Raw genomic sequence first — 72,089 nt, 5'->3', positions numbered from 1 at the left:
TCGCAAGGGGCTGATTTGGATCCACTAGTTTAATGCTATGGTTAGACTTTGTCTTAATTCTTCTTTCGTAGTTGCAGATGCTTGCGAGAGGGGTTAATCATAAGTGGGATGCTTGTCCAAGTAAGGGCAGTACCCAAGCGCCGGTCCACCCACATATCAAACTATCAAAGTAACGAACGCGAATCATATGAACATGATGAAACTAGCATGACAGAAATTCCCGTGTGTCCTCGGGAGCGTTTTTCCTCCTATAAGACTTTGTCTAGACTTGTCCCTTGCTACAAAAGGGATTGGGCCACTTTGCTGCACCGTTGCTACTTTTGTTACTTGTTGCTTGCTACGAATCATCTCACCACGCAATCACTTGTTATCGATAATTTCAGTGCCTGCAGATTTTACCTTGCTAAAAACCACTTGTCAGATCCTTCTGCTCCTCGTTGGGTTCGACACTCTTACTTATCGAAAGGACTATGATTGATCCCCTATACTTGAGAAAACAACGATGCTTGTGACCACGGTTGCAAGGATTGTTTACCTTACGCATAGTTCGTTAATGCAGTTGTCCGTTGCTTTGAGTTTACACTTTTGGGTGGGGCTCGCAACTTAATGCCTGAGAGATGTTCTGGATAGATATCTCAAGGTGGATGATTAGTAAGTAGATGCTGATGAATAAACGGTCTACTTGTCTTGGCGTACTTCCCATTACTATTGACCTCATACTATCAAGGAGCATAATTAGTATTGCGGTGCGATCATAATTTTGTCAATTGCCCAACTGTGATTTGTTTACCCTAGCATAGTTGTTTATCGTCTTTTGGGAGAGAGACATCACTAGTGAACATCTTGTGACTCCGGTTCATATCACCATCATTGTTTACACCTCCATCATTTATCGTTTTCCTTTACTTTTCCGTTGCAATCACTATTACCTTCCCGCTTGTGTTTTGATCCTTTGCAAACTACAAGGCCAGAGAGATTGACAACCTCTCTGTACTCGTTGGGAGCAAAGTTATTTGTTGTGTGTGCATGTCCACATCTTCTGCTAGCGCTAGGGTGGAAGACACCTACTTGTTCAGCCTAGGAGTCCTCCTGGTTCGATAAACCTTATAGTCTGTGTGTGAGGGAAATTTCTGCTCATTACATCTCCACCTTCCACTTGGGGTATCCAACGAGGGGCGAGACGTATATACATCATATCGTCATCACGCGCGTCGTCACGAATTTGGTAGCACACCACCATGCACTCTCTCCTGGCGTCGAGCATGCTAGCCTCGCCTCACCACTGCACGGGGAAGAATTGATTTCATGAAGCCTCGCCTCACCTACTACTTTGTACTCGAGAATCACAGTTTCAGAGTTAAGAAACGAGGTGGAGTATCACTAACGAGAGAGGGGGAGCAATGCAAGGGAGGAAGATGACGACGCCGGAACTGCGCTCCCGGATGCACTCGCTGACTGTCGTGTAGACCCACGGCCTGCTCATCGGCGCCCGTGAGGGTCGCGGCCTCCTGGACGGCCACAACGGAAGTGCATACCCGTGCACCTCCACCACTTGCTGTCGTGCTGCCGCCGTCCATGGATGCCAAGCTCAAAGTTTCTCCTCCTGCTCTCTCTTCTGATAACCAGAGTTTGTGGTGGGGCTTAATCGACTGTACCATGCCATGGAATCAATAAAAGGGAAGGAAAGGGTCTCGGAAAAGGTCAGCAAGTCCTTCCTGGCGTGAGTTGGCCGGGATTTGCCGTTGATGGAGGTGGCGAAAATGGGAATGGAGAAGCTCGGGGGAGAGGAGACGACTGAGGGGAACCAATGGGAGTGCGGGTAGTGTCAGGTAATTCGAGGGGGGTTTGAAAAATTGCCGATGATGTTTGACCGCTCAACTCGACATAATACAAAGCTATACGACGAGTTAGTGACCATATAATCACCTCAACCCATATACAATGACCGTAATGATAGTATTTTAAAGTTCAATGACCGTTGTGTACTTTCGACTCAAATACAAATGACCGTTTGTGTATTTATCTCTTTTTTACACGTACCAAAATATTATAAAAATATGTGTTCCAAAAATAATTTTACTCAAACTTTTAAAGCGTTCACCATGCATTTTTAAGAGGTCCTGGATTCTAAACATTTTACTCGTGCAACTTATAAAAATGTTTGTACCATTCAAAAAAATGAAAACACTTTTATAAAAAAGTAATGGCAATATTAAAATTTATTTGTAAATATGTAGAAAACTCTTCATGCTGCACATTTTGAAAATATTGGCACTTTTGAAAATATGGTCATGACCTTTTTAGATAATGTTTATACAATGTAGAAAACTATTCACATATTTGGAGAATAATGAGGGTATTTACAAGCCCATGGTTGATATGCTATTTAGGAGGCTCCAGGTGATTCGATCCCCATCCACCTCCTTGGAAAGCCACTCCGGGCTCTGCTACACGAACTTTAGGTGCTCGTTCGTGTGCGTGATAGAGCAAGTACAATAAGTTGACATAGGCAGGCTATAAGGATTAGAATATTATACCCTTGCTTAGTTGGAGGAGAGAGGAGGAGAGAGAAGAGAAGCGGGCTCTTGGTGAGTAGCCAGCTGTAGCACGAGACCCAAGACACTTTATGAGATTGTAAGGTGGCCTAACTACTACTAAAGTAGTACACATCTAAAACTTAATATTGTATATGCCGGCTATTAGGTTGGCTTTATCTGACATGACAACTCCTTATATCCGATTGTTGGCTATATTATTAACCATGCTCATAGAGTCACGTGTACCCCCCCCCCCCCCAAGAAGATGGCTTCGTCGGTGATGCCAGGGTTGGGGTCGAAGTCCGCGGGGGATGCGCCGGGGTCCTTGTTGGCGGCTGGGTGCCTGGCTTCACTGTTGGAAATATGCCCTAGAGGCAATAATAAAATGGTTATTATCATATTTCTTTTTTCATGATAATCGTCTATTATTCATGCTATAATTGTATTAACAAGAAATAGTAATACATGTGTGAATAAATAGATCACAATGTGTCCCTAGCAAGCCTCTAGTTGGCTAGCTCGTTGATCAATAGATGATCATGGTTTCCTGATCATGGACATTAGATGCCATTGATAAACGGGATCACATAATTGGGAGAATGATGTGATGGACAAGACCCAATCCTAAGCATAGCACTAGATCGTATTGTTCGTATGCTAAAGCTTTTCTAATGTCAAGTGTCTTTTCCTTCGACCGTGAGATTGTGCAACTCCTGGATACAGTAGGAGTGCTTTGGGTGTATCAAACATCACAACTTAACTGGGTGACTATAAAGGTGCACTACGGGTACCTCTGAAAGTGTGTGTTGGGTTGGTACGAATCAAGATCGGGATTTGTCACTCCGTGTGACGGAGAGGTATCTCTGGGCCCACTCGGTAGAACATCATCATGAGCTCAATGTGAATAAGGGGTTAGTCACACGATGACGTGCTACGAAACGAGTAAAGAGACTTACGGGTAACGAGATTGAACAAGGTATAGGTATACCGACAATCAAATCTCGGGCAAGTTCTATACCGACAGACAAAGGGAATTGTATACGGGATTGATTGAATCCTTGACATCGTGGTTCATCCGATGAGATCATCGTGGAACATGTGGGAGACACCATGGGTATCCAGATCCCGCTGGTGGTTATTGGCCGGAGAGCGTCTCGGTCATGTGTGCATGTTTCCCGAACCTGTAGGGTCTAGACACTTAAGGTTCGATGACGCTAGGGTTATAGGGAAATGTTATACAAGGTTACCGAATTTTGTTCGGAGTCCCGGATGAGATCACGGACGTCACGAGGAGCTCCGGAATGGTCCAGAGGTAAAGATTGATATATAGGGTGGATGGTTTTGGACACCAAAAATGTTTCTGGCGTCACCGGTAGCGTACCGGGACCACCGGGACCACCGGAAATGGTCTCGGGGGTCCATCGAGAGGGGCCACCTTCCCCAAGAGGTAGCATGGGCCAAAAGGTGGTGGGAAACCAGCCCAAAGTGGGCTGGTGTGCCTCCCAGAAAGGGTCCCATGGCGCAGGAGGAGGAGAGGGGGGAAACCCTAGGCGCTGGTGGGCCTAAGGCTCACCTAGGGGTGCGCCACCCCCTCCCCGTGCCCTGGCCGCCGCACCTCCCATCTGGGGGGCTGCCGCACCACCTAGGGTGGGAACCCTAGGGGTGGCACCCCTCCCCTCCTCCTATATATAGTGGGGGTTTGGGGGCTGTTTTGCACACCATTTTCTTCTCCTCTCGGCGCAGCCCTGCTCCCCTCCTTCCTCCTCCTCCCACGGTGCTTGGCGAAGCCCTGCCGGGAGACCTCGTCTCTCCATCGACACCACACCATCGTGCTGCCAAAGATCTTCCCCAACCTATCCCCCTCCTTGCTGGATCAAGGTGCGGGAGATGTCACCGGGCTGCACGTGTGTTGAACGCGGAGGTGTCGTGGTTCGTGACTAGATTGGAATCACACCGCGATATGAATCGCCGCGAGTACAACTCGATCAACCGCGTTCTAGTAACGCTTCCGCTTAGCGATATTCAAAGGTATGAAGATGTACTCACCCCTCTCTCGTTGCTGGTCTCTCCATAGGAAGATCTGAATATGCGTAGGAATTTTTTTGAATTTATGCTACGTTACCCAACAGTGGCATCCGAGCCAGGTTTTCTATGCGTAGATTCTATGCACGAGTAGAACACAAAAGGTTGTGGGCGATGATTTGTCAATTGCTTGCCGCTACTAGTCTTATTCTTTTTCGACGGTATTGTGGGATGAAGCGGCCCAGACCGACCTTACACGTACGCTTATGTGAGACTGGTTCCACCGACAAACATGCACACCGTGCATAAAGGTGGCTAGCGGGTGTCTGTCTCTCCTACTCTAGTCGGATTGGATTTGATGAAAAGGGTCCTTATGAAGGATAAATAGCTTTGGCATATCATCGTTGTGGCTGTCACGTAGGTAAGAAGGCGTTCTTGCTAGAAATCCAAATCAGCCACGTAAAACTTGCAACAACAATTAGAGGACGTCTAACTTGTTTTTGCAGGGTTTGACATGTGATGTGATATGGCCAAAGTTGTGATGTTGCATGTATGATGTATGAGTTGGTCATGTTATTGTAATATGTTTCACGACTTGCATGTCGATGAGTATGACAACCGGCAGGAGCCATAGGAGTTGTCTTAATTTATTGTATGAGATGCAACGCCATGTGCTTACTACTTTTACTTCATTGCTAACGGTTAGCTATAGTAGTAGTGATAGTAGTAGTTGGCGTGACGACTTCACGGAGACAGGATGATGGAGATCATGATGATGGAGATCATGGTGTCACGCCAGTGACAATGATGATCATGCGATGCCTGAAGATGGAGATCGAAAGAGCAAAGATGATAATGGCCATATCATGTCACTATATGATTGCATTGTGATGTTTATCATGTTTTTCATCTTATTGCTTAGAACGACGGTAGCATAATAAGACGATCCCTCTTAAAATTTCGAGAACGTATTCCCCTAAGTGTGCACCGTTGTGAAGGATCGTTGTCTCGAAGCACCACGTGATGATCGGGTGTGATAGATTCTAACGTTCGCATACAACAGGTGTAAGCCAGATTTACACACGCGAAACACCTAGGTTGACTCGATGAGCTTAGCATGTACAGACATGACCTCGAATACAAGAGACTGAAAGGTCGAACATGAGTCGTATGGTTGAATACGATCAGCATGAAGTTGCTCACCATGGTGACTAGTCCGTCTCACGTGATGATCGGACACGGGTTAGTCAACATGGATCATGTATCACTTAGATGACTAGAGGGATGTCGATTTAAGTGGGAGTTCATACTTAATTTGATTAAATGAACTTAATTGTCATGAACTTAGTCTAAAAGTTGTCTTTATAAATATTGTAGATGGTGAACATCAACCTCAATTTCAACGCATTCCTAGAGAAAAACAAGCTGAAAGATGATGGTAGCAACTATGCAGACTGGGTCCGCAACTTGAAGCTCATCCTTGAAGCAGCTAAAAAGGCTTATGTCCTTGATGCGCCGCTAGGTGACCCTCCCGCTCCCGTAGCAGCCCAGGACATTCTGAACGTCTGGCAAACGCGGAGTGATGACTACTCTCTGGTTAGGTGTGGCATGCTATACAGTTTGGAAACGGGGCTCCAAAAGCGTTTTGAACAACACGGTGCATATGAGATGTTCCAAGAGCTGAAACTGGTTTTTCAAGCTCATGCCCGTGTCGAGAGATATGAAGTCTCCGACAAGTTCTTTAGCTGTAAGATGGAGGAGAACAGTTCTGTCAGTGAGCACATACTCAAAATGTCTGGGTTACACGGTCGTCTGACTTCACTTGGAGTCGAACTTCCGGATGATGCTATAATTGACAGAATCCTCGAGTCTCTCCCACCAAGCTACAAAGGTTTTGTGCTGGACTACAACATGCAAGGGATGGAGAAGACCATTCCCGAGTTGTACTCGATGCTCAAGTGTGCAGAAGTAGAAATCAAGAAAGAGCATCAAGTGTTGATGGTCAACAAGACCACCAGTTTCAAGAAGGGCAAGGGTAAGAAGAACTTCAAGAAAGACGGCAAAGCCGTTGCCGTGCCCGGTAAGCCAGATGCCGGGAAGAAGAAAAATAATGGACCCAAGCCTGAGACTGAGTGCTTCTATTGCAAGGGAAAAGGTCACTGGAAGCGGAACTGCCCCAAGTACTTAGCGGACAAGAAGGCCGACAACGTTAAAGGTATATGTGATATACATGTTATTGATGTGTACCTTACAAGTGCTCGTAGTAGCTCCTGTGTATTTGATACCGGTGCTATTGCTCACATTTGCAACTCAAAGCAGGAACTGCGGAATAAGCGGAGACTGGCCAAGGACGAGGTGACGATGCACGTCGGGAATGGCTCCAAGGTCGATGTGATCGCCGTCGGCACGCTACCTCTACATCTACCGTCGGGATTAGTTTTAAACCTTAATCATTGTTATTTAGTACCAGCTTTGAGCATGAATATTGTATCAGGGTCTTGCTTAATGCGAGATGGCTACTCATTTAAGTCAGAGAACAATGGTTGTTCTATTTATATGAGTGATATGTTTTATGGTCATGCTCCGCTGGTGAATGGTTTATTCTTGATGAATCTCGATCCTGATGTTACACATATGCATAGTGTGAGTACCAAAAGATGTAAAGTTGATAATGATAGTCCCACATACTTGTGGCACTGCCGCCTTGGTCATATCGGTGTTAAGCGCATGAAGAAGCTCCATACTGATGGACTATTAGAGTCTCTTGACTTTGAATCATTTGACACATGCGAACCGTGCCTCATGGGCAAGATGACTAAGACTCCATTCTCAGGAATAATGGAGAGAGCGACTGACTTATTGGAAATAATACATATTGATGTGTGTGGTCCAATGAACGTTGAATCTCGCGGTGGCTACCGTTATGTTCTCACTCTCACCGATGATTTGAGTAGGTATGGGTATATGTATTTGATGAAGCACAAATCTGAGATCTTTGAAAAGTTCAAGGAATTTTAGAGTGAGGTTGAGAATCAACGTGACAGAAAAATTAAGTGTCTATAATCTGATCGTGGAGGAGAATATTTGAGTCACGAGTTTGGCACACACCTAAGGAAGTGTGGAATCGTTTCACAACTGACGCCGTCTGGCACACCGCAACGCAACGGAGTGTCTGAACGTCGTAATCACACTTTATTAGATATGGTACAATCTATGATGTCTCTTACCGACTTACCGCTATCATTTTGGGGATACGCGTTAGAAACTGCAGCATCCACTTTAAATAGGGCACCGTCTAAATCCATTGAGACGACACCGTATGCACTATGGTTTGGCAAGAAACCTAAGTTGTCGTTTGTTAAAGTTTGGGGTTGCGATGCTTATGTGAAGAAACTTCAACCAGATAAGCTCGAACCCAAAGCGGAGAAATGCGTATTCATAGGATACCCTAAGGAAACTATTGGGTATACCTTCTATCTTAGATCCGAAGGTAAAACCTTTGTTGCCAAGAATGGATCCTTTATAGAGAAAGAGTTTCTCTCGAAAGAAGTAAGTGGGAGGAAAGTATAACTTGATGAGGTAATTACACCCTCTCTCGAACAGGAAAGTAGCGCAGCGCGGGAAATTGTTCCTGTGGCGCCTACACCAACTGAAGAGGAAGTTAACGATAATGATCATGAAGCTTCGGAACAAGTTACTACCGAACCGCGAAGGTCCACAGGGGCACACTCCGCACCAGAGTGGTACGGCAACCCTGTGATGGAAATCATGTTGTTAGACAACGGTGAACCTTCGAACTATGAAGAAGCAATGGCGGACCCAGATTCCAACAAATGGCTCGAGGCTATGAAATCCGAGATAGGATCCATGTATGAGAACAAAGTATGGACTTTGGTGGACTTGCCCGATGACCGGCGAGCCATAGAAAATAAATGGATCTTCAAGAAGAAGACTGATGCAAACGGTAATGTGACCGTTTATAAAGCTCAACTTGTCGCAAAGGGTTTTCGACGAATTCAAGGAGTTGACTACGAAGAGACTTTCTCTCCCGTAGCGAAGCTGAAATCAGTCCGAATCATGTTAGAAATTGCCGCCTTTTATGATTATGAAATTTGGCAAATGGACGTCAAAACAGCGTTCCTTAACGGGAATCTTAAGGAAGAGTTGTATATGATGCAACCAGAAGGTTTTGTCGACCCTAAGGGTGCTAACAAAGTGTGCAAGCTCCAGCGCTCCATCTGTGGGCTGGTGCAAGCATCTCGGAGTTGGAACATTCGCTTTAATGAGGTGATTAAAGCGTTTAGGTTCATACAGGTTTATGGAGAAGCCTGTCTGTACAAGAAAGTGAGTGGGAGCTTTGTAGCTTTCCTCGTACTGTATGTGGATGACATATTATTGATGGGGAATAATATAGAGATGTTGGAGAGCATAAAGGCCTATTTGAACAAGAGTTTTTCAATGAAGGACCTTGGAGAAGCTGCATACATATTAGGCATCAAGATCTATAGAGATAGATCGAGATGCCTCATAGGTCTTTTGCAAAGTACATACATTGACAAAATATTGAAGAAGTTCAATATGGAAAACTCAAAGAAGGGGTTCTTGCCAGTTTTGCAAGGTGTGAGATTGAGTAAGACCCAGTCACCGACCACGGCAGCAGATAGAGAGAAGATGAGTATTGTCCCCTATGCTTCAGTCGTAGGCTCTCTAATGTATGCCATGTTGTGTACCAGACCTGATATAAACCTTGCAATAAGTTTGGTAGGGAGGTACTAAAATGATCCCGGTATGGAACACTGGACAACGGTCGAGAATATCCTTAAGTACCTGAAGAGGACTAAGGAGATGTTTCTCGTTTATGGAGGTGACGAAGAGCTCGTCGTAAAGGGTTACGTCGATGCTAGCTTCGACACAGATCCGGATGACTCTAAGTCACAGACCGGATACGTATATGTTTTGAATGGTGGGGCAGTGAGCTGGTCCAGCAGCAAACAAGAAGTCATGGCAGCATCTTGATACGTCCATTTTGCATCATGTTTTCATGTTGATATTTATCGCTTTTTGGATTGTTATTATACTTTGTGGTACCATACTTATGCCTTTTCTCTCTTATTTTGCAAGGTTTATTTGAAGAGGGAGAATACCGACAGCTAGAATTCTGGACTGGAAAAGGAGCAAGTTTGAGTCCTCTATTCCGCGCAACTCCAAATGCCATGAAAATCAACGTGGAATTTTTTGGGAATATATAAAAAATACTGGGCGAAAGAAGTGTCAGAGGGGAGCTCCAGGGGCCCACAATCCTGGTGGGCGCGTTAACAGGGCTTGTGGGCACCCTGGTGGCCCTATGCCCCCCTCTTCTGCTATATGAAGGGTTTCGTCCGGAAAAAAATCAAGGCGGAGCTTTTTCGTGGATTCTCTGCCGCCATGAGGCGGAACTTGATCACAACCAATCTAGAGCTTCGGCAGGACGATCCTGCTGGGGAAACTTCCCTCCCAGAGGGGGAAATCGTCGCCATCGTCATCACCAACACTCCTCTCATCGGAGGGGACTCGTCTCCATCAACATCTTCATCAGCACCATCTCATCTCCAAACCCTAGTTCATCACTTGTAACCAATCTCCGTCTCGCGACTCCGATTGGTACTTGTAAGGTTGCTAGTAGTGTTGATTACTCTTTGTAGTTGATGCTAGTTGGATTACTTGGTGGAAGAGTTTATGTTCAGATCCTTGATGCTACTCATTACACCTCTGATCATGATTATGATTATGCTTTGTGAGTAGTTACTTTTGTTCCTGAGGACATGGGATAAGTCATGCTAATAATAGTCATGTGAATTTGGTATTCGTTCGGTATTTTGATATGTTGTATGTTGTTTTTCCTCTAGTGGTGTTATGTGAATGTCGACTACATAACACTTCACCATTATTTGGGTCTAGAGGAAGGCATTGGGGAGTAGTAAGTAGATGATGGGTTGCTAGAGTGACAGAAGCTTAAACCCCAGTCCATGCGTTGCTTCGTAAGGGGCTGATTTGGATCCACTAGTTTAATGCTATGGTTAGACATTGTCTTAATTCTTCTTTTGTAGTTGCGGATGCTTGTGAGAGGGGTTAATCATAAGTGGGATGCTTGTCCAAGTAAGGGCAGTACCCAAGCGCCGGTCCACCCACATCTCAAACTATCAAAGTAACGAACGCGAATCATATGAACATGAGGAAACTAGCATGACAGAAATTCCCGTGTGTCCTCGGGAGCGTTTTTCCTCCTATAAGACTTTGTTCAGGCTTGTCCCTTGCTACAAAAGGGATTGGGCCACTTTGATGCACCGTTGCTGTTACTTGTTACTTGTTACTTTTCACCTGCTACGTTTCACCTCACTACACCATCACTTGTTACCGCTACTTTGAGTGCTTGCAGTTATTACCTTGTTGAAAACCGTTTATAAGAGCCTTTGCTCCTCGTTGGGTTCGACACTCTTACTTATCGAAAGGACTACGATTGATCCCCTATACTTGTGGGTCATCACATCTACATGTGAAGCGGAGTACATAGTTGCTTCAGAAACGGCTCATGAAGGAATTTGGATGAAGGAGCTCATCACCGACCTTGGAGTGGTTCCAAGCGCGTCGGGTCCAATGACGCTCTTCTGTGATAACACCGGGGCCATTGCCATAGCCAAGGAGCCCAGGTTTCATAGGAAGACCAAGCACATCAAACACCGCTACAACTCCATCCAGGACCATGTCCAGAGTGGAGTGATAGATATTTGTAAAGTACACACGGATCTGAATATTGCAGACCTGTTGACTAAACCTCTTCCTCGAGCAAAACATGATCAACACCATAATACTATGGGTGTTCGATACATCACAATGTAACTAGATTATTGACTCTAGTGCAAGTGGGAGAGTGTTGGAAATATGCCCTAGAGGCAATAATAAAATGGTTATTATCATATTTCCTTGTTCATGATAATCGTCTATTACCCATGCTATAATTGTATTAACAGGAAACAGTAATACATGTGTGAATAAATAGATCACAATGTGTCCCTAGCAAGCCTCTAGTTGGTTAGCTCGTTGATCAATAGATGATCATGGTTTCCTGATCATGGACATTAGATGTCATTGACAAACGGGATCACATCATTGGGAGAATGATGTGATGGACAAGACCCAATCCTAAGCATAGCACTAGATCGTATTGTTCGTATGCTAAAGCTTTTCTAATGTCAAGTGTCTTTTCCTTCGACCGTGAGATTGTGCAACTCCCGGATACCGTAGGAGTGCTTTGGGTGTATCAAACATCACAATGTAACTGGGGGACTCTAAAGGTGCACTACGGGTACCTCTGAAAGTGTGTGTTGGGTTGGTACGAATCAAGATCGGGATTTGTCACTCCGTGTGACGGAGAGGTATCTCTGGGCCCACTCGGTAGAACATCATCATGAGCTCAATGTGACTAAGGAGTTAGTCACACGATGACGTGCTACGGAACGAGTAAAGAGACTTACCGGTAACGAGCTTGAACAAGGTATAGGTATACCGACGATCAAATCTCGGGCAAGTTCTATACCGACACACAAAGGGAATTGTATACGGGATTGATTGAATCCTTGACATCGTGGTTCATCCGATGAGATCATCGTGGAACGTGTGGGAGCCACCATGGGTATCCAGATCCCGCTGATGGTTATTGGCCGAGAGCGTCTCGGTCATGTCTGCATGTTTCCCGAACCCGTAGGGTCTACACACTTAAGGTTCGATGACGCTAGGGTTATAGGGAAATGTTATACGAGGTTACCGAAAGTTTTTTGGAGTCCCGGATGAGATCCCAGACGTCACGAGGAGTTCCGGAATGGTTCGGAGTTAAAGATTGATATATAGGATGGATGGTTTTGGACACCGGAAATGTTTTGGACGTCACCGGTAGCGTACCGGGACCACCGTGACCACCGAAAATGGTCCGGGGGTCCACCGAGAGGGGCCACCTTCCCCAAGAGGTAGCATGGGCCAAAAGGTGGTGGGAAACCAACCCAAAGTGGGCTGGTGCGCCTCCCACAAAGGGGCCCATGGCGCAGGAGGAGGAGAGGGGGGGGGGAACCCTAGGCGTTGGTGGGCCTAAGGCCCACCTAGGGGTGCGCCACCCCCTCCCCCTACCCTGGCCACCACACCTCCCATCTGGGGGGGGGGCTGCCGCACCACCTAGGGTGGGAACCCTAGGGGTGGCACCCCCTCCCCTCCTCCTATATATAGTGGGAGTTTTGGGGCTGTTTTGCACACCGTTTTCTTCTCCTCTCAGCGCAGCCCTGCTCCCCTCCTTCCTCCTCCTCCCACGGTGCTTGGTGAAGCCCTGCCGGGAGACCTCGTCTCTTCATTGACACCACGCCGTCGTGCTGCCGAATATCTTCCCCAACCTCTCCCTCCTCCTTGTTGGATCAAGGTGCGGGAGACGTCACCGGGCTGCACGTGTGTTGAACGCGGAGGTGCCGTGGTTCGGCACTAGATTGGAATCACACCGAGATATGAATCGCCGCGAGTACGAATCCATCAACCGCGTTCTAGCAACGCTTCCGCTTAGCGATCTTCAAAGGTATGAAGATGCACTCACCCCTCTCTCGTTGCTGGTCTCTCCATAGGAAGTTCTGAATATGCGTAGGATTTTTTTTGAATTTATGCTACATTACCCAACGTTCACATGATGCTAGTGAAGCCAGCCACGGGCCGGGTAAGGAGCTTGCCCGCTCTAATGTGGAGCCGGTTAAGAGAACCTTGACCGTGAACATTTTCGGGTGCTCGCAAAGCGGTTCAGACGCGTTTCTCGGCTGTTGGGCTCTTTTTGGTAGTGCTGCTGGTGAATTCCCGTTAGTTGATCGACCATATGAAAGGAGTCTGGAAGGTTCGTGGGGCTTTGGGCGACCATCAGATGACGGCTAAGGAAGGGCATAAATTTGTCCAAGATTTCTCTGAACATGGAGATCGTCAACATGTCATCAGGGGTGTTCCATGGTAGTACAAGGGCGACCTGTTCTTGGTGGTCAACCTAGAGTCTGGAGCTGACCCTGCTTCGGCTGAGTTCTCCCATGTGCCAATTTGGGTGCAATTCTGAGGTATTCCTTTTTACCTTCTCACAAGGGAGCTTGTACAAAATTTGGGAAAGCAGGTGGGAAAGACGTTACTGGTCGATCGACACGCGAGGGGCAACATGTGCGACAAATTCTTGCGAGTGAGAGTGCAACTTCCCCTGCATTCTGCTCTGCTAAAAGAGTGCTTTTGGATTGTTGCTCTCCTTTGGTGTCCATCATATGAGCGCTCGTGTGGATCACACCATAGGGCTAGTTGTATGCTGATAGGACTATGCATTGGAGGACAAGAGTGACAAAATACTTCTTACTAACATAGAAATTGATGGATACTAGATTGAATGGGGACCAGTATATATCTTAATGTTATGGTTAGGTTTTGCCTCAATTAAACGTTAGTAGTTGCGGATGCTTGTTAATAGTTCCAATCATAAGTGAATAGAATTTCAAGTAAGGGATGACATGCTAGCAGTGACCTCTCCCACATAAAAACCTGCTATCGGTCTGGTAACGTAGTCAATTGCCTAGGGACAAATCCTTCTCTTGTGTTACAAAAAGATCGCTACTACACTACTATATTTATTATCTTGCAATTTATTTATAGTTTTATTCACGCAAAGTACTTCTAGTTTTATTTTGTTTTAGGTAAAGCAAGCGTTAAGTGTGCTAGAGTTGTATCGATGGTTGATAGAACTTGAGAGAATATTTGTTTTACCTTTAGCTTCACGTTGGGTCCAACAATTTTATTTTTAAAAAGGTCTACAAATGATTCCCTATACTTATGGGTTATCACTTCACATGTATCTCCGATGGTGTCTATTGGGTTGGCATGGATCGAGACTGAAATTTGTCACTTTGTATGGCACAAAGATATCTATGGGTCCATTCCGTAATACAGCATCGTAAGAAGTATGCAAGCAATGTGACTAATGAGTTATTCACGGGATCTTGTATAACGAAACAAGTAAAGAGACTTTCCGGTAACGAGATTGAACTAGGTATGGAGATACCAACGATCGAATAAAGGTAATTAGGAAAAGTATCTATGGGCCCATTTTTTTCACTCGAGAAAAGGTAATTAGGAAAAGTTAAGTAGGATAGGATAGGACAGTAAAGATTAAAGGACAACGCTAGGCAGCGGCGCCTCACGTCCCAATGCAAAAATTAACACCATATTAATCACGGACCCCACTAAGTATTTCTCTCATGCATGCATGCATGCAATGATATCATCATGTATAATGAAAACTGCTACATGTATGCAATGATGTCATCAAGATTTTCTTTGATGTTCGAAATTTAAAAAGTTTTATCTATAAAACCGTTAATTCAATCGATGATCCGCTTTTATCATTGACTTTCACGCGACGAGTTCTTCGAAACTAGATCCCATGTCGACATGTTCCGTCAACTATTTTTTTCCATTCATACTTGCCATATTTTTTGACCCACTTGCCATATTATTAATCACTTATTTACGTGAAAAAAATAACTTAATTGATACCTTTTAATGTTGTTTCGTACAAAGCCTTATATCACTTTTTATTATACATGATATAAAAGCATGTCATAGGTTGTGTTTGTCAATTTAAATATGCGAACTTGTCATATTTACATACAACTTTGCCAAAAAAGCTATTTTATGTGTTTGTTAGTTTAACTGTGTCGAGTTGTCATATTTACAAACGATGATCAATTTTTTTTTTGTAGTCATCGGTTTTAAATATGTTGAGTTGTCATATTTTTGCGCGTAATCACCTAAAAAAATTGTTCGTGCTTGCCATTTTGATTATATCGAGATGTCATGTTTATACGTAATTTTCAAAAAATTTGACGATTAAGTTATTTTTTATCAGACAAGTAAGTATTTACTAATATGACTATTAAGTGCAACAAATGTGGTAAGTACGAGCAAAAAAAAAATGTTATCGAAACATGTCGACATGAGATCTAGTTTTAAAGATTTTGTCGAAACAAAGTCAATGACGAAGACGGATCATCGATTAAATTAACGGTTTAAAAGATAATTTTTTTTTAATTCTGATCATTTAGAATCATCATTGCATACATGCACCACGAAGAGAACACGCAAGCCGGCGCACGGGATGCCGCTCCACAGATGTACACGGTGTGGCGTCTCTAGATAGAATTTCTCAAGATTAAAATCCACCCTCTATTGTAAAGAAAAAAAAAAGAAAGAGAAAAGAAAACACTCTCTGTCCAGTGCAACAAATTGCCTCGTCACCGAGAAGGCGTTTTTTTACCCCCACGGGCCGACGACCGTGTTTTGCTTCCCTGCCGGCAGAAAGAAGCAGAAAAACCCGAGTCCACACACTGTCTGCCTCCGCAGTTCCCATTCCATTCCAACCCCGTTGGCGTAGTTGAGCCATTCCCCTCCTCAAACCCTCCCATCCCCTCCCCTCCCAAATGCTGCCCCCGCCTCGCCGTCGTCGCCGCCTAAAACCCTAGCCCCGCCCCGATGCCGGAGCCCCCCGTCCCGGCCTGGCTCCGCGGCCTGCCGCGCGCCCCGGAGTACCGCCCCACCGAGTCCGAGTTCGCCGACCCCATCGCCTTCCTCTCCCGCGTCGAGCGCGAGGCCGCCGCCTTCGGCATCTGCAAGGTCATCCCCCCCTACCACCGCCCCTCCCGCCGCTACGTCTTCGCCCACCTCAACCGCTCCCTCCTCTCCTCCCCCTCCACCAACCCCACCCCCAACCCCGCCGCCTCCGACTCCTCCGCCAACCCTACCCCATCCCCCTCCCCCGCCCCCTCCCCCTCCCCCTCCCCCGCCGCCCTCTTCACCACCCGCCACCAGGAGCTCGGCACCGCGCGCCGCGGCCGCCCGCCGCCGCAGGTGCTCAAGCAGGTCTGGCAGAGCGGCGAGCGCTACACGCTCGACCAGTTCGAGGCCAAGTCCCGCGCCTTCGCCAAGGCCCACCTCGCGGGCCTCCGCGACCCGACCCCGCTCGCCGTCGAGTCCCTCTTCTGGAAGGCCTCCGCCGACCGCCCCATCTACATCGAGTACGCCAACGACGTCCCCGGATCCGGCTTCGCCGCCTCCGTGCAGTCGCATCGGAGCCCGCACAAGAAGCGGAGGCGGGAGGGCGCCCCGAATTCCGTTGACGAAGGGGACAAGGCCACGGGGTGGAAGCTGTCCTGCAGCCCCTGGAACCTTCAGGCCATTGCGCGGGCTCCAGGGTCGCTCACCCGCTTCATGCCCGACGATGTTCCCGGGGTAACCTCTCCCATGGTCTACATCGGGATGCTCTTCAGTTGGTTCGCATGGCACATCGAGGACCATGAGCTCCACAGTCTCAACTTCCTCCACACCGGTGCACCCAAGACGTGGTATGCGGTTCCAGGGGATCGGGCCGCTGAGCTCGAGGAAGTTATCCGTGTGCATGGCTATGGAGGCAATCCTGACCGCCTTGGTATTTCCCTTTCTGATGTTTGTCTCTTGTCAGTATATTCATCATTCCAGTGTTACAAGTCCAAGGATGTCTGATTGTTTGTTCGTGCAGCGTCCCTGGCAGTGCTTGGGGAGAAAACCACATTGATGTCCCCTGAGGTCATTGTAGCCTCTGGTCTGCCCTGCTGTAGGTACAAGCTCTGAAATGGTCACTGGTCAATGTCTTCTTGTCAAGTGCCTATGGTGCATTAACATTCAATTTGTGTATTGATACACATTCTGCATCTGTGCTTCAGGTTGGTACAACATCCTGGTGAATTTGTGGTGACCTTCCCAAGGGCCTACCATGTTGGGTTTAGTCATGGTCAGTGCATCCAGCCTTTAGACTTCCTTACATCTGTTGTTACGACGTTCCATTCTTGTGGTATGATAATTGTTAGACCATATATTACATCTATGATGCATTTTTATGCTTATAGGACTGACAGTGAACTCAAATAATCAACGATTGCCCGTGCACTGATGTGCGCTGTTGTTTTATTCTTACATCAAATTACCTTTGATATCTTAGGCACATACCATGTTTACTAGGGAACACTTGATCTTTTTTGCCCAAAGCACGATCTTGTTTGATTTCATATCTTTATAGTTGTTTTGCTACATTGGGTTTTTACCCAACTTTTTTATGAACATTCAGAGAATTTAACTTTCTAAGTCTATAGTGCTGCTTTAAGGTTTGTTAATAACCAGGATAGTCTTAATTCTGCATGCCTCTAATACTAAATTCAGGGCTTCTACTATTACTTAAAAAAACCTGAGGTAGAACCTATGTATAAGAATAATTTATTTTGGTCCACCAGCAGATAGTGTACAACGTAGAAACTGAATATCTACATCTATCCATTTTGCTTGTTCTGTGCAGCAGTTCTAAAAGACCTGATAAATATATTACAGGATTTAATTGCGGAGAAGCTGCCAACTTTGCAACTCCCCAGTGGTTGAAGTTTGCCAAAGAGGCCGCAGTTCGAAGAGCTGTGATGAATTATCTTCCAATGCTCTCTCATCAACAGCTTCTGTATTTGCTAGCAGTTTCCTTTATATCCAGGTAAACTTTTATTTATCACCGTACATATAGATCAATTCGGAAAAATACTAGTAACTTCCTTTTTGTCTCCCCACAAAAGCCAAATTGTAGAGTAAGCGGTTTAATTAGATGTACTTGTTAGCTCACAAAGTGATTATGCATGGTATATACTCTCGTTAGGTCTGGACGCTGAAATCTTATGTATAACAACAACAACAAACCATTTAGTCCCAAACAAGTCCGCGTAGGCTAAAATGCTTACGTATACGTTGAGAAGTTTCTGTACATCTATTGGAACTTGGGGGGGGGGGGGGAGTAGGCGCCTGCATCATCTGGTAACAAACTTAATATATCTGCTCAGAGACCAGGGAACTAAATCACATTCATAGATAAGAAGTGTTACTATTGAAACATGGAACTGAGTTCTGCAGTAGAAGATCCTGAATACAAGTATCAAATTTTGCATTAGTACTATTTTGTTGAAGGCTGCATTATTTTAAAGAAAACATCACTAGTAGGAGCAAACATCACTAGTTGCTGTAATGTGGTTTAACATAAGCTGGAACTTGGTGTTGTCCCTTATCCAGTTATCTATGGTGTGTAAGACCCATTCTGATTCTTTATTTGCTGAACACACATCGATGCTACGCCTTCACAAGAGACATTAGTCACAGAACTTTTTATCGATAGGAACAAAAATAAGCACCATTACGATTTACAGATTTTTTTAATCGATGGCAATAGGTATCATTAGCATTTTCACTGTTTGAACTATATAGTAGATGTTATAACATGGTTGAAGGTAACACTTAGTTTTAAATGTAACTGTAAAAATCATTAATACCATTCAACGATCATGCATTTTGCCTGTATCTTGTCAGAATTTAACATGTATAATAAAGTTGAAGTATGATAAAATAGTAGAATTTCAGAGTTTAGAAGAACACTACAGAAGCCCAAAACGTTTGTTTGGCATATAATCAATTAAAAAGAGAAGGCAGGAAAACTTTAAATGATAGTGTCCCTAGGATCTCTTAACACTCTAGGTTCTCTTCGGACGCTAGCAATGCCATTTTAGCTAACAATGCCATCACCTTTATTTTATATTTATTGAGATTTGTATCTTCTTGTTTGTAGAATTGGTTTTAGTTATGTTGGACAGAATCATGATTGCCTCCTGTATTGGGAATTTATGGCTAATAAAACATGTAACATAAGAAACAATTTATGGCTAATAAAACATGTAACATAAAAAACTTGACCAACCAAGCAGTAGCACTTGGCATTATTTTAAAGAAAAAATGACAGACACCAGAATTTCCACGGAATAAATTTTGCTCTACGGGAGTCGAACCCCAGTGGGTTGGTTTGTGCTGGTGCAGCACCCCCACAGACCGAGCGACCGTCGGTTCCTGGAAGAAAATTTATCATATGATGAACCACAGTCATCATTGTCGTACACATGACAAGTTGTTCTCTTGATCAGTTGGTCTCCATGCTATAATTATGAATTTAATTATGCTTGATCTCTAGAGCTTCTGGTGTCCATATTAGAATCATGAGGATGCCAAATGATTATTAAGTTTATCATTCGGAACCTTGAATCTAGTTGGTTATTTTGATTTCAGAACCCCCAGAGAATTATTGTATGGAATTCGAACCTCTCGTTTGAGAGACCGGAGAAAAGAAGAAAGGGAACTACTGGTCAAACGGGAGTTCTTACAGGATATGATTAGTGAAAATGAGCTTTTGTGTTCTTTCCTCAAGAAGAAATTAATTGATAATGCTGTTCTATGGGAGCCTGACCTGCTGCCATCTTCTACTGCTTTACATTCCTGCTCCTCTGGCCCAAAAGCTCTTTGGAAGGCTGATGATGTTCACAGTATCGAATCTATCCCCAAAGAGAACGGTTCATCTGATGGTATTGCATCCATAGCTGGGATACAACCTAAATGCATGTCTATGGACAGCAAATCGTCTGATGCTGTGTCTGTTTCTGAAGCGCAAAAACTTGATGCTGACACTGATGATGATGGTGACCTTCCTTTTGACTTGAGCATCGATTCTGGCTCATTGACCTGTGTTGCTTGTGGAATTCTTGGCTTCCCATTTATGGCAATTTTGCAACCCTCCAAAAAGGCATTGGAAGAGATGTCCCTTGCTGATATAGAGAGATTTAAGCTGAACTGTGAAAAAGAGAACCATTCAAATGCAATTCCATGTTCTGATGATGGTAATTCAGGTATGCCCTTACTTTCCAAGCTTTTGTAGTCTCTGACTTACAGGTGCAGAAAATAAGTGAACATTTTACGGACAGATGCAGATTTGTTTCATGTAGGGTTGTGTTGTGTTATCAATTGTCATTGTTAGTACTTCTCACTGTCCTTGTCATAGTTTCTGCTTATGTGATAAACCTCATTAGGGTTGAATTCTTATTTTCTCTTTTCGTCGAACATGGTGTGTGATCCTGTCTTTTAGCATGTTAAGATTAATGGGTATGGACGAGTAGAAATATTCTGGCTAGAATAATTGTAATAGCAATGGAGATTATTGCTATGTACTGTACTAATCATTGATTACATTGCAGCTACTTTGTTTTAATTACATTGTTTGCTGATTTTTTCTGGTGATACATTGAACACATTACTGAACCTTTTCTCTGCTGTTCTCTTATATTTAAATGTGTATCCTTGCTTGTTTATTAAAGATATTTTCTTGTACTGTACAATATTTCATATTCCAAATTTAGCCACGGTGATATGGTTTATTTTTTCATGTGTGAATATTTGACAAAGGTCTCTACCTATTTGTCAGGACATCCTGTTATTGCCAATAGACCTTCCAGTCCCGTGGCACAGTCTAAATTCAGTCATCAGAATGCGGAATCGCATAAAGATGGTGTGGGAGTTGGCGGACCCCTGCTGCCACATAGTAATAGCTCACATTCTTGCAGCAGTGAAAACACCCTTAATCGGTGCATCAACTCAGAGATGACCGAGACGAAAATATTGAGCACTGGTTTTGAAACCGACTTTAGTAAACAAATTGGCGAAGTTGACATGGATGGACAAGCCGTTGAAAGTTGTGCCAACACTGTTGACTGGAATATAACTTCTGCATTTGTACGCCCCCGTATCTTTTGCTTGCAACATGCCCTTGAGATTGAGGAGTTGCTTGAAGGCAAAGGGGGTGCACATGCTCTCATCATCTGCCATGCAGGTAGGATATACTTATTTTATTCTCATATTCTCTTTGACTACAAATGCCTGATGCATGTTGCCTTGATCCTTCACAGTGGACATGAAATCATTAACTCCTCTTTTGACACACTTGTGTTGTGTCATCATGTTTGTTTTGTTAATGCTTTGTTTTATAATATGCATGCTACATTGATTTAGATTGTCTTCATGTGTGGAACTTGTTTTCTTCGTATTAATAAGTTATTATGGCTTCTAGCTCTATAAAGACTAAATTCTTGAATAGACTATGAAAAACAGTGTATATTATTTTGTATCGTTGAGTACAACTATTATGTTTTCAATTCCAAGTGGCAAATCCCAAAAAACAAACATAATAACAAGAAATACATCGAATTTGTTCCAGTACATTATAATTGGAGGACGATCAGGAAACCCTGTACTAGGATGGAGGGCAGAAATTACTGCAATTATTCGTAAAAAGCCAATTCGTTATTTGAAGGATATACTTACTAAGCTTATACGATCGAACTCTAGTGTTTGCTTGATGTGACTGGTGTTGGTATTGGCTGGTTATGCCAGTGAACTGTGCTTGCAGTTAATTGCAATCATATCTAGTATGTGTGGAAATTCCAGATTACACATGAGTTGACCAGCTGCGTCCTATCTTTGTTAATGGTACTCCCTCCATCCCAAATTACTTGGCTTAGATTTGTCTATATACGGGTGTATCTAGACATGTTTTAGTGTTAGATACATCCGTATCTAGATAAATCAAAGACAAGTAATTTGGGATGGAGGTAATGTTTCTATTTGATGCTATATAAAGCAGTACAGAATAATGCAATGACGAAATAGAATGAGCGTTAGGTCTTAGGAGTCAAGTAGTCTTTCTTCGACATGAGCGATACAGGGAGCTCTTGGCCCACATTTCCATATTTGGTGACCCAAGAGTGCTAATTGCAGATGCATGTAAATGACCCTAGCTGGGACCTTATGCCTCCTTCGAAATATCTCACGTGAAGTCTTATCATGAATCATGATTAGGAACCAATTCTAGACATCTTAACTGCCATTATTTCATCAGTGTATTTCTTGAAGTTCAAATTTTCCCTTATTTCTTGCAGATTACACCAAGCTAAAAGCACTTGCAATATCAATTGCAGAGGAAATCGAGTTTCAGTTTGACTGTAAAGATGTCCCACTTGCAAATGCATCCAAATCTGATCTGCATCTAATCAACATTGCAATTGATGATGAGGGGTACAGGGAAGATGAAAGAGATTGGACGATACAGATGGGTCTAAACATGAAATATTTTGCCAAGCTTAGGAAAGAAACACCAGGGTGCCAAGAGCAGCCTCCTTTATCCTTTTGGAAGAGATTAGATATCTCAGATAAGCCTTCACCTATATCTGTTGTTCCAAACCTCAAATGGCTCTGCAGGAGAGCACGAACCCCATATAGGGTTGTTGGTCATGTCTCCAATCGTAATGTCACAGTAGCCGCTGACGAGGTCAACCCTGCAGCTACAAAGACTGAGATGGACACTTCTGGAAATGTTTATGAGAATGGCAAAAGACAGCAAACTGCTAAACAAGATGCCCCTCTGGAGCCAAGTAGGTTGCTAGAAGCTGACGATGTAGCCGATATGCACGCGTGTTCTGAAGACAATGAACATTGTCTGATTGGTAGCAAAACACAGCAAGTTGCTGAACAAGATGCCCCTCTGCAGCCAATTAGGTTGGAAGAAGCTGACGATGTAGTCGATATGCACACGTGTTCTGAGGACACTGATCAGGACATGCATCGTGTGATTGGTATCCGTATTGCTGTTGCTGAATATCCGATGATGCATCAAGTTTGTGACGGTCCAGTAAATGTTAGTTCCTGTGAACTTGATGGTCTGGTAAGTGCTAGCACTTGTGACGATTCAGTTTGTTCAGCGCATTCTCAGGATTCACCCGAGGTGTCAGATGACTTTACCACTGAACAGCAATGTGTCCAGTTAGGTGAGTTGACTAGTTCTGCGGCTATGTCTGTACAACAGTTCCTTGTTGACGAAAGTATGACTGCAGAAGACAGCAGCAATCACGAAAACTTGGGTTCTTATAATATTACTTCAGAGTGCAAAGATAAACAGTTGCAAGTTCAACAACAGGATAATATTGAACTTGGAGTTGAGGCCGTCAATCTAAAGAGCGCTATTGCCACTGAGTCACAGCACGAGCATCTGAAGAGAGATGTCATCGTTTCGGAAGGCGTGCAAGCTGCTTTGACGACAGTGGTCTCTGGAGATAATAGAAATTCAGTTCACACAGAATCAGATTCTCTTGGTATTTTACTTGGAGCTTTAGCAGAAGAATCTATTCTATCAGACAATCCTGGGAAAGATGAGGTTGACGATGCTTCCTTGACATTGTTGACGCTGGCTAGCAATGACCAGTCTGCAGATGAGGTTGCACACAATGAAGTTATAGAGACGCCTAGCTCTTCTGTTGGCGCATCCCTTTCATGTAAGGGGCGGACTTTGTCAAATTTGGCATCTTATAGATCGCTTGGGATTCAGAACCCAGACAAACAAGAATATGGTGACGAAGTTGGTGTCTGGAGCTGCCAGGGTTTGAAGAACGGCAGAGGAATACGTAGTTCAGCAAACGGTGTGTCAGAAACAAGCAAAAATTCAGGTGCACCAAAAACTTATCAACCAGATCTATTGTCTAGAAGCATTGGAAGCTCAAAAAGAACAAGCATTATATGCTATGTCAGACGCAAGCATCGGCGCAAAAGAAAGAGGGGATCTGAGCCAAGTGCCAGTAGTTCACAAAGTCTTGGGAGCTTTGCCCGCGCCCCATGTGAGAGCCTGAGACCCAGGAGGAAAACTGCAGTAATCGAAGAGGCGGCAGAGCAGACTGAAATCGCAAAACCTCTCGCTGCCGCGACCAAGGGCAAGAGGTCCAAGGTGGTGGAGTTATTTCAGTGCGAGATTGATTACTGTGACATGACATTTGAGAGCAAAGAGGACCTCCGTGCTCATGAGCGCAACATCTGCACCGATGAGTCGTGCGGCAAGCGCTTCCAGTCGCACAAGTACCTGAAGCGCCATCAGTGCGTGCACCGCGACGAGAGGCCGTTCAAGTGCCCCTGGGCCGGCTGCGGGATGACCTTCAAGTGGCTGTGGGCGCAGACTGAACACATTAGAGTCCACACGGGAGAGCGCCCCTACGAGTGCGCAGTCCCTGACTGCGGGCAGACGTTTAGGTACGTCTCGGACTACAGTCGGCACCGGAGGAAGTTTAATCATTACTGATTGGTCGTCGCAGCACTGCTGGGGGGCAAAGGCTCCTCCTCGGGTGGTGCTGCTTTGTGTTATATAAGGTACGTCCGTCCTTGTTTGTTGTAGCAGGCTAGCAGCTCACGTATTTAATTAACCGCCAAACGGCTGGTAGTCTAGTGTTAATCCCCTTGGTTAACAATGTGCCGAGTTTAGTCAGGAAGTAGAGATAGTTTGGGGGCTAAAAGGCTTGCATCAAGATGCAGATGGCCCTTCATTCTTTTTCTCCGTCAATGTATGTAGTTCCCTTGATAAAGTTTATTTATCAATGTGATCATGCTGAAATCTCCCTCAGTTGAGTGATGTATCTAATCTAATCGATGGTATAGTTTTATTATTGCCATGACGACAACATTGATTTGTAGTACTGGGCGACAATTGTTGCTTTGCCTGGGACCGAACTCCTGCAAGATACCGTATGCAGACTCGAATAAGAGAAACATAGCATTGGAGTGACACATTTCCTGTTTAACCCTGTGGGATAACACTTGGATTAGGAAGCAACAGAAAATTAGATTTGACAGCACAGGAAAAAGTTGATTTCTAAAGAGATTTGGGTGGATGGGAATTTTATTTTGAAATAAAGTGCAAAACTTAGGAATTCACAGGATCCTGATCCTCTAAAAAAATCCTGTAATTTTCTCTGCCCTGCAAGAGGGAAAGCGAATCATATCCAAGAAGTAGAAAAAACAACCACAGAAATTCCTATGGATCGAACACTCGGTAAGAAGGAAAAGGACAGTACTTGTTCGAGATAATCACTTAGACTATAAATTATAATTAACTCAATAATCCACAGTATACAAAAACAAGAACAGACTCAAACTAACGATGATCCTCATCTAAAGTAGCAAACGATATACGACGGCGGCGATCTACTGCGACTCGACGGACGGCGTGGTGGTGGAGCCGTGGTCCTTGGCGCCTCCGCTGAAGAAGGGGATGGGCTCGGCGAACATGGAGCTGACCTTGTTCTTGATGCACTCCCAGTGCTCGCTCGCCTCCGCCTCCGTGAACTGCTTGTACTGGTCCTTGGCCTTCTCCAGGAGCGACGCGTCCTCATCCACCGTCCTCTTGAAGCACGACGACACCGCCAACGCCACCTCCTTCTCCGGCACCGCGGAAGCCTCCTTGTTCTCCATCAGGTCCCGGAAAAGAGATCGAAAACTTCTTGTCTGCGTCAAGAGGGAGAAGAAGAAGACGACGATGTGGCTGGTTCTTGCTGCGTTGCTTTGGTGGCAGGGGGCTGCGAGGTCGTGCCTACTTTATATGCGGGGAGTGGAGAGGCCGGCTGGCTTGAGGAGGAAGCCGGGGGCCGTCCCGGCCTTGGAGTAGGGGCAAAGAAAGAACCAAAGAGAGAGATAGAGATAGAGAGAGAGCGTCCCGCTGTTAACCTCTTGGATATCATCGGATAAGAATACCAATTTACCACACGAGGAACTATCACTACCTGGGAGTTCGGACCATCATCATCATCATGGGGGAAACCAAGTAAACACGGATTCTTGGCTTGGAACAGAAGTAGAAACTAGAAACGAACTACTCCGTATTTCTTTACTGATGACGAGAACGATTATCTTCTCAGGTGCAAACGGGAACGGGAGCCACTCCTTGTCTCTGTTCCTTCCTTCCTTGTCCCCTGCTCCAAGCCGCGAGCTTTCTCCGCAAGAAACAAGGCGCCCTCCTATATAACTCCAGCCAGCCCCCACCCCCTAGCCAACATCCACATCCAAGTCTCTTCTCTTCTCCACCGATTCCGTAGCATCTTCTTGGTTGGTTGATTGATTGATTGTCCACTTTGATTGATTGATCTCTCCACCAAGCCCGGCCGGCGTTCGAGTGCCATGGACACCAAGGGAGCGGCGGAGGCAATGCTGAAGGCGGCGGCGGCGCCCAGGGGGACGGAGGAGGAGGCCATGCTCAAGGCGCTGGCGCACAAGGAGACGGCTGCTCCGGCGACGGCCACGGCCGGGCCATGGACGACGGAGGGCATCAAGGGCGCGGTGGAGCGCTACTGGGCCAGCCTCAAGAGCCAGGCCCGCGCAGCCGGCGAGTACACGACGGTCAAGACCCGCGCAGCCGGCGAGTACACGACGGTCAAGACCCGCGCAGCCGGCGAGTACACGACGGTCAAGACCCGCGCAGCCGGCGAGTACACGACGATCAAGACCCGCGAAGCCGGAGAGTACACGATGGCCAAGGCCCGGGCGGCCGGCGAGTACACGACGCTCAGGACCCGCCAGGGCGTGGCCCTCTTCGGCGAGCCCAACATCGGCCCCATCAAGACCATCGTCGATCGTTGCTAGATTTCGTTTGATTGATGAGATGCCAAAGTAGGTTGAGGCTTTGCTGGTTGCTCGAGGTTTTCGTCGATGATAAGATTTAGTTCAGGTCTTGAGAGTTTAATAATTATTAGCTGTTGATCCCGGCACAATATTGTCGCTAGTTAGGAGTACTAGTTCATATACTCGTTGGTTATTTTTCTTTCTTATATACTCGAAGCTTTCCAGACCAAAAATTCCATCTAGTATAGCCTCGGTTTGCGCCCTTGAGCTGGACGACATCAGCAGCTGCTATCTGAATTCACCTCATCTTTTCTTCTCCACGCGGCGTCGCTCCCTCAGGCTTTCGTTTCCTACATGAAACTAACTAGCAGTAGATGAAAAGCAACACATCTTCACTTTGCAAAACCGATGTATGGCCTTTTATAACAGTTCAGTTAACATCCAACAGGCCAACACGGCGTCAATCCACATACTTCTCACAAAGGGGGTCTCTGACTTTTCAGTTTTAGATGTTTTCAGGGGTGCGAGATTTCCAATCAATGCAATTCTCCCCTTCATAATTTGGAGAGCGTTGCTTATCGTTGCAGTCACACTGACAATGCACAGTTTCCAGCTCCAATCAATCATGTATTCCTATGCAGAATATGATAGTAACAGGGAACAATTCCAGTTTCAGCTTCGATTCAATACATATTCCAAGGAAGGCAAGAACAGGTCCAGGTCCAGGTCCATAATGCATCTCACATGAACAACATATCAATGCACTAAATCTGTAATAGTAGCAACAAGGAATGCATCACCACCAAGTGGAGGCAGAATCCACCTCCTTTATTATTATTACCAGTCGCCGGAGCCCAGATCTCTCGACTCCTACTGGCCTACTCGGCCTTCCCGCCGGCGTCCTCCTCCTCACCCTGGCTGCCGCCGGCGCCCTTGTACTTGTCGAGCGCGGCGCCGGTGAGCCGGCAGATGCGCCACTGCTTGAACACCTCGGCGCCCATCCCCTCGTAGAAGTCGATGGCGTTCTGGTTCCAGTCGAGCACGCACCACTCGACGCGGCCCATCCCGATCTCGGCCGCCCTGCCGGCGACGGCGGACAGCATCATGCGGCCGAGCCCGCGGCGGCGCCAGGGCGCGCGCACGAAGATGTCCTCCACGTACAGCCCCGGCTTGGCGAGGAAGGTGGAGTAGTTGGGGAAGCAGATGACGAACCCGGCCGTGACGCGCCCGCCGCCGCGCGGGGACGGGAAGGCGGCCGCCTCCGGGTCGGCGAGCGGGGACGCGGAGAGGTCGAGGCGGCGGGAGCCGACAGTGTCGGCGGAGGAGGGGACGGGGGACGGGGAGAAGTCGAGGATGAGGGCCGTGAAGGAGGCGAAGGGGGCCGGCTGGGGCGTGGGGAAGAGCGTGGAGGCCAGGAGCTCGTGGGTGGCGGCGAAGAGGTCGGTGAGGAGCTCGAACTCCGCCATCTGGTGGATGAGGCTGTGGATGTGGGGCACGTCGCGCGCGTCCGCCAGCCGCAGCTCCGCCCACACCTCGCCGGAGAAGGTCGTCGGCGCCGCCATCCTGGTGCGGGGTTCGGAGCGATAGGGGTGGGGTGGGGGTGGGTGGGATGCGCTGCACTACAGCTAGGGTTGCTGCTCTGCTCCGTGACGAGGTGACCGGTGGAAAATGGAAACGCAGAGTGATTTATCTTTACATTATTTTTTTATACATATGATGGTATACTAAAAAAAATGTTGCTGAACATTTGTGTGCTCATGAACAGTGCTAAGCCTCTCTAATGTTTGGACCTGCCCTCTCATTTTCAACATCAATTTTATATTTACCCGCAAAAAGATCATTTTTATATAAATTGGTCTCATTTTGAGTCCCAACTCCCTCAATCTCTTCATCTACAATTCAAACGACTATGTTCAATTGAAACTGCTGGATTAAAAAAGAAATTAACAAGAAAACTCACCTAGGAAATTCCTCGAACACTTGAAACACTGGTGGTCTCAACGGCCGGTGTCGTTAGACCAAACGTCGGGCGGCGACGAGTGCGAATGACTGTAGAAGGGCAGCGGGGGCCAAGGAAAACAACGAGGTAGACGTGCCGGCGAAGATGCAGTGGTGGGGGGCGACGAGAGGGAGGGACGCAAGTTTTACTCAAACACATAACAATGGAGTAAAAATAGAGAAATGATACACGATTGAGGATAATTTATTCTTGGAGAACACTACATAGCGGCGCCGCATCTATGTCTTGCGGTGCAGCGGCCCAGCTAATCATCTTTCTAATGTAAAAATAGTGTTGCTTTACTAATTAGATTACTTTAAAAAGCATTGCCTACCGCCAAACCCTTGTCATGCAAATCCAATGATGTCATCAGATTTGGTCTAAAATGACCGAATTTTAAAAAGTTTTATCTCTTAAACCGTTAATTAAATCGATGATCCGTTTTCACCGTTGACTTTGTTTCGACGAAATCTTCAAAACTAGATCCCATGTCGATATGTTTCGACAACTTTTGTTTGCTCGTACTTACCACATTTGATGCACTTACTTGTCATATTAGTAACTACTTACTTGTCTGATAAAATATAACTTAATCATCATATTTTTGAAAATTGTGTATAAATATGACGTCTTGACATAATTAAACTGGCAATCACAAACAACTTTTTTTGGGTGATTACGTGCAAAAATATGACAAGTCGACATATTTAAAACCGACGACCACAACAAATCTTTTTTGGTAATCGTTTGTGTTGGGGCATAGTTTATGCTTAAGTAATTTTGGTGATTGATGACAGTACCGTACATGACTAACCGTGTGTGTTAAGGTTTCAGATAACACACGTCAACGGCACAAGACGACTCGTCTCCTCTCTTATGGAACGGAAGCACGGCGCTGTCTACGATTCTTTTTATTTGAGTCATAGGAAAGCCGTACTATTAAGAGGGGATCCGCAGTGGAAAGGTTTGGGTGGAATCTATCTTTGCACACGCACACTTCATTCTTCCTTTCCTTTATCTTTGGAGCGGCCCTCGCCACTTTGTTTCTCGCATCTTTGCAAAATGGTCCCCAGCGGTAGTACCGCTGGTTCTAGCGGTAGTACCGCTGGACTGCTAGCGGTAGTACCGCTGCAGCCAGCGGTAGTACCGCTAGCTGGCGGTAGTACCGCCCCTGGCCAGCGGTAGTACCGCTCCAGGTGCTTTGTTCCACCTACCTAGCGGTAGTTCATGGACGGACCTCTTTGCGAAGACTTTCTTGGCGGTAGTAGTGCTTTTGCACTACCAAGGAGCCAGCGGTAGTATCGCTGGAGTCCCAGCGGTAGTACCGCTGGAGTCCCAGCGGTAGTACCGCTGGAGTCCCAGCGGTAGTACCGCCATGCGGCGGTAGTACCGCCCCTGTTCAACGGTAGTACCGCTGGAGTGCCAGCGGTAGTACAGCTGCACGCAGCGGTAGTACCGCTGGAGCTCGGGCAGAGAGTGGGAAAACGGTCTGATTCCCCCCACTATATAAAGGGTTCTTCTAGCTGAGGAACCCTATCTCTTACCTCTCTAAGCTCCATTGTTGCGCCCCAAGCTCAAAAGTGCCCGATCTCTCTCCCTAGCCAATCAAACTTGTTGATTCTTTAGGGATTGGTTGAGAAGGCCTAGATCCACACTTCCACCAAGAGAAAAGTTGATTCCCCCACCAATCCCTTGCGGATCTTGTTACTCTTGGGTGTTTGAGCATCCTAGACGGTTGAGGTCACCTCGAAGCCATATTCCATTGTGGTGAAGCTTCGTGGTTTAGTTGGGAGCCTCCAAGCTTTGTGTGGAGTTGCCCCAACCTTGTTTGTAAAGGTTCGGTCGCCGCCTTCAAGGGCACCTATAGTGGAATCACGGTACCTTGCATCGTGCGAGGGCGTGAGGAGAATACGGTGGCCCTAGTGGCTTTTTGGGGAGCATTGTGCCTCCACACCGCTCCAACGGAGACGTACTTCCTGTCAAAGGGAAGGAACTTCGGTAACACATCCTCGTCTCCATCGGTTCCACTTGTGCTTATCTCTATCCTTTACTTTGTATTTACTTATGCTTGTGATTATATCTTACTTGTCTTAATAGCTCTCGTTGTTAGCTTCTATAGGGTTCACCTCATTGTCATATTATTTGTGAACCCGTATAGTGTTTACCTTAACTTGCTAAGATTAATTAAAAAGTGGTCGTTGTCTATTCACCCCCCCTCTAGCCAACCATATCGATCCTTTCAGTTTGTAAATATGACAACTCGGCATAGTTAACCTAGCAAGCACACAAAATAATTTTCTAGCATAGTTGTATGTAAATATGAAAAGTTCACATATTTAAATTAGCAAAACACAACCTGTGACGAAATTATTCACATAGCTTGCCAACAAAATTACACCAAATTACCGGAATTAGTTTTCATATTATGAGCCACTTAGTGGCCAGATTAAAAATAACTTACTTGCCTACTATTTTTACATTTTGGTTGTCTAGTGTTTAGTTGTGTCAAGTTGCCATCTTTAATTCATGTAGCTTGCCAGAAAAAAATTACACATTAGTACTTGTCATTTTTATTGTGCCGAGTTGCCATCTTTAATTCATGTAGCTTGACAGAAAAAAATTACACAATGGTACTTGTCATTTTCATTGTGCCGAGTTATCATTTTATTCATATAGCTTGCAAAAATAATTACATCGAATTACCAGAATTATAAGTTGTACTTGCTTAGCTAGTTAGTTATGTTTCTAAAAACTGCACATCAGTCATATTAAAAATACCTACCTACCAGGTTTAAACCATTGTAATCCTATACTATAGGCTATGATCGTGTCGCTGGTGCGAAGAAAAAAAAACAGCATCCAGTTTCATGCAAAAGAGAATAACACTAGCCACGTGCCTGCCTGCAAACGTGTAAAGTGTAGTGCACTGTATAAGGCTATAGGCAGATAGCGTATTGTGTACCATTTCTCTAACGAGGTTGCTTAAAAAATAAGTGCATGCGGCCCGAGCGGCCGCACGGGACCGCCAGCATGCGGCGCTTCTATTTAGATTTTCCCTTTATTCTTCACTGTGCCGTATTGGCGATCGGCTAGGTGCTGGTTAGAGGAGTAAAACAAAATTTTTACTTTTCTAAATGGTTATAGGGGACCGGTTAGAAACGACCTCAGGAGCGTATATTTTTTAGCATGAAGAAAGTGAAATATGTTTTGGGTTGGTGATGCCATCTTCGTATCAAATACTCCCTCCGTTCCTAAATATAAGTCTTTTAAGAGATTTCATTAGGCATCTACATACGAAGCAAAATGAGTGAATATACACACTAAATTATGTCTATATACATCCGTATGTAGTCCACTAGTGGAATCTCTAGAAAGACATATATTTAGGAACGGAGGGGAGTAATAGGTAGACATGTCATTAAGATGGTACCATCGAACACCGCCACCGCTGAGGCGATCGGCGGCGACAGATCTGAGGGAGAGTGATATGGCGCTTCTGGTGCCGGCGGCCCCTTCAGGGGAGCAGATCTCGACCCTCACAGGGGATCCCGTTGGGCTTTTCTGCGGCGTGGAGGAGGGGAGCAGTATGGGGACGAGTCTGGAGAGGTCTCTGTGGGAGAAGACGGAGTGGAGCACGGCGAATCGAGCGTCGGCATCTACGCTGATGGGAGAGAAGCCCAGTGCTGGATCATCCATCGGCGGCGGCCTCTTCTCTGCCCAGGAGTGGGAGTTTTTCCGGGCGCAATCGAGGCGTTTCTTGCGGCGTGCTCAACACCAGGAAGATTGCCTGCTCCGATCACGCATTAGAGCACAACCGATTTTTGGCAGGGAAACTGGTGAGTTCCCCATCGACCCTAATTCTGCAGTTATTTCTGGGAATAGCGTTTGTGTTGTTCCCGTGATCTCTTCCGATTCGGGGAAGGAAGGGTGTAGGGATTTGGTACAGGCTGTAAAAGGGGATGCTTCTGTTATGCTGAATTTATCTAATGTCTCTTGTGGGAAGTTTCCTATTAATTTGAAGGATTTAGAGAGGAATCAAAGGGGAGAGGGAGTGATAATGGGATTACCTTATATTGTTAATGATCCTATGCCTATTGAGGAAAATTTTCTAAATAATGGACGTCATGTTAGGAAACTGAAATTATTAGGACATTCATTTTGCAATCAATGTTTTAATTCCTTTGGAGAGGATGCGTTGTTATGGGAATATGGAGGCTATTTCTGGCCTTCTGGCAAGAGCTGTCGGTCCTCCTGCAACCTATTCCAACATTCATACGTCTGTGCTTCCTCCTTTCCAAGTTGTGCTTTAGTTCTCAGAGTTATGGATATCAGGGAGAGGCAGATGAGAGGTCTGAGAAGATGTTGCAGGAGACAGTTGAGAGTGGGGGTGGGGCGCCGGTTCCTGCAGTGCAGATGGATGCTTCGTTGGTGGGATTGGCCTCTCCGTCGGCTACCGGCGAGGCGACAGAGTCTCGGCCTCCAGCAACCCATGGCTGCTTGGGGAGGTCGGCTGCTAGACGTACCCGAGGCGATTGCACCCCGCTGATCATCGACATGGAGGCGGCCCAAAAGACCGTCAGGGGGTTCATGGTGGTGGGGCGCCTTCTCTCACCTTTCCATGTCAATCCCCATTCCATTGTCGATGAGTTGCGCGCCACAGCTTGGAAGAGTCAAGGGGCGATAACTGTCCAAGAAGTGGCAAGCGAGGATGGGAGATTTGTTCTAAACTTCGTGGCTGAAGGAGATCGACGCTTTGTGCTCAAGGCGCAACCTTGGCACTATAGGCGGGATGGGGTCATCTTTGCCGAGTTCGATGGCAAAGGCGACCCTGCGGAAGTCGATCTGGGTGTCATGTCCATTTGGGCCCAGGTACGCGATCTCCCCTTCGAGCTCAAGACTGAGAGTATGGGTCGGATGCTCGGGGATCAATTGGGGGAGGTGCTAGAGGTCTCTCACCGCAACCATATCATTGTTGAAAAATTCCCGCGTGTGCGTATCGAGATTTTGCTTCATGAGCCCCTTAAGACCTCTGTAGGCTTTACTCCTTTGGGTAGTTCTAAGCAGCTGAAGTTTGATGTGCGCTATGAGAAACTTCCATTGTATTGTGAGTGTTGTGGGCTGGTAGGGCATACCTCTGAGAGATTTTGTAACATCCCCAGTGAGAAAAGAGTTCATACCTACCCAAAAAATCTTAGTGTAGAAGATTACTGGAAGAGTCAAGGCACAAGCAAGAGAGCTCTAAAATTTGGGAGTTTTCCTCGAGGTGAGACGAGTCTGAAGGAAGGAACTGAAGGCAACATTTCTGATGGCATTGTTGTCAAGGTGACTATGGCGGTGAGAGGCCTCTCAGTGGCTGATAAAGCCCCTGCTCCTCCAGCCAAGATGGATGCTTCGACGGAGGCAATGGTGGTTCCGCCTAATAAAGCGTCGCCTGCTTTGGTGGGAGCTAAGTCTTCAACTCAGGCTGACCCCAAGTTTGGCCAGGAGGGCCGGGCTGGGGGGGGGGGAGCCGTCGCTGAACATGAGTGCTGTTGTTGTTGGCCACTTGGAGCGACACCTGACCCAATCTGTACCGTATGGACTCGGCCAGGAGGGCGTGGATCAGTTGGAGAGATGCTCAGCTGGAATCGGTTACTCTGGCCAGGACCCAAAACTGGATGATGTTGCTAATAAGCAGCTCCTGTTCCAGCCTGGGGTCTTGGAAGCGCTCTCTGGAGCTGTGGCTGCGCGTCTGACTTTAACTAGGGAAGGAAATGCTAATGCGAATCTCTGTTTCAGGTTTAATGCTAATAAGAATACCACGCAAAGTCTTCAGAGAAAGAAGGGGAAGAAAGATAGAAAGTACAGGGAGGTAAATAGAGGTGTGGAGGCACGTACTAAGGTCCTGGGTAACAAAAGGAAACTTTTTGCTCATGTCCAACGTACTGGTAGCGAGGTAGAATTTTCTTTTGAGAAGTCTCTGGATAGGTATGAGCGCATGCTGTATGGTGATGTTTCTGTATCCTCTAAGCGGATTTGTATGGGTAGAGTGGAAGTTTTGAAGGACAGGGAGGGTGTTGTTTCACATGTTGCCAAGGAAATAGAGGAGGAGGATGAAGAGTACGTGCATAAAGGGGCAGAATCTATTGATGAAGAAAAAGAAAACTATGGCACATCGACGGCCTCCGAGGAGGAGGACGGCCGGGCCAAATGAAAATCCTAGGATGGAACTGTCGTGGTATGCTCTCAAACACGGCAGTTCGCGATCTTTTGGACCTCCAAGGGCGCATCAAGGCAGAGCTTATTTTTCTTTCAGAGTTGCATTTGAATAAATGTAAAGCCGATGAGCTACGTCGTGTCTTAAATTTTGATTCTATGTATGTAGTGAAGAGTGATGGTCGGGCCGGTGGCCTTGTTTTATTTTATCATAAGATTAATAAAGTTGTGTTGAACTATGCATCGCCTCACTTTATTGATGTTTTGTTCATGCATGAGAATATTGTTCAGTGGCATTTTACAGGGTTCTATGGTTACCCCAATTGGAATGATCGAGTCCTATCCTGGGATGAGATCCGTCATTTTCATAGTAAAGGCGACCACCCCTGGCTTGTCATGGATGATTTTAAGGAGATATTATTTTCTTCAGAAAAAGAAGGTGGTAGTGCGAGACCAAACACAATGATGAGAGCCTTTCGTGAGTGCTTAATGGCTATATTGGTGATCCTTTTACCTGGAGTAGAGGTGAAATTAGAGAGCGTCTCGATCGAGCTGTTTGTAATATTAGGTGGGCGAACAAATTCCCTAGAGCGGTGATTATCAACGAAGAACACATTCATTTTGACCATCGACCTTTGGTCTTGGATATGGCGTATATGGATGAAAATTTGTTCAAGCGTCCAGAGGGGAGAGTGGAACAATTTGAAGCAAAATGGCTGAAGGAAGACACTATTTCTGAGATAGTGAAAACGTCCTGGGAAAAAGCAAAGGCTGCTGGCATCGGACCATGTCTTGCCGATCGCATCCGTGCCGTGCATGCTGATTTGCATGGTTCGCCGACGCTTGGGACCAGGAAACTCTTAAAGGGCCGAAACGGAGAATTAATAAATTAAAAAAGGAACTAGAGAAAGTGAGGCGTGGTAGGAACTAGAGGAAGTGAGGCGTGGTCCGTTATGTGCAGAATCACTGGCCCGACAGAAGGAGATCAAAGTTCTCATCGAGAATTTGTTGGATCAATAGGAAATGTTCTGGCTACAAAGAGGTCGAGCAAATTGGATGATGCATGGGGACCGCAACACTTCCTTCTTCCACAACGCCGCAACGGTCCGAAAAAGAAAGAAATAATATTAAGCAACTTCTTGATGATTCTGGAATTTGGAGGAGAGAGGGTGAACTAAAGTTTCACATTACAAATTATTTTTCAAATCTTTTCACGTCAGAGATTGTGCATCCGGATCAAGAAGTTTTATCCCTCGTTCGCAGGAGAGTATCTTCGGACATGAACAACGCTCTCTTGGCCCCTTATACCGCGAAAGATGTTTATAAGGCTCTGTTCGATATTGGGGATTTAAAGGCTCCTCGACCAGATGGTCTCCATGCTATATTCTATAAAAGATTTTGGCCCATGTTGGGAGAAGATCTAGTTCAAGAGATTTTGCAAGCTATTAACACATCCACCATCCCAGAGGGATGGAATGACACGGCGATTGTGCTGATTCCTAAGGTTAACGTGCCTGAGAGGGTGACCCAATTTAGGCCAATCAGTCTTTGTAATGTGGTCTACAAGATTATTGCCAAAATGGTGGCGTCCAGGTTGAAGGATTTTCTCCCTGAGATTATTAGCCCTACACAGAGTGCCTTTGTGCCTGGCAGACTGATAACATATAACATTCTAGTGGCTTATGAATGTTTCCACACCATTAAAAACAAAAGAGAAGGCAAAGAAGGATTATGTGCGATTAAGCTTGATATGCATAAAGCGTATGACAGAGTTGAATGGCCTTTTCTGAAGGGGATTATGTTGAGATTAGGCTTCCATCAGAACTGGGTTAACTTCATTATGCAATGTGTATCAACTGTCAAATATAAGGTTTAATGGGGACGAGAGTGAGAGTTTTACACCGACGAGGGGTTTGAGGCAGGGGGATCCGTTGTCACCTTATCTGTTCCTGTTATGCACTGAAGGTTTGAATGCATTACTTACACACGCTGAGGAGAGTGAAAGTATAGTGGGAGTGAAAGTATGTAGAGATGCTCCATCCATCACAAACCTACTCTTTGCAGATGATTTGTTGATTCTTATGAAGGCCAATAATGAGAGTGCGATAGCTCTCAAAACGGTACTAGATTCATACTGTGCGGCTTCGGGACAATTGGTTAGGGCCGAAAAATCTAGCATCTTCTTCAGCCCTAATACGAAGGTGGAAATCAGAGTACAAATTTGTACGACCCTGAATATCTGGACTGAGGCTCTAATGATAAATATCTGGGATTGCGAGCACATGTGGGATTAGACAAAACAGAATGTTTCCAATTTCTGGTCGAGAGGATTATAAAAAAAATTAGCGGTTGGAAGGAAAAACTTCTCTCTGTTGGAGGAAAGGAGATCCTGCTCAAAGCTGTTGTCCAAGCCATACCCACTTATGCAATGTCGGTCTTTAAAATTCCCTAAATTTTTTTGTAAAGGAATTGTTGACGCGATAGCGCATTTCTGGTGGGGAGACGAGGAAAACCAGAGAAGGATGCATTGGATGGCCTGGTGGAAGATGTGTGTTCCGAAAGATGATGGAGGAATGGGTTTTCTTGATATTCACTGTTTTAACTTAGCAATGCTCGCGAAACAGGCGTGGCGTCTCCTTGACAGCCCTGATTCTTTATGTGCTACTATCCTTAGGGCCAAATATTACCCTGATGGTGACCTCATGAATACTAAGTTAAGGAAAGGGTCTTCCTTTACATGGCAGTATTATAGCCGAGGTGAATACTCTTAAAAATGGTTATATTTGGCGTGTGGGGAATGGACAAAGCATAAGAATTTGGGATGCCGCTTGGATCCCGAATTGTGCTAATAGGAAAGTAGTTACACGAAAGGGTAGACTTCTGCTCTCTAAAGTGGTTGATCTAATTGACCCTATTACAAATAGTTGGGACAAAGACCTTATTACACAAACAATGTGGCCTATTGATGCTCAGAGAATTCTCTCAATTCCATTGCCACTAAATGACATGCCAGACTTTATTGCGTGGAGTCATACGAAGAATGGTATGTTCTGAGTTAAATCTGCATACTTGATAGAATGGAACCATCAGTATGGAGGTAAGTTAAGACATGCCAATGGGATGGGTCGTTCAATGGTAAACCCTATTTGGGAAAAGATCTAGAAATTATCTTGCCCACCAAAGGTTAAATTTTTCATCTGGCGTACACTACATGGCACTCTTCCTTGTCGTGCTACGCTTGCAGATAGGCATATGAAAGTTTCACCAATTTGTCCTACGTGTTCTGAGGGTCTTGAAAATACTAAGCATTTGCTTTTTCAGTGCTCTAAAGCACAAGAAGTCTGGAAGAGATTAGGAATGGAAGATATTATTGAGAAAGCTTGTGAGATTGATAGGGCTGGTGAGGCGGTATTGGAGTATTTACTGCTTTTACCAGATCAAGAATTGAGGATTATGGGACACCATAGCGTTCGTGAAATGATAGCAATTTCTGCATGGTATTTATGGTGGGAAAGGCAAAAACTGGTGCATAACGAGAAAACTCAGAAAGTTCATATGATATCTATGGGTATATTGGCTCTAACAACAAATTTTGTCAATGCATCATCCCCAATGGCTTCCATTAGAAAAGAGGGATGGTCTCATCCCCTAGGGGTTTTGTAAAACTTAACGTCGATGCTTATTTTGATCATGATCTGTTACGGGGTACGATGGGGGCGGTACTTTGAGATGGTAAAGGAAATTTTATTGCAGGGGTAATAGCAAGATTGACCACAGTTTGGATGTATTGATGGCTGAAGCAATGGCACTCAGGTTTGGACTAACTCTGGCGCAAAAGGTGGGATGTAATCATCTCATTATCAACTCGGACAATATGGAGGTTATTGAGACAATGAAGGAAGGAGGACGATCTGCGGGAGCGGCGACAACAATTTTTGATGACTGTTTCCATTTTGCTTGTGATTTCGTTGCTAGTAGATTTGAACATTGTAATAGAGAAGCTAATAAAGTATCTCATGAATTTGTTTGATTAGCTAAATTTTCTAGGGCTTCTGACTGGTTTGATGAACCACGAGATGGAGTTGTATCGTTACTCTTAAACGATGTTTTGATTATAGCTAAGGAATAAAGATCTTGTTTTCCTAAAAAAAAGATGGTTCGAACACGTTTTACCATGCCCAATTCACAAATAAAGGAATGGTGGTTTGTATTCTTGAGAATTTTACATATTTATTTTTTGTCTTATACAGTTTTTCATGTTGTTATTATTGTTAATAACACTATTGTTGTCTCTATCCCCATTCTCGGATTCTCGGACATAAAAGCTTTATGCTAGAGAATATATCTGATGGACAATTATTTTCCAGACAATTTCATATGAGGATAATTAAAAATATTTTTGATATTTTTTCTATAATGTTGAGGAATTCCTTAATTAGAATCTAGGGATGATGATGTTCTTAGCCATAAGAAAGTGAAATACACTAATACCAAAGGTGACTCTAGCTCCATATGTTCACATGCAAGATGTCGTGATTCCAATAAAGAACCCTTAAGGACGATCACCGAACCCATACACTTTGGCAACCCTTGGGGGCGGTCATCGAACCCGTGCACTTTGGCAACCCTTGGGTGTGGTCACGAGAACCTGTACAAATTGCTCGGGGCAATCTCCACAACCTAATTGAAGACCCCGACGCTTGCCCGGAGTTTTACACCACAATGATTGAGCTCCGAGGCACCACCAACTATCTAGGGTGCCAAAGCACCCAAGAGGAAAAATATCTAGGGTACCAAAGACCCAAGAGTAATGAGCTTCTCAACATTTTTACTTCCATGTATCACCATGGAGAACTCAAACCGATGCAACTAATGCAATGGTAAAAACACATGAAGTGGTCAAGTCCCTCACACTCAAATCCCACCACAACAACAAAAGCTATGAAGGAATATGAGAGGAAGAACAAGGAGTTCACAAAGAACTCTAAGATCTAGATCCAAGGGGTTCCCCTCACATAGAGGATAAAGTGATTGGTGGAAATGTGGATCTAGATCTCCTCTCTCTTTTCCCTCAAGAACTAGCAAGAATCAGTGGAGGGATGGAGAGATAGCAAGCTCGAAGAAGGTCAACAATGGGGGGCAAACACAAGCTCAAAGGATTGGGACCATTGGGAAAGAAGGCCCACTTAAATAGGCTCACCCGAATCAACCGTTATGCCCACAAGTCGTGATCAAGCGGTACTATCGCTTAGCACAGTCAAAACAGCCCAAAGAAACAAAGAACCACGAGTGTAGTTCTGTCGAAGAGGTAGTACTGCTCGGGGGAGAGGTAGTACCGCTCGGGTTAGAGGTAGTACCGCTCGGGGAGAGGTAGTACTGCTTGAGAGGTACTACCGCTCGGGGAGCAGTACTATCGCTTATAAGAGTTACTACCGCTCGGCCGAGCAGTACTACCGCTTAGGGGTGAAAACCCGCCCAAGCAAAACACAAGATTGCTTCAATACTAAAACAACTATAACTACTGCATACGAACTCCGAATTAAGCAAACTCAAGCTTGATGGATAGAGGATGATGTCGATGTCAAAACCAGCTGATCTCGAGTAGGGGGTCCGAACTGTGGATCTTGGATCGATGGGTAACATGAGAAAAAGGAGACGGTGTTTACCCAGGTTTGGTCCCTCTTGATGGAGGTAAAACCCTACGTCCCGCTCTTGTTTATATTGATGGTGCAGTATTGAGTACAAAGTTGATCTACCTCGAGATCGTATGTGGTCTAAACCACAGGAGTAGTGAACTTAGCTTGTCCTATGAACTAAAGCCCTCCGGTTTATATAAATTCAAGGGGTACTAGGGTTACACAACGTTGGTTACACCAGGGAGGAAACATGCCGATTACCACATAGTCGTAGGGTACACGTCAAGCCTTCGAAAGAGTCCGTCTTGAATACAACATCACTTTAGTTATTTAGAGTCCAATAATGATAATAGAACGACCCAGGAGTCCGGCCCATAGAAATAGGTAATCGGCCGAGGACCCCTTAGTCCCGGACTCCCTCAGTAGCCCCGAACTGGCCTCCAATGCCGCAGTCTTGATCTATCATCTTCACGTGTTCACAGTCTTCGACTGACTCTAGTGCGGATTGCGTTGCATTCGTGCTTGTCGATGCGTCGCCTCGCCCACAAAATTAACACTTCTTCCGTAGAGTTAATCACACCCCTCGGTTCCCATGCGCCAATAGGAGATAGGCGGTCCAATAATCTTTTCACAAAAACTCCATCGCACAAAATGGGGAAATCCACTTATTACACAAGCCACGTAAGCTTACAGCAACACATTCTATCCCCTCAACCGCCGAGAACAACAGAAAGTTAGAGCCATGGCGAGTGCTCCAGGCTCTTCCTCATGCCCTCATGGCCCTCTCCCAGGTGACTGGGCAAGCTGTTTTGTCTCACATCTTTGTCTGCGTGAACTTGAGGTGCAAGGGTATCTACCTTGCTCAGATCTGGCGCCTTCCCATTCCAGATTAACTTCTGCAAACGACAAAGCTTTCGTAAAGAAATTCCCTATCCTGCAAGGAGGATAGGGTATATTTTGTTTCCTTCCTCTTACAGGGTTTAGGCTTCCCCGTGCACCTCTTTTAAGGGGTTTATTGGAGTTTTACGGGATTCAACTCCACCACCTCACCCTTGGGTCTATTATTCACATATCGGGTTTTGTTGCCCTTTGCGAGATGTTTCTGGGTTGTGAAGACCATTTTGATCAATGGAGGAGTTTTTTCCGCATCGTTCCACAAACCCAGGGAGGGACAATTTTTGAAGAAGGCGAAGCCGAAGTATGGTGCATAGCAGGAACTGGGTATCCGGTAGGGACCCCAAAGACAGCCTCTGAAGAGTGGAACACAGAGTGGTTCTATATTGAGGATGCTCCTCTTTTTGATCCTATTTGGAGGGGTCTACCCGAATTTTCAAACGCTCCCATAAAGAAGCGACTCAATTAGCACCCGAAGAGTTCTTCCCACGAGGACAACTAGGAGGTGAGACAGTTGGTCGCTGATACGTCTCATACGTATCTATAATTTTTGATGGTTTCACGTTGTTATCTTGTCTTCTTTGGAAGTGTTATGTACCTTTTATATCTTTTTTGGGACTAACCTATTAATTCAGTGCCAAGTGCGAGTTCCTGTTTTTTCCGTGTTTTTGACTCTTTTCAGATCTGGTTTTGGAACGGAGTCCAAACGGAAGAAAAACCCCGAAATGATTTTTTCCCGAACGGAAGAAGATCAGGGGGCCTTTGGGCCAAGCCAGGTGGGCTCCAGGGAGCCCACAAGCCCCCACTCCGCCACCAGGGGGGAGGTGGCGGTGGGCAGGCTTGTGGCCTCCCTGGCCGCCCCCTGACCTAGATCTTTGGCCTATATATTCCCAAATATTCAGCAAAAAACCGGGAGAGCCTCGAAAATACTTTTTCGCCGCCGCAAGCTTCCGTTTCCGCGAGATCTCATCCGGAGACCCTTCCCGGCGCCCTGCCGGAGGGGACTTTGGAGTTCGAGGGCTTCTTTATCATCATCATCGCCCCTCCAATGACTTGTGAGTAGTTCACTTCAGACCTACGGGTCCGTAGTTAGTAGCTAGATGGATTCTTCTCTCTCTTGGATCTTCAATACAAAGTTCTCCATGATCTTCATGGAGATCTATCCGATGTAATCTTCTTTGGCGATGTGTTTGTCGAGATCCGATGAATTGTGGATTTGTGATCAGATTATCTATGCTATATATTTGAGTCTTTGCTGATTTCTTATATGCATGATTTGATATCCTTGTAAGTCTCTCCGAGTCTTGGGTTTTGTTTGGCCAACTAGATCTATGATTCTTGCAATGGGAGAAGTGCTTGGTTTTGGGTTCTACCATGTGGTGACCTTTCCCAGTGACAGTAGGGGCAGCAAGGCACACATTAAGTAGTTGACATCAAGGGTAAAAAAATGGGGTTTTTATCATTGGTTTGAGATTATCCCTCTACATCATGTCATCTTGCTTAAGGCGTTACTCTGTTCTTATGGACTTAATACACTAGATGCATGCTGGATAGCGGTCGACGTGTGGAGTAATAGTAGTAGATGCAGACAGTATCGGTCTACTTGTTTTGGATGTGATGCCTATAGATATAATCATTGCATAGATATCGACAACTTTGCGCGGTTCTGTCAATTGCTCGCCAGTAATTTGTTCACCCACCGTCTACTTGCTTTAATGAGAGAAGCCACTAGTAAACACTACAGCCCCCGGGTCTATTCACATCCATCGTTTACACCTCCGCTTTTACTTTGCTTTGTTACTTTATTTCTTTCAGTTCTCACTTGGCAAACAATCTATAAGGGACTGACATCCCCTTCATAGCGTTGGGAGCAAGTTTTTGCGTTTGTGCAGGATCTTGAGATACTCCTCCATCGGATTGATACATGGGTTCTCAAACTGAGGGAAATACTTACCACCTCTACGCTACATCACCCTTTCCGCTTCGAGGGAACACGAACGCAAGGCTCGAAGGCCATGGGGGAAATACTTTGCATACTTTCCTAGGAAGTCCTTTAAGGCGTAGCCGCAGCTGAAGGATTCCTGGCGCCGTTACCGGGGAGGAGCACGTCAAGATAATTTCCCGACAACGTGCCTATTTCTGGCATCATTGGAAGGTCTTTTGTTGCAGTAGCAGAAGTATTTCTGGCGCCGTTGCCGGGGAGGAGAAATCAAGATCTATCCAAGTAGGTCTCACAAACTCATCTCTTGCATTTACTTTTGTTGCCAGTTGCCTCTCATTTTCCTCTCCCCCACTTCACATTTGCCGTTTTCATTTGCCTTTCTCCTTCGCCGTTTTCTTTTGCCTTTGCCGTTTCCCTTTGCCGGTTTTCTCGCTTGCTTGTGTGCTTGTTTGTTTGTTGAAGTCTTCATGGCTAAAAACACCAAACTTTGCGACTTCTCGAGCACTAATAATAATGATTTTATTAGTACTCCGATTGCTCCCGCCACTAGTGCGGAATCGTATGAAATCAACGCAGCTTTGCTAAATCTTGTTATGAAAGAGCAATTCCGTGACCTTCCTAGTGAAGATGCCGCATCCCATCTCAATACCTTCATTGAGCTTTGTGATATGCAAAATAAAAGAGACGTGGATATTGACGTGATTAAGTTAAAACTTTTTCCTTTCTCGTTGCGAGACCGCGCAAAAACTTGGTTTTCTTCTTTGCCTAAAAATAGTATCGATTCTTGGGATAAGTACAAAGATGCTTACATATCCAAGTATTTTCCGCCGGCTAAGATCATCTCCTTACGTAACGATATCATGAATTTCAAGCAACTTGATCATGAACACGTTGCACAATCTTGGGAGAGGATGAAGCTTATGATTGGAAATTGTCCCACTCATGGCTTGAGTTTGTGGATGATTATACAAATCTTTTATGCTGGCTTGAATTTCTCTTCTCGCAATATCTTGGATTCCGCCTCAGGTGGAACATTCATGGAAATCACGTTAGGAGACGCTACAAAACTCCTAGACAATATCATGACCAACTACTCTCAGTGGCACACTGAAAGTTCGCCTTCTAGTAAAAAGGTGCACGCTATAGAAGAGATTAACTTGCTTAGTGCTAAGATGGACGAGTTGATGAATTTGGTTGCTAGTAGAAACACTACCGTAGATCCTAATGACATGCCACTATCTTCTTTGATTGAGAGTAGCAACGCTAGATTGGACGTGAATTTTGTCGGTAGGAACAATTTTGGCAACAACAATGCTTTTAGAGGAAACTATGTTCCTAGGCCTTTTCCTAGTAACTCCTTTAACAATTATGGCAATTCCTACGGCAACACTTATGGAAATCACAACAAATTACCCTCTGATCTAGAGAGTAATATCAAAGAGTTCATCAACTCTCAAAAGATTTTCAATGCGTCCATAGAGGAAAAACTACTCAAAATAGACGATTTGGCTAAGAGCGTTGATAGGATGTCTTGTGATATTGATGCTTTGAAAGTTAGATGCGCTTCTCCTAAGGTCAACTTGGATGAAACTTTGAAAGCTATGCGTATCTCCATGAATGAGAGCAAATAAAGAACCGCCCAAACTCGCGCTAGACATGAATGGTTTAAAAGGGTGCGTTCTAGTGATGCAAATCACGAAGATCTTAAAGTGCTTGGTGTGTCTCCTCTTGAATCTTTGTTTTAGCGTGTCAAACCTACTTATGGAGGGTCTGGATATGAATCCACTTTGGTTGAAAAACGCCGCAATGATTCGGAGTCCACCTATCTTGATGATAAAGGTGTGGAGAGTGGAGTAGAAGAAGTCAAAATTTTGGGTAGTAATGAAACTCCCACTTTGGATTTCAAGGAATTCAATTATGATAATTGCTCCTTGTTTGAATGCATTTCTTTGATGCAATCCATTGCAAACTCTCCACATGCTTATAGCCAAAGCAAAGCCTTTACCGCGCATATCGTAGATGGTATAATGAAATCTCTTCAAGAGAAGCTCGAACTAGAAGTCTCTATACCTAGAAAACTTCATGATGAGTGGGAACCTACTATCAAAATCAAGATCAAAAATTATGAGTGCAATGCTTTGTGTGATTTGGGTGCTAGTGTTTCCGCGATTCCAAAGTCTTTATGTGATATTCTAGGTTTCCATGAGATTGAAGAGTGTTCTCTTAATTTGCATCTTGCGGATTCTACTGTCAAGAAATCCATGGGGAGGATCAATGATGTTGTTATTGTTGCAAATAAGAACTATGTACCCGTGGATTTCATTGTACTTGACATAGATTGCAATCCTTCATGTCCCATTATTCTTGGTAGACCTTTCCTAAGGACTATTGGTGCTATCCTTAATATTAGATTTCAGTTTCCTTTAAAGAAGGGCATGTAGCACTTTGCTAGAAAGAAAATAAGATTGCCTTATGAATCTATGATGAGGGCTACCTATGGTTTGAGCACCAAAGATGACTATACGTGATTCCATCACTTTTTGCCTAGCTAAGGGCGTTAAACAAAAGCGCTTGTTGGGAGGCAACCCAACGAATTTATCATTTTTCTTTCTGTTTTGTGTTTTCCACACTTTCATAATTCTGTTATGATTGTGTTTTTGTGTTTCTTTTTGCGTTTGTGCCAAGCAAAACCGTTATGATTAGTCTTGGGGATGATCATTTGGTCATGCTGGAAAAGACAGAAACTTTCTGCTCACGAAAAGAATTTTTTTCTTTTCTGTAAGAGCTTTTGAGTTGATTCTTTTTGCTGCTGATTGCTACACAAATTCTTCAGACTGTCGTAATTTTTCAGAATTTTTGAAGTAACAGAGGTATACGAAATATACAGATTTCTACAGACTGGTCTGCTGTTAACAGATTCTGTTTTTGTTATGTTGGTTGCTTATTTTGATGAAACTATGGATAGTATCGGGGGGTATTAGCCATGGAAGATTGAAAATACAGTAACCCAACATCAGAATAAGTAGAATTTAAGTTTTCTACAGTACCTAAGGAAGTGGTGGTTTGCTTTCTTGTACTAATGTTATCACGAGTTTCTCTTTAAGTTTCGTGTTGTGAAGTTTTCAAGTTTTGGGTGAAGTTCTTATGGACAAAGAGATAAAGAGTGGCAAGAGCTCAAGCTTGGGCATGCCCAAGGCACCCCAAGAGATTGAAGGATGCCGTAAAAGCCTAAGCTTGGGGATGCCCCGGGAAGGCACCCCCCCTCTCGTCTTCAATCCATCGGTAACGTTACTTAGGGCTATATTTTTATTCATCACATGTTATGTGTTTTTGCTTGGAGCGTCTTGTATCGTAGGAGTCTTTTATTTTTGTTGTGTCACAATCATCCTTGATGCACACCTAGAGAGAGAGACATGCACACACCGTGATTTTGTCGAGCTTCACTTATATCTTTTGGTAGACAATTCAGCTCACATGTGCTTCACTTATATATTTTGAGCTAGATACTTTTGCTCTACGTGATTCACTTATATGTTTTAGAGCACAGCGGTGCGTGGCTTGGTAGTTGATCTATGTTTTGAAAGTAGTCTCAAAAGGGGTAGTTATCCAAAGGGATACGGAAACTTCCACCTTCATGTGCATTGAATAGTTAGAGAAGTTTGATTCATCTCAATTAGTTTTGAGTTGTGGTTATGGTAATATTCAAGTCATGCTAGTAAGGTGTTGTGGATCTAGAAATACTTGTGTTGAAGTTAGTGATTCCCGTAGCATGCACGTATGGTGAAGCGCTATGTGATGAAATCTGAGCATGATTAGTATATTGATTGTCATCCTTTGCCTGGCGGTCGGGATCGCGCGATGGTTTATACCTACCAACCCTTCCCCTAGGAGTATGCGTTGAATGCTTTGTTTCGATTACTAATAATTTTTTTGCAACAAGTATATGAGTTCTTCTGGACTAATGCTGAGTCCATGGTTTAGATGCACTTTCACCTTCCACCATCACTATCTTCTTAGTGCCGTGCAACTTTCGCCGGTGCACAAACCCACCATTAGCCTCCCTCAAAACAGCCACCATACCTACCTACTATGGCTTTTTCAAAGTAATTCCAAGATATATTGCCATGCAACCACCACCATGACATGTGCCACCACGTATACATTGGCTTTGCACAATCGTAAGATAGCCAGCATGATGTTTCCATTGATGTCTATGCCATGCTAGATCATTGCCACGGTACACTACCGAAGGCATTCCATATACAGTCATAGTTGCTCTAAGTTTTGAGTTGAAAGTGTGATGATCATCAATAATGGAGCATTGTCCCATGTGAGGAAATAAAAGAAGCCAAAGAAGCCCACAAAAAAGAGAGGCCAAAGAGCCCACCAAATAAAAAAAATGAGAGAAAAAGAGAGAAGGGACAATGCTACCACTTTTTCCACACTTGTGCATATTAAGCACCATGATCTTCATGATTGAGAGTCTCTCGTTTTGTCACCACCATATAGCTAGTGGGAATTTTTCATTATATAACTTGGCTTGTATATTCCAATGATAGGCTTCCTCAAAATTGCCTTAGGTCTTCGTGAGCAAGCAAGTTGGATGCACACCCACTAGTTTTCTTTAAGAGCTTTCACATACTCGTAGCTCTAGTGCATCATTTGTATGGCAATCCCTACTCATTCACATTGATATCTATTGATGATCATCTCCACAGCTCATTGATAAGCCTTGATAATGTGACTATCTTCTCCTTTTTTGTCTTGCAACCTACACCACATTCCACACCATCTATAGTGCTATAACCATGGCTCACGCTCATGTATTGCGTGAGAGTTGAAAAGGTTTGAGAAAGTAAAGGTGTGAAACAATTACTTGGCCAATATCGGGGTTGTGCATGATTTAAATTCGTTGTGCAATGATGATAGAGCATAGCCAGACTATATGCTTTTGTAGGGACAACTTTCTTTTGGCCTTGTTATTTTGAAAGTTCATGATTACCTTGCTAGTTTGCTTGAATTATTATTGTTTCCACGTCAATAGCAAACTATTGTCTTGAATCTAATGGATCTGAACATTCACGTCACATAAGAGGAATTACAAAGGACACCTATGCTAGGTAGCATGAAAGCATCAAAAATTCATTCTTTAGCACTTCCCTACTCGAGGACGAGCAGGAGTTAAGCTTGGGGATGCTTGATACGTCTCAAATGTATCTATAACTTTTGATGGTTTAACGCTGTTATCTTGTCTTCTTTGGAAGTTTTATGTACCTTTTATATCTTTTTTGGGACTAACTTATTAATTCAGTGCCAAGTGCGAGTTCCTGTTTTTTCCGTGTTTTTGACTCTTTTCAGATCTGATTTTGGAACGGAGTCCAAACGGAAGAAAAACCCCGAAATGATTTTTTCCCGAATGGAAGAAGATCAGGGGGCCTTTGGGCCAAGTCAGGTGGGCTCCAGGGAGCCCACAAGCCCCCACTCCGCCACCAGGGGGGAGGCGGCGGTGGGCAGGCTTATGGCCTCCCTGGCCGCCCCCTAATCTAGATCTTTGGCCTATATATTTGTCACGCCCAAGATGCGACCCTATCCTCAATTTGGCATGAAGGCCTCGTCAGGGATAGAAGCGCATCTCGTCGTGTCGCAGGAATGGATATCGTTACAATACATGTACTGAAAAGAGGAGATATATATACAGAGTTGGCTTACACTCGCCACAAGCTACATCACAGTCACATCAGTACATTACATAATCATCAAGAGTAAGAGTAGGGTCCGACTACGGACGAAAACAAACGACAAAAGAAGAACGACGTCCATCCTTGCTAAACCAGGCTGCCGACCTGGAACCCATCCTAGATCGAAGAAGAAGAAGAAGAAGAAGAAGCAACTCCAAATGAACAAACAACGCACTCGCGTCTAGTAACCTTTACCTGTACCTGCAATAGGTGTTGTAGTAATCTGTGAGCCACAGGGGACTCAACAATCTCATTTCCAAAGGTATCAAGACTAGCAAAGCTTAATGGGTGAGGTATGGTTAAGTGGTGAGGTTGCAGCAGCGGCTAAGCATATATTTGGTGGCTAACTTACGAGTACAAGAACTAAGAGGGGGAAGATCTACGCATAACGGACGTGGACGACTGATGATCAAATGAATGATCCTGAACACCTACCTACGTCAGACATAACCCCACCGTGTCCTTGATCGGAGAAGGATCTCACGAAAGAGACAGTCACGGTTACGCACACAGTTGGCAAGTTTTAATTAAATTAACTTCAGGTTATCTAGAACGAGTGTTAAACAAAGTTTCCACGTTGCCACATAACCGCGGGCACGGCTTTCCGAAAGATTTAACCCTGCAGGGGTGCTCCAACTAGTCCATCACAAATTACCACAAGCCGCATAGAAATCCTCGATCACGAAGCTCGCGATCTCGTCGGATTCCCTAGTGGAAAACCTCAACTCTGAGATTACCCAAAGCATCACCGGAATCCCGATGCACAAGATATCTCGTCAAAGGTAAAACTAATCCAGCAAGGCCGCCCGACGTGTCGACGTACCCGATAGGAGCCGCGTATCTCGTTCTCAGGACACGACGGATGGAACTAGCTACGAGTGCCAAACCTCGAGTTTCCTCGCGGTGGCCCCGCAGGCAGACCATTTGGGACCAACACCATCAGCACTGGCCCCTCCTGTTTATGTAAAATTACTCCTCGGGTAGCGCTAACTCCCTATGCATTTCAATTTATCAAAATTATTATGTTGGGCAAAAGTAGAACCAAAGTTGGGCCTTGCCAGACCAGCTTTAATCTAAAATGAATTATCAAGGGGGTCCCCATAACAACCCCGATCGTGTTAGGAGCGCTCGTTTATGGAACATAACACCGGTAGCTGAAACTAAGGGGGCAAAGGTGGAACAAAACACCAGGCTAGAAAGGCCGAGCCTTCCACCTTTTACCAAGTATATAGGTGCATTAAATTAAATAGCATTAATATGGTGATATAACAAGGAACCCATGCTTTCACATGGAAGCAACTGCACCTGCAACTAGCAACGCTAACAACATGGAAAAGCAAGCGGTAACATAGCCAAACAGTGGTTTGCTAGGTCGAACAGGTTGATGGTAATCATGGCATTGTTGAGAGGCTGATATTTAACAGGTGGTAGGCAACGAGACATAAACGATAGAAGCGATAAACTAGCATGGCAATGATAGTAAAGGTATCTGGGGAAATGATCATCTTGCCTGAGATCCCGCTTGGAAGAAGAATGCCTCCGTGAAGCAGACGAACCGACGTAGTCGAACGGGTCCTCACAATCCGGCACGCTGCAATTCACACAATCAAACACTACACATTAAGTGAAGTTCAATATGCAACGAGTTGCATATTGACGAAACTCCACGTTTAATATTTAGTTCTATCCCGATTAGATACACGGCAATATTAAAGTTGTCAAACATGCAAGAGGTGAAGCAGAAATTAAACTACCTATCTAGACAATTTAAGTGAGGTCGGAAATGTCATATAGCACCTCCGAAACGACCTCGCATGTTAATTTACAATTCTGTCCAGATCTGAACTAATGCATTTAATTGGTTGTTAAATAGCAAAACAAATAGGTTCACGTGATTCTACGCGTCAAGGCAAGCAATCTACACATTAAAGAACATCTCCAACGGAGCTACAGATCAAAAGCTACGAGCACCGCAAGATATGATGGCATGAATGCAAAATGTGTGCAACAGCGGCTACGAGCACCTCAACACGAACAACCAGCAAGGGAAAATGAAACTTCACAAGATTCTAAACAAGTTTCAAGTAGGACACGATCGAAACGGAGCTACAGTTCGAAAACTACGAGCAAAACAAGAAATGACTACAATCTGCCAAAACAGCCACATAGCACTTTCTACGCCCCACAACTACGGCTACACAACTCCGATAAACTCAAGCAAGGCATGGCACGGAAGAGGGCAAGAAGCTCTACTACAAACAACTAGCAACAACTCGCATGGCAGCAAGGAGCACTAGGAAAAGAAGACACAAAACGGCATCTCACGCACTATTCCAGACTTAGTGAAAACTACACCTCGTGAAAGTGCAGTTTTCGATCTGAAGCAATATTGACAGCAGCAAAACCTATATCTACAGGACTCCAAACGGCATGAAACTTATCAGCATGCTAGAGAAACATAAGGGGTACAACTAACTCCATTGGACCAACCCCAAAAGAGCTACAGATCACAAGCTATAAGCAAAACAAAACAGCAACAAAATAATAATAGATTCCAGACTTAGAAATATTTCAGCTCCTCTAAAACAGCACTATTCAAGCAACTTGAGGGCAATCAAACAACACCTAAACATGCATTCCTATTGCAACCAAAAATACCAGGGGCTAAACAAAACATCCAAGATCAACTCCCTAGTTGACAACTAATTCAAACGAGGCACGGAAGAAAACCTACGAATTAATCAAAAGGGCAACACGACAAAATATCTCGCGAACTAACTTACTCGAAAGCTAAAACTAATTGCACGGAAAAATCCACGAGATTTTTCTACCCTGAAAACGTATAAAATAAGTGGGGTTTGCAACTCAAAATAAAGCCACACATTAATGCGAGATAATACCTCTAAGCGGGAAAATAAACTACCGGCAAAACCCTACACGGAAAAATACGAGTTACCATTCTAAAATACGTAGAAATATGGTCCCTAAAACATGGACATTAAATCTATGGCATACGGGCAATCCGGATACGCACAAAAATTAACTACGGAATGGATCCTAGTTAAACAGCACGTAAAACGAGGCATTAGGCACTCTAAACAGCGTTAAACAAATATGCATGTAGGATAATCGTGTTCTACTCGCGAAGCTACCCCAAAACGATATATAAAACGCGTCGTACCGACTTACGGTTTAAAAGTTACGGGGGTTTAAAAATCTATCGTTTATCTGGAATTTAATTAAATCCAGAGAAATACCCTAAAAGGAAAAAAAACATCTATCGGGCCTAAACTATGAGCGCTGGATATCTATAATACGCTCGAGCGATAAATAAAGGTCTCGGGAGGAACCTCACCTTGGGCTTGGCCCAGGTCGGCGAGGGAGGCAGGCCGGTCAGCGCTGGATGGGCTGGCCCAAGCGGGGTAGGCTGCTGGCGGGGCCGTCGCGCTGGGCGTGGCGGATCGCGTCCGAGGCGGCCCGAGCTGTCAACGGGCGAGGCGGCGGCAGCGAGGCCCAGAGGCGCTGGTGGGCCGGCCCACACGGGCGAGGAGGCGGCAGCGCCCGCACGAACTCCTCGTCCCCTCGACCAGGGATCCACGGCGGCGCTGGCAGGGCTCGACGCCGACGGGGGCTGCTGCAGCGGGACGCTACGGCGACGGGAGGAGGCGGCGCCGGCCGGATCTGGCCGGACCTTGCCGGATCCGGCCGCCGGCGGGCGAGGCAGCAAGGCGGCGACGGGAGGACCGGGGCCCTGGCGGCAGGGTTGCAGCGGCGCGGGCGAGCAGACTTGCGCGCTCCCCGGTGAGCAGGCTGCCGGCGGCACGCCGGCCAGCGAGGAGGAGCGGCTGCGGACCGGCGGGGAACCAGCGACGCTAGGGCGGCGCGCTCTCCGGCGCGAGGAGCTTGCGGCGGAGCGGCGCAGCAAGCTGCAGCAAGCTCGGGAGGAGGAGGGAGGCTCGCCTCCGGGCGGCGGCGCGGATCCGGGCCCGACGGGCCTCGGATGGGCTCGGCGGGCCCGCGGTGGATGGCGGCTGGCGGGAGAGAGAGATGGGATTAGGGTTAGGCACGATTTTCGAGGCAGAGGGGGGCTGGCTGCCTAATTTTTAGGAGGGGGTCTATATATAGGCAAACGGGGGCTCGGTTAACCGGAATCGCGCTCCGGATCCAACCGCGAGGTCGGATTCGGACGATTCCGAACGCCGGTACGGTTACGAGGCCGCGTAGAGGGGTTATCCGGAGACGAGAGGGAGAACGGGCGACGCGGCACGAATTTTTAAATACACCGACAGACGTCCGACGAATAACCGAAGACGGTGCCGCTACGGTCGACCGTTCGGGTTCCAGACGGTCTCCGATCGCGACGAAATTCGGCAGACGGCCTAGCTATATCTAATCGCGACCGCGCGTCAAATCTCAACCCAAAATGGAGAAAGTTTTACGCACACTTTTAAAAAACAAGGTTTCGACGATGCCGCGGGCACGAGCGTGTGCGGTCGGGCTCAGAACGGACGACAACGAGAACCGGCAACTACTAACGAATGCAAGTTTTGAAAACGGGCGGCAACGGAGATGTCGATGCAATGCAGATGATGCGCATGATGCAATGATGATGCTGCCCTTGAAAATACTCACACGAGGAAAACGGAAAGAGAAGGGGAAGCTTCTGGAACGTCGGTCTCGGGCTGTCACAATATTCCCAAATATTCAGCAAAAAAGCGGGGAGCCTCGAAAATACTTTTCCGCCGCCGCAAGCTTCCGTTTCCGCGAGATCTCATCTGGAGACTCTTCCCGGCGCCCTGCTGGAGGGGACTTTGGAGTTGGAGGGCTTCTTCATCATCATCATCGCCCCTCCAATGACTCGTGAGTAGTTCACTTTAGACCTATGGGTCCGTAGTTAGTAGCTAGATGACTTCTTCTCTCTCTTGGATCTTCAATACAAAGTTCTCCATGATCTTCATGGAGGTCTATCCGATGTAATCTTCTTTGGCGGTGTGTTTGTCGAGATCCGATGAATTGTGGATTTGTGATCATATTATCTATGATATATATTTGAGTCTTTGCTGATTTCTTATATGCGTGATTTGATATCCTTGTAAGTCTCTCCGAGTCTTGGGTTTTGTTTGGCCAACTAGATCTATGATTCTTGCAATGGGAGAATTGCTTGGTTTTGGGTTCTACCATGTGGTAACCTTTCCCAGTGATAGCAGGGGCAGCAAGGCACACATCAAGTAGTTGCCATCAAGGGTAAAAAGATGGGGTTTTTATCATTGGTTTGAGATTATCCCTCTACATCATGTCATCTTGCTTAAGGCGTTACTCTGTTCTTATGGACTTAATACACTAGATGCATGCTGGATAGCGGTCGACGTGTGGAGTAATAGTAGTAGATGCAGACAGTATCGGTCTACTTGTTTTGGACGTGATGCCTATAGATATAATCATTGCATAGATATCGTCATGACTTTGCGCGGTTCTATCAATTGCTCGACAGTAATTTGTTCACCGACCGTCTACTTGCTTTCATGAGAGAAGCCACTTGTAAACACTATGGCCCCCAGGTCTATTCACATCCATCGTTTATACCTCCGCTTTTACTTTGCTTTGTTACTTTGTTGCTTTCAGTTCTCACTTGGCAAACAATCTATAAGGGATTGACAACCCCTTCATAGCGTTGGGAGCAAGTTTTTGTGTCTGTGCAGGATCTTGAGATACTCCTCCATCGGACTGATACCTTTGTTCTCAAACTGAGGGAAATACTTACCACCGCTACGCTACATCACCCTTTCCGCTTTGAGGGAACACCAACGCAAGGCTTCAAGGCCACGTGGGGAATCCTTTGCATACTTGCCTAGGAAGTCCCTTAAGGCGTAGCCGCAACTGAAGGATTCCTGGCCCCGTTACCGGGGAAAAGCACGTCAAGATAATTTCCCGACAACGTGCCTATTTCTGGCGCCATTGGAATGTCTTTTGTTGCAGTAGCAGTCGCCAATTGGAAACTATTGACAAACTTCAAGCTTACCATTATCGACGTGATGGCCGCGACCATAAACCGATGTGTACAACCTCTTCAACAAACATCTCATGCTCTGTGGCAATATAATGGCTCAAGTGATGCCACTCGGTACAAACGGGACGGTCCGGCCAACCCAGCAGTGTTGGCTGCTATATTATGCGACCTCTTCAAAGGATAAAAGGTGGACTTCATCAGTTCGAGCACCAAGGAAGGCTACTCAAACCATAACCCCATCGAATGGTGAGTATAGCCATATTCCCCTAATTTGAATTTATCTTCATAGCTATCTTGGCTGATCGGATCCTTGAAACCTTTCAAATAGGATTGGAGGCGCTGAATAGAGAAATTAACTTCCCTCCTCCCCAAGCGGAGAACTATGCCTTGGACTACGATCCGGGTTTTCATGAAGATCCCGATACATCGGTCATTTTTTTAGGATGAGTTCTTCTCCTAGGTGAGCATGATGGCTCTAAGGTTATAGCCCACGAAACTGGCCCGAAACGACAACAACAACACGTTTTTGTGACGTCTTGATAGCCGTGCACAAGGTTCATGGAGCTTTCAAAAATGACCCGGGACCCCAAAACAGTGCGCTATAGCCCACAAAACTGGCCCGAAACGACAAAAACACCGAATTGTTGCGACATCTCGATAGCCGTGCATAGGGTTCATGGAGCATCAAAAATCGACTCGGGACCCCAAAACAGTGCATTATAGCCCACGAAACTAGCCCGAAACGACAAAACAACAAGTTTTGGCGACGTCTCGATAGCCGTGCACACGGTTCATGGAGCATTAAAAATTGATCCGCGACCCCAAAACAATGCGCTAGCCCATGAAACTAGCCCGAAATGGCAAAAACATCTCGATAGCCGTGCACAGGGTTCATGGAGCATCAAAAATCGACCCCGGACCCCAAAAGAGTGCGTTATAGCCCACGAAACTGGCTGAAATGACAAAACAACAAGTTTTTGCGACGACTATAGAGTCGTGCACACGGTTCATGGAGCATTAAAAATCGATGCGGGACCCAAAACAGTGCGCTATAGCCCACGAAACTTGCCCGAAATGGCAAAAACAACGAGTTCTGGGACGTCTCTATAGCCAAGCACATGATTCATGGAGCGTCAAAAATTGACCCGGGATCCAAAACAGCGCGTTATAGCCCACGAAAATGGCCCAAAACGACAAAACAACGAGTTTTTGCGACATCTCGATTGCCATGCACATGGTTCATGCAACACAAAACACGACCCGGGACCCCAAAATAGTGCACTATAGCCGATGAAACTTGCTCGAAACGAGAAAAACACCGAATTTTTGCGACATCTTGATAGCCATGCATAGGGTTCATGGAGCATTAAAAATCGATTTGGGACCCAAAACAGTGCGCTATGGCCCACGAAACTAGCCCGAAATGGCAAAACAACGAGTTTTTGCGACATCTCTATAGCTGTGCACACGGTTCATGGAGCATAAAAAATCGACCCGGGATCCCAAAAGAGTGCGCACTTCACGAAACTGGCCCGAAACGGCAAAACAATGAGTTTTAGCGACATCTCGATAGCCATGCACACGGTTCATGGAGCATAAAAAATCGACCCGGGACCCCAAAACAGTGCGTTATAGCCCACGAAACTGGCCCAAAACGACAAAAAACACAAGTTTTTGCGACGTCTCGATAGTCGTGCACAAGATTCATGGAGCATAAAAAATCGATCGGGACCGCAAACTAGTGCACTATTGCCCGCGAAACTATCCCGAAACACATAATAACAAGTTTTTGCGACGTCTCTATAGCCGTGCACACGGTTCATGAAGCATCAAAAATCAACCCGAGACCCCAAAACACTGCGCTATAGCCCCACGAAACTGGCCCGGAACGACAAAAACAACGAGTGTTTGCGAGGTCTCGATAGCCATGCGAAGGGTCCATGGAGGATCAAAAATCGACCCGGGACCCCAAAAGAGTGCGCTATATCCCACGAAAATCGCGAGAAACGCCAAAAAGATCGAGTTTTTGCGACGTCTCGATAGCCGTGCACACGGTTCATGGAGCATAAAAAATTGACCCGGAACCCAAAACAGCGCGTTATAGCCCACGGAAATGGCCCGAAACGACAAAAACAACGAGTTTTTGCGATGTCTCGATAGCCGTGCTTAGGGTTCATGGAGGATCAAAAATCAACCCGGGACCCCAAAACAGTGCGCAACCCATGAAACTAGCCCGAAACGACAAAACACCGGGTTCTTGCGACATCTCGATAGTCGTGCACACGGTTCACGTAGTATCAAAAATCGACCCGGGACCCCAAAGCAGTGCGTTATAGCCCACGAAACTGGCCCCAAACTACAAATACAAGAAGTCTTTACGATGTCTCGGTAGCTGTGCACAGGGTTAATGAAGCATTCAAAAATTACCCGGGACCTCAAAACAATGCGCTCCCACGAAACTAGCCCGAAACGACAAAAACACCGAATTTGTGCGACATCTCGATAGCCGTGCACACGGTTCATGGAGCATTAAAAATCGACCCGGGGCCCCAAAACAGTGCGCTATAGCCCACGAAACTGCCCGAAATGGCAAAAACAACGAGTTTATGTGATGTCTTTATAGCCGTGCACAGGGTTCATGGAGCATAAAAAATCGATCCGGGACCCAAAAGCAGTGCGTTATAGCCCACGAAAATGGCCCGAAACGACAAAACAACGAGTTTTTGCGACGTCTTGATAGCCATGCACACGGTTCATGGAGTATCAAAAATGACTCGGGAGCACAAAACAATGCGCTATAGCCGACGAAACTGTCCAGAAACGACAAAAACACCGAATTTTTGCGACATCTTGATAGCCATGCACATGGTTCATGGAGCATCAAAAATCGACCCGGGACCCAAAAACATTGTGTTATAGCCCACAAAACTGGCCCGAAACGACAAAAACAACAAGTTTTTGTGGCGTCTTGAAAGCCGTGCATAGGGTTCAAGGAGCATTAAAAATCGATCTGGGATCCCAAAACAGTACGCGATAGCCCATGAAACTGGCGTGAAATGGCAAAACAACGAGTTTTTGCGACGTCTCTATTGGCGTGCACACGGTTCATGGAGCATCAAAAATCAACCCGGGACCCCAGAACAGCGCGCAATCCACAAAACTGGCGTGAAACGGCAAAACAACGAGTTTTTGTGACATCTCGATAGCCATGCACAAGGTTCGTGGAGCATCAAAAATCGATCCGGGACCCCCAAACAGTGCGTTATAGCCCATGAAACTCGCCAAAAATGATAATAACAACAAGTCTTTGCGACGTCTCGATAGCCGTGCACAGGGTTCATGGAGCATCAAAAATCGACTCGGGATCCCAAAACAGTGCGTTATAGCCCACGAAACTGGCCCGAAATGACAAAAAAAGAAGTTTTTGCGTGTAAGTGCATCTAGTGTCCTTAGTGATTTTGGTGGTTTGGAGACTTATAGGTTAAGTAACTAATGTGTTTACAAGTGTACACATGCTCTATAAGTCGCTGAGGAGTTTGAGTTATACGATGAATATCGACCCCTAAAAATGTATGTCTTCGGTTGAAGAAATTGGTCTTATGCTGAAGATTTTGATCGCGAAGAAATTGCGACGAAATTGATATTCCTCATGAAGATGCTGAAGATGAGGAATTCGGTGTGTCCTGAAGAAAATCAGTCCGAATACTTTGAAGCGTGAAGATTTATTCTTTCTGTTTCATTTTCTTCACTCTTGAGTCATAGGAACACCGTACTGTTAAAGGGGGTCGAGGTAACACTACGGAATGAATTTCCTCATGATGCTCAAACCAAGCCTAAACCTACAAAAGTCTCAAGTGAGGAATATGAGAGACATGAGGACTCTCACAGTTGAGACTCCCGACCGTTGCCGCGATTCGCGCCACCTCACCGATCTTATCCACACCAACGGTCATAATATTGAAGGGCATTTATGTCAAGTCATGTGGGGATGCTCCGAGGCTATAAATAACCGCCCCACAACCACTAGCGGGTTGGCTGCTCCGTGAGAAAGTGACACTTGTCATTTAGAGCAACCCAAAATCCTCAGAGTCTTCGAGAGTAAATCATCAGTGAGGAAATACCCCAAACACCAAACCACAAACCAAAACCAAGTGATTGAGCATCACTTAAGAATTGTTCCTGTATGGAACTGAAGCCTTTTACCTTTGAGGACTGTGCACTCTTCAGACGGTTAGGCGTCATGGTCTAGAGCAATCCAGCAGTCAATTGTGGATTGCCGGGTCATCGAGTTTGTGAGGGTTTGGAAGTCTGCCCTGAAGACTTACCACGAGTGTTCGGCGAGGACCGTGTGTCCTTAGCTCAAGGAGAATACGGTAGGGACTGTGTGCCCTTTGGTTTCAGTACCAAGCCGCTCCAAACCAGACGTACGAGTGTCAGAGCAGTTGGAACTGGGTCATCAACAAATGTCTCCACTGTGATACTGGTTCTATTTCTTCAACTCTTTCAGTTCCTCAATATTGTATGTTGAAGACTTTCATTGTCTTTGTTTGAAGAATTTGCTGAAGAGTTTCTTTGAATTTCCTTAACCTCAAATTCTTCATACCAGTTAATCCTCACCTGCTTATTCTGTGCCTGCGTACTGTGCAAACTATTTTTTGTAATCTTCATCAAGAAAACTGATGTTGTAATCTTTGCACCTCTGATCCTGCGCTGTTTCCACTACATGTTATTCATCAGTGAGGAATTTCCTCAAAAGAAATTTCCTGAGCGGTGAAATTATAAAAATCGCCTATTCACCCCCCTCTAGTCGATATAACGCACTTTCAATTGGTATCAGAGCAAGGTACTCCCTTGTTTTGTGTGATTTTGGTTTAACCACCTGTAGTTTTAGTTATGTCGAGTGTAGGCATGATCAAGGTTACTGCAGGTTGTCCTATCTTCAAAGGGAAGGACTTTCCCTATTGGAAGGCCAAGATGCAAATGCATCTTCAAGCTATTGACAATGATCTCTGGTACATTGTGGAACATGGCGTTCCCTCCATCGCTGCTACTGTCTTTGCCGCTGATGTGAAGAAATTCAAGTAACTTGATTCTCAAGCGAAGAATATCATCTGTGGCCATCTGAGCAAAGGTCAGTATGGCAGAGTGAGTGCTTTGGGCACATCGAAGGTTATCCGGGATAGGCTGTCCAAAGTCAATGAAGGAATATCAACTCAGCGTGACTCTTATGTTGATGTTCTTCGCAATCTCTTCAATCGCTTCAAGAGGTTTGACAATGCAAGCTGCCAAGATACCTTTGATCGCCTCACTGACATCTCAAATGAACTGCAAGCACCGGGAGCTTGAGACATTATTGACCATGAAGTAGTGAAAAGCTGCTAAGATCTTTGGATTCATCATTTGATACACTCGTTCTGATGATTCAAGAAAGATCAGACTATAAGATGCTTGATCCCGCGGATATACTCTAAAGACTAAATACTCATGAATTCCAATAGGAAGAAAAGAGAGATCTGTATGGACCAAGCTACTCTAGACCTCGTGCGCTGAAGGCCAAAGCAATTTCCTCATCTGAAGAAGAAGACTCGGATTGCAACATTGGTGATCCTGAAGAACTTGGACAGGAGCTTGCAATGCTCGTGAGGAAATTCCATAAGTTTACAAGGCGTGGCCACTTTGGTAAATCTTCAAGAAGAGATATGAGGAAATTAGAATCTTCATCCGAGGACTACAAGAAAAGAACCTGCCACAAATGCAAGAAATCAGGTCACTACATTGTTGATTGTCCTCGCTGGGTGAAGGAATCAAAGAATAAGAAATACAAGGATGAAAGTTCTGATGTCATCCTCAAAGTCCTCATCGCACAAGAAGACTAGTTTCAGAAAGGCTCGGGCACTCATTGGCAAGGAAATGGATTCTGAAGGTGAATATGAGGAATGTGATGAAGAGGAAGGTTCAGAAGAAGACTCGGAGTCTAGTGTGGCAAGTCTTGCACTGGCTACCACGTTCATGAGCAAGTCAATCTTCAACCTTGAAGAAAATGACAACGCTATCTACACTGATGACTATGCTGATGACTTCGCTCCAACCTATTGCTTCATGGCAAAAGGTTCAAAGGTACCGAATGACACTTCCTCATCTGATTCAAGTGACTGTGAACCTGATGATTATAAAAAACCCAGTTAAAGTAATCTTGCCAACATTGCAACTAAACAACAAACTGCCTTTCAAAAGCTTCAAAAATGCTAGACAAAAGCGATGACCTGTTGAATGATGAAATGAATCATACCCAAATCCTCATAGAAGATATGAAAAGTCTTCAGTCCAGGTTTCATAGTCTTCAAGATCATCATGGCACACTCTTGGCTAATCATCTGAAACTTTCCTATGAATTTCTTCAAAGGAAACTTGATCTTGAGAAGTTGAATATGTCTCATGATGATCTTCGAACGGAAAACGATTCATTACTTGCTCAACAGATCAGTGCCGCTCAGGTTGAATTCACTCCACCATGTCTCAAATGCATCGAACGTGACACTGCCAATTCGTCACCAGAATCATCAAATGCTTCTATTGCTACAAATTCTTCAACTGCTCATGTGGTATCAAATTCCTCACTTAAGGAAACCACAAATGTCACTGATGAAAATGCAGGGCTGAAGGAATTGTATGTGGCACGCATGTACAAAAGTCTTAAAGGGTATCAAACCCTTTGCGATGTGCTCAAAAAGCAGATATTGAACAGGAACCCAAGGAAAAATGGAATTGCCTTTGAAAGGAAACTGAATGGTGATGATCATACTGGAAACCTGAGCAGTATCCCAAAACCTCATGGGTTGCTGCTAAAGGACCTCCTATTGATCCATCGAATCTAACAGGCTTTGCATGTGAATTATCCTATTCCTCAGATGAGTCATTTGCCTCCAACTATAAAATGTTCAAAAATCAATCTGGTGAAGTATTTGCTCGATATGTTGGAATTAACTACAGGAATGGACCACCCCTAAGGAAAATCTGGGTTTCCAAAAGTTGCTTGGAAAATCTTCAAGTGAATGTCCTCATGACACCACCCGTGAAGAAACTGAACCCCAGATCAAATTCCTCTGGAGGACCAAAGTCTTCAAGAGGATCAGAATCCTCAACTGGTCAAAACTATGCTCGTACTCGTGCTAATGCTTGTGATATGCAGGGAAATTACAAGGGATATGAATATGAGCATTATACCTCAAATCATTATGTTCATAAATCCTCAAAGAACTTCTGTGCCTATTCATTTGAGTACTCTAAACCCCTACTGTGAAGAGAAGTGCATTAGCTTCAATGCCCCCTTTCTCATATGGGGCTCGCACGATGATGAACTCTTTGCCACCCCTTTAGATGTGGGTGGTGAAGAAATTGAACTAATCACTTCTACACGTCAGGTCTCTAGATGAAAATCATCATCTGAAGAATTTGTTGGAGACCTAAGGAATATGCTTGATTGGACGCAAGCTAAATTGATGAAATGATAACATTTCACACGTCCTCAAATTTACTATTTATGATGAAATTCCTATCTGATGAAATTGATATCATATTCTTGAAGTCTGAAGCATATGAGATGGTAAGCTGTACTAATTCATCTGCAGGATGACCAACCCAAGTGTACTGAGTGGATTCTTGATAGTGGACGCACACACCACATGACTGTTGATAAAAGCTTGCTGATGAATATGCCACTGACTCCATCACCACTGAAGCAAATCACATATGCTAACAAAGGTAAAAGCAAGGTATTGAGATTTGGCAAAGTGGCTATTTCCAAGGACAGGCACATGGACAAAGTGATGCTTGTTGAATCCCTTGGGTTTAACCTCATGTTAGTCTCAATGCTTTGTGATCTTGATATGGTTGTTATCTTTGGAAAATATAGATGTGTAGTCATCATGTAATCTGACAGATCCAAAGTCTTCGAAGGTGTTAGGAGAGGAGATTTGTACATTGTTGATTTTTCCACAGGTCCTCAACCAGCCACATGCCTACTAGCAAAAACCTCAGAAGGCTGGCTATGGCATCGAAGACTTGGTCATGCAGGCATGAGGAATCTGCACACGATGGCAAAGAAGAAGCATGTCATTGACATCGAATCAGTCAAATTCCTTAAGGACCACCTCTGCGGTGCTTGTGAGTCTAGAAAAATGACCAGATCCAAACACCCCATGAAGACTATCATGACTACTACTCGTCCATTTGAATTGCTTCACATGGATCTATTTGGACCTATTCATTATGCTACTCTAACAAATGCGACATCTTTATACGGCTTTGTCATAGTTGATGATTATTCTAGATATACTTGGGTGCATATCATTCTGTATAAAACTGAAGTGCAGGAAGTCTTCAAAAAATATTCCTCAAAGGCCTCGACGAGCTTCGGGTCAAGATCAAACACATCACGAGTGATAATGGGACAGAATTCAAAAACACCGGTCTTGATGATTATCTTGATGAACTTGCTATTACTCATGAATTATCTGATCCTTATACTCCTCAATAGAATGGCCTCGTTGAAAGAAAGAACGTGACTCTGGTTGAAATGCCAGGGACTATGCTTGAAGAATACCAGACTCCTCGTTGTTTCTGGCCTGAAGCAATCAACACTGCTTGCCACATCATCAACACGGTATACCTTCACAAATTCCTCAAGAAAACCTCATATGAAGTCCTCACTGACAAGAAACCCAATGTAAGTTATTTCAAAGTCTTCGGTGCAAGATGCTGGATTAGAGATCCTCACCATAGCTCAAAATTTGCACCTAAAACACATGAGGGTTTTATGCTTGGTTACGGAAAGGACTCGCACACCTACAGAGTCTTCAACATCTATCACAACAAGGTTGTTGAAACTGTAGATGTGCGGTTTGATGAAACTAATGGCTCGCAAAGAGAGCAATTTCCTCCTGTGCCAGATAAATTATCTCCTGATGAAACAATCAAGTTCAAAGCTACTGAAGATATTGTTCCTACTGAGGAAATTGCTGAAGAAACCGTCCCCAACACTGATGAAATCCAAGAAGATGCTCTTGAGGAAATGGCTCCAGAGCAAATTCCTCAGCCCCAGCCCAGACGAAATCCTCAACCAGCTCATCCAAGGATTGCAAATAAAGTAGAACTTGACAAAATCCTCGATGACATCAACGTGCAAGGTCCTCTCACTCGCTCAAAAGCTTCATACTTAGTTAACTTTTGTGTGCATTCCTATTTTTTGTCTGTCACAGAACCTTCAAAAGTTGTTGAGGCTTTCATGGAACCTGAGTGGATTCAAGCCATGCAAGATGAATTTCTTCAATTTAAGCTAAATGACGAGTGGGAGCTCGTCAAACGACCAGATCCTCGCAAGCACAATATCATCGACACCAAGTGGATTTTTTGAAACAAGCAAGATGAGGATGGTCAAGTGGTGAGGAATAAGGCACGACTTGTAGCCCAAGGCTACACACAGGTTGAAGAATTTATTTCGATGAAACTTTTGCACCTGTTGCTAGACTTTAAGCTATTCGAATTCTACTTGCTTATGCTAATCATCATAACATTACTCTATATCAAATGGATGTGAAAAGTGCATTCCTCAATGGTAAGTTTGAGGAAGAAGTATATGTTGCTCAGCCCCCAGGCTTTGAGGATCCGAAGAACCCAGACAAAGTCTTCAGACTCAAAAAGGCACTCTATGGTCTCAAGCAAGCCCCTCGGGCGTGGTATGATACATTGAAGGAATTCCTCATTGAGAAAGGCTTCAAACCTGGTTCACTCAATCCAACTCTTTTCACAAAATCTTATGATATTGAACTATTTGTGTACCAAATATATGTCGATGACATCATATTTGGTTGTACTGACAAACTCTACAATGATGAATTTGCTTACATGATGAGTGAAGAATGTTAGATGTCTATGAAGGGGGAGCTGAAATTCTTCTTAGGTCTTCAAATTCATCAACAACGCAATGGCATCTTCATATCACAGGAGAAATGCCTCAAGGATGTTCTGAGGAAATTCGACATGCATGAATGCAAAGGCGCCAAGACTCCCATGCCTACCAACTGTCACCTCTGCACTGACGTAAATGGTAAAGATTTCGATGAGCAGGTATATCGCTCGATGATTGGCTCTTTATTGTATCTATGTGCATCTAGGCCAGATATAATACTTAGTGTTTGCACGTGTGCTCGTTTTCAAGCAAAACCAAAGGAATCACACCATAAGGATGTGAAGCATATTCTTCGATACTTAGCTCACACACCAACACTAGGATTATGGTACCCCAAGGGCTCAAATCTTCATCTCGTGGGATATTCTGGTTCTGACTATGCTGGTGACCGTGTGAATCGCAAGTCAACTTCTGGCACTTGTCATTTCCTCGTAAGATCATTAGTCTGCTGGTCCTCAAAGAAGCAGAACTGTGTTTCTCTCTCCACTGCCAAAGCTGAGTACATTCCTGCTATATCCCGCTGTGCTCAATTGCTATGGATGAAGCAAACCCTCAAGGACTACGACCTCAACATGAAGAATGTGCCTCTCTACTGCGACAATGAGAGTGCAATCTAGGTCACATACAACCCAGTACAACACTCGAAGACTAAGCACATCCAGATTCGTCTTCATTTTCTTCGGGACCATGTCCTCAATGGCAATATCATCATCGACCATGTGAAGACTGACGATCAACTAGCAGATCTTTTCACTAAGCCCTTGGATGATAAAAGGTTTTGCAAGTTGAGGTGTGAGCTAAATATCGTAGAGTCTTCAAATGTTTTGTGAAAACATGCACACTTCCTAACACTTATGCAAAATTGATGACTTAGATGTGCAACGCACGAAGAATCAATTTTCTTCAATCAATGAAGAATATCACTCTTAGTGTGAGGAAATTAATGAAGAATTTGATTTTCAGGGCCCTACGACAATTGTACGCGGCGCCTGAAATCATCATTCTTATACTGTGGGTCACGCCACCACCCAACTTTGAAATTCTTCAAGCTGTTTTTCTTCAAAGTTGAAATTCATCAACGTGACGTTTTGTCACAAAACACTCAAGTTTTTCAAAATCTTAGACTGAGATTTCAAAGTCCTCAACGCCATGCACTTATAGCTTTGTCTTCAATTTGATATTTCATCTAAGTGAATGTGATCGGACCCGACTCCCCCTATGCTATACTCAACCCAGTCTATTCAATTCTTCATATGCGTTCTACTTGAAACTTGTTCAAAATCCTCACTGTGTCCTTGTCAGCTGAGGGTTTTGCAACGAAATCCTGAAATCTTCAAAAATGAATTTTATATTGTTACACAGTAACTGAACTCACTTCCCACGATCAGATAAGCATAATCTCCACTGCTTCAATCATGGGCTCCACGTGTCGTGCGGAGACGAACATGCAAGGGCAGTTTAGTCCGAAAGATTCGCTCGAACAGTTTTCCACCTGAGCTATAAATAGGTCCTTACCCCCCTCAGTTAAAACCCTTCGTCCTCTCGTCATCTCTCCGCTCGATCTCAAACCTAGCGCCACCGCTAGCAATCTCGTCGCCGGTGAGGAACAGCTTCACTGCCTCACCCTCGCCGTCGCCGAACTCACACCGGAAGTGCAATATCTTCCTCCGCTGTCGTAGCTGTCTTCTGCCGCCAAGTTAGGGCGCAATAGACCTGAACCGAAGAGCTTCTCACTTTTACTGCCCCTATTCTTCGTGTTCGTCGCTCAGGGTAATTAAAATCTTATTTTACTACCCCTGTGGATCTACTATTTCTCTTTAGATTCGCGAAATCTGTTTTTCCTCAGTGTCTGTCAGCCTCGCACACTCATTCCTTAAACACTTGATGAATTTAACTAAGCCATTGAAATTCTTCGTGAGATTCCTCAATTGTGTAAATTCTCGAATCCACACAACTCTGAAACCCAAGATCACAATGCTTAGTCAAATTCCTCAACTTCTAAAATCTTTAATTTCTTCAAATCTGAGAACGCATATGACCTCTCCCAATTCTTTGCACCCATACTCTATTCAGAGGTACAAAAATGCCAGCTGATGAATCACTAGGTTCTCATCAACTTAACTCATTTGCAGCGTTCCTCGAAGAAACTTTACCAGTGTCATCAGAATCTTCAAGAGTGCAAATTCATCAGCAAAAACATTAGTTGAAGAAAATGGAAGATGACAGAAAGCAAAAAGGAGGAAAGAAACTTCAACAGAACACCAAAGTGGATATTCCTGAAGAAATATATGCTGACTACTGCACACCTGATGAGGAAATACATAGCAAAGAAACCATGCCGAAGCGAAAAATAAGGCTCCAGAAAATCGAACGCAGGTGGACTAAGGAGTGGAAGGAATATCGCTATGTAACTCCAAAGTATGCGAAGAAATTCGCCCTCAAGCCACCATGCAAGAGGCCTCCTCTGGGTAATCAACAGGCTGCACATCCCTCAAGTGTTGAAACAATAGAGGATTACCCTGAGGAGAAAGACAAACATCTGTCTAAGCTTGAAACGAAGAAGAAGCTGCAGTGAAGAAATTCAATGAGGACTCTGCTGTTGCTGCCACTACCGCCACCTCTTTAGCCGCTGAAGCATCTGGTACAGCTATTCCTCAGAAGAAGGCTGTGCCCAAGAAACCAAAGGCCTGAGTGCCTAAAGAGCAATTGCCTCAGAAGGTTGCACCAGTGCCAAAACCTTCAACATCACCACAGTACTCACAACCAGAACGAAAGCAGATAGTAAAGCATCAGCTTGCTCATTCCAGCTCCTCTGTGCCATCTGCCACGAGCTCTGCTACAAAGTCTTCACCAACTCTTTTGAAGACTAAAACGACTGTTGGAAGAGGCATCAAACCCAGTCCAAGCAAAGTCATCAACATCCCTTCTTCATCAGAAGGAAGTGAGGAATTCGATGATGAAACTCTTCAAGCAATCATCAGAAATAAGTTGCACAAGCCTCATGCAGCTCTATTCCTCTTGCCATGGACCCCAAGGTTCTGTTGGACTTCATCAACGTCTGGTATGAAAATCCAAACACTCCCATTGATGATTTTAAGCTTCCCCCTGGTCTCAGCCACATGGTTGCCACATTCATCAATGAGGCAAAATGGAAAGAACAACAAGCCAAATAAGCAAAGGCTGCAAAACCGAAGAAGGTGAAATTCCTCAAGCAGAATCTCCTCAATCTGACGCCTCAAGCTCTTGTTTCAACCCAGGCTGAACTAAAGACTTTGACAGACAAGCACACAAACCTATCTGATCGTTAAAGTCTGAAGGTGAATTTTATCAAGTTTGCAACTGATGCAGTTGATGAATACAACAAGAAGGCTGCTCCTCCTATGCAGCAAAAGCTACCCGAGTCTAGCTACTCGGTTCAGCTGACCAAAGAAGATGAAGCTGTTGAGAAAATTCCTCAAGATACTCCAACTGATGAATCTGCTCCAGCTGAATAAAATGTTCCAGGTGAAGAAAATATTCCAGCTGAAGAAAATGCTTCAGGTTGGTAAACTGCCAGGACTGTGTCTGCATCACCTCCTGAAGAAACAATTCCTTCACCTCAACCCTCAAAGGTGAAGAAGATGATTCCGTCTGCATAAGACGTGAAGAATACCAAAGCTGCTGAGAAAGAAGCAAAGAAAAGAAAAGCTTCAGAATCCTTAGAGGCCAACCGCCAAAGATCACTCACACAGTGTCTTCAACTGCCCAGTGGATGCTACGCCTCTGAATGTAGATCCATGCTACACACTGGTTCCCTTCGGAATTGACTATGTCATTCCTGTAGAAGATGAGGAAATGGAAGATGCTGAAGCTGAAGAAATCATGGATGAAGAAATTCAAATTGATGACATTCCTTGACCCTCCATTCCTCAAAAGACCTCTGATGACATTGATTGCACCACTCAAGTTTTTCGTGATGATTTCCGCGAAGAGACTCATCACTCACCAAGGTCTACCCAAATCCCTCCTACTCCTACTGCAACAGAAATCCTCACAGAATCTGATGGGAAGAGTGTCTGTGAAGAATCTGCTCAAGGATCAGCTACAACAGCTCATGATAATGCAGCGACCAATGCTACAACTAGCTCCTCCTCCAAGCAAATTCCTCAAGCCGAGGAAAATCCTCAACCTGAAGAAAAAGGGCAGAATGAAGAAAATGCTCCTACCCTAACATCGAAACTGCTATTGTTGTGGTCAACACAGAAACATCAATGATAGTAGCTCCTCCTCAAGAACGACAACATAATCTTCAACCGCAGCAAAATCATCCCTTGTTGAGAAGGCCGAAGTTTCAAAAGGAAGCATTCTATGAAGAACGGATGTACTTCACATGCGCAAATCCGTATGATAAGCTTCACATCAGGCACCGCAAATTTGGGACGAGGACTCAGCTTAACTACTATGCCTCTGTGCTCTATGGGAGGAACAAAATATTTCTACAGAAGCATATTCCTCACGTTGACATGGAAGCAATTCCTTGCTTCATTCCAGTCCTCAATGTTCTTCACGAAGCTAGACTGCTGCCTCTCTGCACTGATATAGGTGACTGGAACAGTGACATAATTCTTCAGTTCTACGCTACTTTGCATATCTCTGGAGACCCGAAGGATGTCACGACTTGGATGTTGGACTGGATGACTCAACACACGCACTACAAAGCGCCTGCCACTGAATTGCTGCATGCGCTTCCAGTCTCAATTCCCTTAGAAAATGCAGTGCTAATGTATGATGAAAGGGAGATGCCCATCAGACTAATGGAAGTCCTCATGAAGCCTTTGGCCAAGGACCAACCTCCAAGGACTCGCTTTCTAGTTCAAGAGTTGAAGTATGAACCACGAACCGTTTATAGAATCCTGGCCAATGTCATCGCTCCTATCAAAGGCCATGATGATGAAGAAGAAATCTTAGGCATCATGAAGAATATCCTCTTCAATATCATCCATGGCATAACAATAAACCTTCATGACTTCTTTCTGAGGACTTTGGCTGATAATGCTCTGTCGCCCTTCGACATGAAGATTTATGCTCCTTGGATCATGAGATTCTTTAGAAGCAGGCCAGCCATCAACTACCAAGCTGATTTTCCTAATCAAATTGGATATCTGCCGCCAGTCAGAGTCATCAAAAAGAAATTTGAGCGTGTTGAAGGCAAAGGAAAATCTGTCATTGATGAAGGAAATCGGCCCCTTGATGGCCAGTTCCGTGAAGCAGAGTCATAATCTTCATATGATGACACTGCTACCCAAGACTCGCCAAGCCCTGTTGCCCCAAGAGTGATGAATAACAGAGAGCTACTCCTCAGTATTCATCAGAAGATCGATCGCAATCACAACTGGGTGAAACGCCAATTTAGTGCCATTGTGAAAACCCTCAACGCGACTCAGAATGCAGTGAGGAAAAATCACTATTATCTTCATGAGGTGTTTGATCGTACCTGGGAAACCTTGGCTCATCTGAAGACTCAAGATGAACTTGAGGAATTGGAGTTTACTCAGGACTTTGACTGGTCGTGGCCTCCCAAGAAGAAATTCAAGCCAATCCCAATTCCTGACCTTGAGGACAGTTCCTTTTCTTCATTCCACACTGCAGAGTCTGATGAAGAACCAGAAGACACTGCAACTAGTCCAAGGAAGAAGCCTGTCACCAAGAATCCTCATGCCTCTTCATCAGCCAAGAAGTGGAAGTCTTCATGGGGCGTTAGTCCTCAGTTTTGTCCCTTTTTGTCACTTGATGACAAAGGGGGAGAAATCTGAGTTAGTCTTCACGCGGGATATATTTTGGGGCTTATGAACTTTATTAAGTTACAAACTCTTGGTTCTTCTAAAGTGTTTTATGTAATGAGTTGTAACTTACGCCCGATTGTACTCTGACTCTTTTGAACGTTTTTCTTCGCATGCTTATTCTTCAAAGTATATTAATACAGGCATGCTGAAATTCGTCAGACACTATTTTTCATCATGCATTTTCAATTCCTCATATTATATATCAAATGTATGCATGATTTACAAGATACAGGGGGAGATCTCCATGATATAAATCATCAATGTGCATCTGTTGTGAAAAGCAAATTCCTCAAAATATGCACATCTTCAAGGGGAGTCTCTCAGTATCTTGATTTCAAATTCCTCAAACTCAGTATTTACACTTCGTAGTTTTATCCCCATTGAGAACTTAACCTAATTGTCATCAACCACCAAAAAGGGGGAGACTGTAAGTGCATCTAGTGCCCTTAGTGATTTTGGTGGTTTGAAGACTTATAGGTTAAGTAACTAATGTGTTTACAAGTGTACACAGGCTCTATAATTCGCTGAGGAGTTTGAGTTATATGATGAATATCAACCCCTAAAAATGTATGTATTCGGCTGAAGAAATTGGTCTTATGCTGAAGATTTTTATCGCGAAGAAATTGCGACGAAATTGATATTCCTCATGAAGATAATGAAGATGAGGAATTCAGTGTGTCCTGAAGAAAATCAGTCCGAAGACTTTGAAGCGTGAAGATTTATTCTTTCTATTTCATTTTCTTCACTCTTGAGTCATAGGAACACCGTACTGTTAAAGGGGGTCGAGGTAACACTACATAATGAATTTTCTCATGATGTTCAACCCAAGCCTAAACCTACAAAAGCCTCAAGTGAGGAATATGAGAGACATGAGGACTATCACAGTTGAGAGTCCCGACCGTTGCCGCGATTCGCGCCACCTCACCGATCTTATCCACACC

General features: G+C 44.9%; 3 protein-coding genes and 1 pseudogene across 3 annotated transcripts; 2 read left to right on the top strand and 2 right to left on the bottom strand.

Moving 5' to 3' along the window:
• The first annotated feature begins 16,101 nt into the window (after nucleotides 1-16,101).
• LOC123449830 (lysine-specific demethylase SE14) lies at nucleotides 16,102-25,000 on the top strand. The gene is made up of 7 exons (XM_045127170.1): nucleotides 16,102-17,070; nucleotides 17,161-17,239; nucleotides 17,345-17,412; nucleotides 18,003-18,153; nucleotides 19,761-20,374; nucleotides 20,947-21,351; nucleotides 22,457-25,000. Exons 1-7 carry the CDS (start codon nucleotides 16,119-16,121, stop codon nucleotides 24,637-24,639), a joined length of 4,452 nt encoding a protein of 1,483 aa, XP_044983105.1. The 5' UTR covers nucleotides 16,102-16,118; the 3' UTR covers nucleotides 24,640-25,000.
• Nucleotides 25,001-25,411: 411 nt separating this feature from the next.
• LOC123449833 lies at nucleotides 25,412-25,998 on the bottom strand. The gene has a single exon (XM_045127172.1). The coding sequence runs from the start codon at nucleotides 25,803-25,805 to the stop codon at nucleotides 25,539-25,541; it is 267 nt and encodes an 88-aa protein (XP_044983107.1). The 5' UTR covers nucleotides 25,806-25,998; the 3' UTR covers nucleotides 25,412-25,538.
• Nucleotides 25,999-27,554: 1,556 nt separating this feature from the next.
• Nucleotides 27,555-28,621, bottom strand: LOC123449831 (probable acetyltransferase NATA1-like). The gene has a single exon (XM_045127171.1). The coding sequence runs from the start codon at nucleotides 28,508-28,510 to the stop codon at nucleotides 27,827-27,829; it is 684 nt and encodes a 227-aa protein (XP_044983106.1). The 5' UTR covers nucleotides 28,511-28,621; the 3' UTR covers nucleotides 27,555-27,826.
• A 7,800-nt stretch (nucleotides 28,622-36,421) lies between these two features.
• Nucleotides 36,422-39,266, top strand: LOC123450855 (annotated as a pseudogene).
• Nucleotides 39,267-72,089: the final 32,823 nt, after the last annotated feature.

This window comes from Hordeum vulgare, chromosome 4H, assembly GCF_904849725.1.
Source record: "Hordeum vulgare subsp. vulgare chromosome 4H, MorexV3_pseudomolecules_assembly, whole genome shotgun sequence".
Lineage (NCBI taxonomy): Eukaryota > Viridiplantae > Streptophyta > Magnoliopsida > Poales > Poaceae > Hordeum > Hordeum vulgare.
The sequence above is the reverse complement of the archived record's forward strand: the minus strand, read 5'-3'. Positions and strand labels throughout refer to the sequence as shown.

Bases quoted from the DNA above. Each gene is read 5' to 3' on its own strand.
- LOC123449830 (XM_045127170.1), top strand. From the start codon at position 16,119: ATGCCGGAGCCCCCCGTCCCGGCCTGGCTCCGCGGCCTGCCGCGCGCC. The intron at 20,375-20,946 runs GTATGCCCTTAC...CCTATTTGTCAG, and splicing joins TTCTGATGATGGTAATTCAG to GACATCCTGTTATTGCCAAT. The intron at 21,352-22,456 runs GTAGGATATACT...TATTTCTTGCAG, and splicing joins TCTCATCATCTGCCATGCAG to ATTACACCAAGCTAAAAGCA.
- LOC123449833 (XM_045127172.1), bottom strand. From the start codon at position 25,805: ATGGAGAACAAGGAGGCTTCCGCGGTGCCGGAGAAGGAGGTGGCGTTG.
- LOC123449831 (XM_045127171.1), bottom strand. From the start codon at position 28,510: ATGGCGGCGCCGACGACCTTCTCCGGCGAGGTGTGGGCGGAGCTGCGG.